The sequence below is a fragment of the Mytilus trossulus genome, chromosome 7 (assembly GCF_036588685.1).
Source record: "Mytilus trossulus isolate FHL-02 chromosome 7, PNRI_Mtr1.1.1.hap1, whole genome shotgun sequence".
In the NCBI taxonomy this organism is placed as follows: Eukaryota; Metazoa; Mollusca; class Bivalvia; order Mytilida; family Mytilidae; genus Mytilus; species Mytilus trossulus.
In genome coordinates, this window is record NC_086379.1 from 8665705 (window position 1) to 8737793 (window position 72089).

Here is a 72089-nt window from a genome sequence, read left to right on the forward strand (position 1 = left end):
ATAGATAGAATGTTACTCTAAACAGGCAAAACATATTCTGCAGATTTTGCAGCTGTCTCCGTTTACAGCATCAGCATAGTAATGTAGTATAATATGTCTCACTAAATACGATATTCCAGAGCTTGTATTGCCTATAATGTGGTCCATGATTCATGGATGCTGTTATACAAGGAAGTATTTGAACAAAGAGTTCAAAGTGGTGAAGTTTAAAATCGTCCCTTCGAAAATTTGGAGGCATCGACATTTATGATGGACTGCTAAAGACAAATATATTTTCCTCTTGTCATAATTATAACCATCACTGCATGCGTTGTTTAAATATTGATATAAAGAAATGAAAAGTTGCTTTATAGAAATTAAATGTTCACAATTGAGAAGCTAAAATCATATATTTTGTTGTAAAGTTCTGTTCGCAGCCGACTTCCTAGATGTAAGTCAAGATATGAGGCAAATCTAATGTTACCGTATTTGTTGTATATTTTTTTCGTTAAAGTTCGATGGGATATTTATGCGTTTAAACTTTGTATAGAATAACCTTTTTCCTGTTATATGTTCTCTTGTCGATGTCATCGAGATGGTGATTGTCTGGTCTGTTATATGTGTTTTTAAATAGATACATGTGTTGCTTCAATCGGGATGTTTTGTGTATTCGTTGATATATAAAAAAAATGTTTGTGTTTTCGTGTAAATTCATATATGTGTAAGGTACATGTACAAATGTACAATAACATAGCGGTTCTTTAAGATCGCCGGAACACTTTCCCTGCATTGAAAAGATGATTTTGTTTTCTAAATATCCAGGGTTTGTGAACTGTTGGATTTCTTCAACTTTTTCTCCTTTTGCCGTTCTACTAATTGTTGTACATTTGTAGGATCATGACTTTGACGCCCATACAAATTGAATTGTATCGTAAAATAAACTCATCTTGATACCAGGACTAAGTCTCTACTCTAGACCCATGTTTCGTCTAAAATGTCTCATCAGTGACTCTAGATTCAAAGAAGTTATTAGGTTGTTGTCTCTTTGACACATTCCCCATTTCCATTCTCAATTTTATAAAGGTTAAAAAAAGTACGAAATTGAAGAGCATGAGGGCCCAATATTTCAAAAGGTTTTACTGAATATAGCTGAGGTTATCTATGTGCTTTGTAATAGACCTGAGTGTACCATTAAATCTCATACCGTCTTTCATAAATGCCCGAAGTCTTACTACAAAAAGTATATTGTGATTTTTTTTGGGCTTTGTCATTTACGTCGACAGTGAATACTTTGTCTAGATAGTATAGAATCTACTGACATATTTTTTTTTTCGTTCATTTTTTATATAAATAAGGCCGTAAGTTTTCTCGTTTGAATTGTTTTACATCGTCTTATCGGGGTCTTTTATAGCTGACTATGCGGTATGGGCTTTACTCATTGTTGAAGGCCGTACGGTGACCTATAGTTGTTAATGTCTGTGCCATTTTGGTCTTTTGTGGACAGTTGTCTCACTGACAATCATACCACATCTTCTTTTTTATATTTGATCTTAAATTAGCAGACACAGTTGGTTTTCTTTTTATTAGAATACGTATTGTTCTAAGTTCGGTAATCTCTATAGCTAATTTTCATTGTTTGGGACACATTTGTAATATGTGAACTGTCAAGTTATAAACAAATCCATCAGTTGTGTATTATAATACACTGTACATGTACCGCCATATAGAGTAGTTCTGACTTTAAAGAATAATACAATTTTATAATAAATGATATCATAAAATATATAGTTTAAAAAAAAAAGCATCAACTGTTGTTACAACTCAAATATTGCTTATCAACCTGCATAGCAAGCTTTCAAATAAAAGTGTTATCAGTTACAGACAGAGTTATCGTCCTTTCCTCCTCAATCTGAGGAGGAAAGGACGACAACTCTGTCAATCTGAGGAGGAAAGGACGATAACTCTGTCTGTATGGGAGATTGGTCAGTTCCATGAGGATAACGTGCATTGGTTTTCACCTTTTATCTTTTTTCAAAGTTTTATAATATTGTCAGGCATTATTTATATAAATAGGTACAGTCAATAAATAATAGTTGAACAAGACCAAGCCATCTCGTCATTTACTGGACAGATAATAAATGAATAATTCTGCGAGACAACTCTTGCTTTTGACCTTTTTGTTTGATATTCGGAATCCTCTCACTCTATCCTTGTTCACAATATAATGACATATAATTATTTTATTGCTTATATAATATATTTGTATTTTGTTTTTTACATGTACACATGTCACTATAATAAAAATGTACTTACTTGCTTACTATATAGTTTAATTGCCATCTTTGAAATTTCATTAAATCCTGGGATTTTTTAATTTTTTTTTTATAGTTGTTGAAAGAAAAAAGGTGGCAATGTTAAATGTGCGAACATTTTCGAGAGAACCATTTCCCGTCAAAGCCTTTAATGTTCAATTGCTTGAACTCAAAATCAAAGAAACAGACCACGTCAGTCATTTTTCTTTTCTACTTTTTCCAATATCAATTTAATATGGCAGTCTTTTTATAAGCTTGTTATTTTGAAACGGTGAAGAGAAAATTCTTTATGGATATCTTATATATACATTCAAGGTTATAAAAATCTTATAATTGGCAACCATAGATAACAAAATCGTCTTTATTTTCATAATATTAATATTGAATAGTAAATATGTTGGTGTTTTTTTTTTTACTGTGCATGACTTTGTATAATTAATTAAATTGAAATATTTCTAGTACATTCAAGATTTTATAACATATCTTTACAACTTGATTGTCTTACAATACGTGTTTCAGTATTTCGCGATTTCTGATCACAGCAAATTTGTATTCCATGTGTTATTTCTTTTTCTAAAATTTCTTCTAATTGTAATAACTGTCTTTCATTCTCTTCCTGTTTTTCACGAGAATCTTCTCTAATTGTTCCATTTTGAAACGACCCAAAGTTTCGTCGGTTATGATCAAATAAAATTTGGCGCCGTGACCCGCCGAAACTTCCCATGCTTCGGCGTAACGTACTCTGTCGCCGAAAAATAAAACTGTCCTTAGTAGATGAGCTATTTGTACGCCGTATCATTGTCTTCAGACACGTGCAACATGGAAACCAGATGTAAAACAATGTAAATAAATCAGCCTGAAATAAGAAAACATGATTTATAACAAATCAAAGACTAAAAAATTGACGTATGGTAAATATTCAATGCATATATTTGATGATTCACATAATTGTCTTTCACTCTATGGGAGCTACCATTTTTTTAGAGGGGGCAGGGATGGGGCGAGTAGGAAATTTGAATAGTCAGGACCCCTTTTAATGGAAAATAAAAAGGTTGGACAGAAATTACAACTGAAATTAAATTTTTCATCCTACCCCCCTCCCCCCAAACTAAAAACCAAATGGAAGCTCCCTAAATGAATGTTTTCTGTTATTACCCAGAATACCGATTCATTACATAAACTGCAGAATGTTGTATGCCAGGCACGCATTTATAAACACGTATTATTTATGTGCTTTTTTAAAACCTAAAGTTAACGTTTTTAACACTGACATTCAGTTTATTTTTAAATTAATTCCCCAATCGAGTGATTAAAACGATAGCAACCAAACACCAGACTTTAAACATTAATAACAGATCAACACCTGGAGTAGTTGATAGAACAATGTTTTACATTAAAGTATCCAACGCCCGAATCAAGGAAACTGGCAAACTGCATGTACATATAAAAAGAAGGGAAATTAAACGTCTTGCTATCTCTTTTTTGTTCACTATTACGTGATATTTGCTAAAAACTAGTATAATCATGCATTTGTATTCTTGATTTGTTCGATTTTGATATGATCTGTTTATCTTTTGATGTATATTTTCGAACTTGCCTACTAGTCAAGAGAAGATACAATTTCCTTCTCAAGACTGACAAATATCGCTTGATATAAATCTTGTTTGTTTTCTGGCTGAGTCAAACCAACAATTTTATAAAATGTAGGTTTCGATACCTCTAAAAGTAAGTACAGGCCTCCAAAGACCCGACCAAAAATGTATAAGATCAAGCACATTAAACGTCCTGCTCAGCGTGGCGATCAATTCGGTAAGAAATAAGATGTACATGTTTATCCCCATATCTGTAGATCATTACATAAAAAAAGTGTTCGCATCCATTATAAGTTATACAACCATTCGTCATCATATATGGGTGTTTAGGTATGTCGTTGACAAAAATTTCGCATACATATTTCTGCTTAATCTATTGTAGCCCAACTAAAAGGCAATTCCTTGTTATTACAATATGTTATGTCATAATGTCTTGAACACGAGTTCTCCTATTGCAGAGTATCACGTATTCTCCTATTGTGTAGCACTTTTTACATTCTCACCAAGGGTTTAAAAAGGGAAAGCACATGCATATGGAGCTGTTACGTACAATAAAACGGTAATTTGATGACATGTTAATGAAAGTTGCGTCCAATGTGACAATGTTGTAATATTCGATGATGGAATTTTCAAGTCCAGTGTTATTACGGACAAGATTTAGAACAATTTAACAATAATTCATAAAATACTAGCTAGTAGATCTGAAATGAATAAACTTTAGGCGGAAAATTTATGATAGGGTTACAATTAGCTATCAACGATTAATTGGAAGACAATTGTATGCTTTGATAATCGTAAAGACAGCCGGGCACCGTCGTACTAACACATAGTATAGAAAAGTATTTTTGGGGATTTTTTGGTGAACACACTGATAGGTATATATTATATTTACCGGATTTGATATCACATAAGCCACACGACGGGTGCCACACGTGGAGCAGGATCTGCTTACCCTTCTGGAGCACCTGAGATCACCCCTAGTTTTTGGTGGGTTCGTGTTGTTTATTCTTTGGTTTTCTATGTTGTGTCATGTGTAATATTGTTTGTCTGTTTGTCTTTTTCATATTTAGCCATGGCATGGTCAGTTTGTTTTAGATTTATGAGTTTGACTGTTCCTTTGATATCTTTCGTCCCTCTTTTATATTGTTTAATAAATACAGTAAATTGTTCCTTCTTCTGTAGTCTTCAATCTATAGACCAATGGAAACGTAGATAATAATCTATTGACCAATGGAAACGTAGATAATTTTGAGGAATTAAATCAACATGTTTCCGAAGTCAATGCTAAAGGATATTTACAGAGAGCAATTAAGGCACTATGATGAAATGCTTGTATGTTTAACGTTTCAGTGACATTTAAACTGACAGTAAAAATCAATTGTGTAAGATATAATAACTTATGTAACTCGTCTGTCTAATGAAGAACTGATAGAAATGACTATTTAATGTCAAATTATACTATCTACAATATCTTGTGTAATCATTCTGTCGTTAAATGAAAATTTCTGAAGGATCTAGATATAATTAGTTACAAGCATGCTTGTGGTATTGAACTTGCTATACTTAAATTGGTTGTAACAAGAGCTGAATAGAATTGTGATGAAGTACCTACGGAACAATTTTTTTTCCGTGTGTCAAATATGACCGCGAAGACGATTGATGAATTTAAAAGAGCCCGGATACAACCGGTCCCCTCTGTCTGTTAAATGACGTCATTAAGGTAGTTTCATGGTATACCGTCATCTTGGGTTGTACAATCACAGTACAAAATAGCCCAAATCAGCAAATTTGGAAACAGATTTGCAATTCATATTAATGGTAACACTGGTTATTTAAAAAAAGAATTATTTTAAAATGTTTTAACAAAGATCAAACTTTTTGGTTTTTAAAATCATTTTTTTTCAAATGAACCATTTAAGGGGAGATAACTCTTTTAATACAAAATTTATACTGTGCTAATAGGAATTTTTTTATATTTTACTTTTGGCGAGAAAACAAGTTCGGTGACACCATGTTTTATTTTTTATTTTCTTAAAACATTTTATGAAAGTCAAACCTATCTTCTCACATAAAATTCAAAATTCTATAATCCTATCTGATAGATTTTTTTTTGTGCACTCTTGGTTTTTTTTTCAGGAACAACTGTCAAACTAACCAAATTTAAGCAATTTTCAACGACTCATAGCTTGAAAAATAGCACAGTGACCCATACTTTTTATTATATTTTTGAAAAAATCGTAATAAAATCTTTATTTTGGCAAATTATAAGAAAATTTTGTCTAAATTGACAATAATTTTACTTATAATCTTCATTTGTACGTGCAAAATGCACGAACTTTTTGGGTGAAACAACTAACTCAAAGTGGTCTACTCCGATAAGTTCTGACGCATGACGTGCCGTATTATTTCCATTTTTTTGTAAATAGTCAGTTGACACGCTTATTTTTGTCATTTGATGTGCACACAAACTAATTGGTAAAGTCATGTTTTTTTATCATTCGCTTACTATTCTATCTTAATATCAATCGTTGCAGTGCGTTAAATTGAGGCGTTCGGTTTCTGTCGCAGATCAGCGACTCAGGTCACACATTATCTTTAAAAGAAACACAAATAATCGCTATTTCAGTATAACTTACAACCATGTTTAGTCATATACGATTTTCAGTGAAATGAGCCTCTGGTGATCTAATCGAGAATTAGCATTCTTATTTAATTATCAAATTCAATGTGAATCGCTTCTACATTTGTTCTACATTGACAAGTTGCTAACTGATAATAAATATACTTACCCTAAAATTGTCATTGGTAAAACTATAAATTATTGGATTTGCAAAACTGTTAGACATCGCTAACCAATGTACCCCGAGGTAGATGCCTAACAAAAGTTTTTCGTCTGCCTCTGTGTCATAATCCAGAACTTCCGGTTGAAAATCTATAACTAATGTGAAGACGTGTAATGGAAGCCAACAAAGTCCAAATATGGTAACAACTATAACTAGCATCTTCACGACCTGAAAATACAGAAATAGAAAAATTGTAATCCTTAATTTTAAAAATAAAATTAGGAGACTTTTAGGAATACAAATTACTGTCGATGGAGATGATGAATAGCATCTGGTGTCTGCGACTTCCCGATATATGAGGGTGTGGATGGTGTTTACAGAATAGAGAATAATGGACAAAAAAATGCAAAACAAAGGGTTAAAACATTGTGAATTGAGAAAAAGAGCCCAATTATAAAGATCAGAAAATAATGGGGTGTTAATATATAAAGAATATACAATAACCTGCATAACTTATACATGTTTTAAAGAATGAGAAAGGTTTAAAAATGAAAGAAAAAAGAAATGAAGAAACACCCATCCTGACCCGTATATTACATGCCATTTTACAGTGTGTTCCCAATACAGAAATACGTTTGTTTTTAATGTGATGGTGTTTTTTTTCCACGTCAATTTCAATCAATCATTGTAACACAGACGAATCAAAAATATATCACCCTCGACTACTAACTACACAACTTACAGAACAATTATAAATTTGGCAAGTATTACAGTAAGGAAGCATGAGGATAGGACAAATGCACAAGTGCTGTAGGAATGGAGCAACTTTTTGTCCTTTTTTCCTAATTTTAAACATCAAATGTGTATGAAACAATTTAAACCAAAAAAACTAACTTAAAACAAATACAATCGACAAAAATATTAAACATGGCTATGACAGATAACAGCTGAATTTTAGCCCCATATGCGAAAGACATATTCAGAATATCGCGGTATTAGAAATATTTGTTGACGCTCAAGTTCAAATCTTCAATTGACAGAAAGGTGAACATGAATGAAAAACCTTGAGCCTGTTAGTCATTGGTTGTTGTTTGTTGGTGTGTTCTTTGATTCTCTTTATTGTACGTAGATTAGAGCGTTGGTTTTCCTGTTTGAATTGTTTTACACTAGTCAATGTAGGGCTATTTATAAAATTTTAATTATTCGGTGTTAGCCAAGGGTCGGTGTTGAAGGTCGTTCTTTGACTTTTGTTTATACATTGTGACTTGAATGAAGAGTTGACTCATTGGCACTCTTACCACATCTTCTTATCTATATTACATGAAATGAAAATAGATTAACGTCTTACTGATGTTGTCATTAATTGGTAATTTATCAAGTTATTATTAATTTGACCATGATCTCCATGTTATTAATATCCTCCATGTTCTATCATTGGAATATTAATAATTCATGATTTTTTAGGTATCTTTTTACGTTTTGCAAGAAACAATGAATTCCATTTCTTATAACTAACGCATATTGTTTGCTATTAATTAGTATCAAAGAGAAGAGGAGAAACATCTTTACAAATAGCACGACAAATAAAATAGATATGCTCTGCGCAGACGTTGTCAACTATCTTATATATGCACACGACAGCGGTGGATGCATTTTGCTAAGTTATGTAAAAAGTACGTCATGTAACAAGCGTTGTTGTTTTATGCACTTTCGTAGATCACGAATAACAGACTTATGTGCATTAAATAAATAAAAACAGATTCATATGCGGAAGACATATTCAGAATATCGCGGTATTAGAAATATTTGTTGACGCTCAAGTTCAAATCTTCAACTGACAGAAAGGTGAACATGAATGAAAAACCTTGAGCCTTTTAGTCATTGGTTGTTGTTTGTTGGTGTGTTCTTTGATTCTCTTTATTGTACGTAGATTAGAGCGTTGGTTTTCCTGTTTGAATTGTTTTACACTAGTCAATGTAGGGCTATTTATAAAATTTTAATTATTCGGTGTTAGCCAAGGGTCGGTGTTGAAGGTCGTTCTTTGACTTTTGTTTATACATTGTGACTTGAATGAAGAGTTGACTCATTGGCACTCTTACCACATCTTCTTATCTATATTACATGAAATGAAAATAGATTAACGTCTAACTGATGTTGTCATTAATTGGTAACTTATCAAGTTATTATTAATTTGACCATGATCTCCATGTTATTAATATCCTCCATGTTCTATCATTGGAATATTAATAATTCATGATTTTTTAGGTATCTTTTTACGTTTTGCAAGAAACAATGAATTCCATTTCTTATAACTAACGCATATTGTTTGCTATTAATTAGTATCAAAGAGAAGAGGAAAAACATCTTTACAAATAGCACGACAAATAAAATAGATATGCTCTGCGCAGACGTTGTCAACTATCTTATATATGCAGACGACAGCGGTGGATGCATTTTGCTAAGTTAAGGGTCTCGACAGTTTGTAAAACGTACGTCATGTAAAAAGCGTTGTTGTTTTATGCACTTTCGTAGATAACGAACAGACTTATGTGCATTAAATAAATAAAAACAGATTCATAGTAAACTGGCATACCATTAAAGGAGCAACATATGTTTTCTTGAAATCCTAATATTTTTAAAATCATAATATATAATTAGGGGGGAGTTAATAAACCGTAACCCCCTCCTCGAGCTCCCTGGAAGTTAACTGATCGTCCCCATAAAAGGTAAATATTATGAAATTGAAACATTTATAATGATATGTAAAGTTAAAGTGAACAGATTTTTTTAATTGGTGTAGGTTTCTGTATGAAGAATGGTATGCTAATAAAAATTATTATCTATTTTTTAGGTTCGAGAGACTCCAATTCCCCCTTTTATCTTTTCGATTGAGCAACGTAACTTTCACTTTGTTTATTATGCCTAATTGTACAATTCGTTCATTGTAGAAAGATAACAATAGGAATTAATTACACAAGTACTATTTGACTTCAAATTCAAGTATATCTTAAAATAGATTACTAAAATGTTAATGTATCAAGTATTGCATCTTGATATTCTTATTAACAGACACCTGCATCTAAAGTAAGCAATATGAGAATAACGAAAGCCAATACACAAACCAATTATCATGTCTAATAATCGGTCAATCAAAGGTTATAATGATGACGTTTACATTATAAGAGATTCTCATCCAGGAAGCTCTCATCTTATCCAAATGGACCTATATTTACATTTGTCTCAGTATTTCTTTGTTTCAACATCATTAAGATAAGATCTATATTTGATTAGGACCTGGTCAAGGAGACAACGAAATAAACATTAGCATGAAAATAGCTCAGGCAGCATCGTCATCAAACTTAGTAATCTAGATTCTGTCATTTTATTGATATGTAGTTGAACTCCTATTTTTCTTCATAAATAGCAAATGACAAGTGTTCAATATATATGATTGCATTATACTTTTGATAGATGTTTCTTGCATTTTTAATGTGTTATCCAACTAGTACTTTCATTTAAGGACGACATCAAAAGTGATATGTAGAATAAAAAATCATAACACTTCAAATAGAATAACCTCTTATATCAAAACTTTCGTTTTACCCTTTGACTACAGCTTTAAATTCTGCTGGTCTAGCAATTTACGAAACAATGTTTCAGAAATCCATTAGTCGCGTAACAATAACATACTATAAAGTGATTTATCATTACGTCTGTCTGTAGCAGATTACATATAATTCCTACCTTTTTGTATATTAACAACATTTCTATTGTGTTGGTACACGAGTTTAATTTGCTTTAATTGACAATCAACACCACAGAACACACATTAAAATAACAAAATTATATAACACGTATAGCAGATTCCGAACAGAACTGCAACTAATCAAATTAAAAATGTACTGGTAATATTAATCAAAATTATAGCGTGCATTTATTATTGCAATGTTTGAAAAGCGAGTTAAATATTCCATTTAAAAACAATCTGTTTTACAGAGATATGTATCAGTGTAGAGTTCAATATCGTTGCAGCTACATAGGGCTACGTAGATTTGTGACTTCTGAACGTGAAGCTAGCCTATCTTATATCTAGCTCTATTTAGCAGTTAGGCTAGCTAAACGTTCAGTAGTAAAAAAATGAGCAATGAACTATGAAAATGAGGTCAAGGTCTGATGGACTTTGCCAGGCAGACATGTACAGCTTGCAGTTCTTTCGTACAAAAATATAGTCGACCTGTTGCTTATAGTTAAGAAAATAAACAAAAAACACAAAAAAATAACACTGAGCAATGAACCGTGAAAATAAGGTCAAGGTCAAATAAAACATGCGAGACTGACATCTACATCATAAAATATTTTCTAATACCAAATATAGCTGCCCTATTGCATACAGAAAAAGACTAAATCTCAAAAACTCAACTTTGACCACTGAACCATGGAAATAAGGTCAAGGTCAGATGACAACTCCCAGTTGTTCATGTAAATCTCACAGTCCTTCCATACACCGAATTTACTAAACCTATTGCTTCTAGTATCTGAGATATGACTCAGTCGACCACCAAAACTTAAGCTTGTTTACTGATCCATGAAATGAGGTCGAGGTCAAGTTAAAAATGTTTAAGGTGCATGACGACCTTGCAAGGTACGCACATACTAAATGTAGTTATCTTATAAATCATAATGAGAGAGAAGCTAGCAGTACAAACATCTTTATTTTTTCCCTCACTACAAGAAGCCACTGAACCATGTAAATGAGATCGAGGACAATTGACATGTGACAGACGAAAACTCTGAAAATAAGGCATCAATATACAAAGTATGAAGCATCCAGGTCTTCCACTTTCTAAAATATAAAGATTTAAAAAAAAAAAAAAAATAGCTAACGACGCCACCTCCGGATCAATATCCATATGTCGATCATTCTGCAACAATAGTCGCATGCCCGATAAAAATGAAATAGATTGAAGTCACTTATACGAATTCCTCTCCCTTCTTTGAAACCCTTTTTCTGAAATCTTTATATATACAATGTATACTCCCTATCATTTAAAAACGGATTTTTTTCGGTATCTTCGATAATATAGTTTAAGTATACACAAGTGGTTAAGTGGTTCAGTACAACAGACTAATGTATAATTAAATGCCAAATTTTAGAGAAATGAAAACACAGATGTTCTCGAGGAGTCAATTATCAATAAGAAAGTGGTAATCTTCTTATTATAAATATTAATTACTATTGTTAAGTGTCAATCCCAATGTTTGATGACAATTTCTGTCATTTGTTTTCTTTATAAATCGGCTATGGCATATATCATTGTTGTATCTTTAAAGTTCGCCAGTCTTTCATTTGATGCCTTTAAATATATTCTGCATGATTGTATATTTACACCTAGTATGCAAAGGGATAATTTTGTTTTAAAAATGCATTACTTTTCAGTACTATTTTCCCCGGTCCCAATTTGGAGGTAATAAATCTTACTAAGTCTATTCAAATCATTCAGCAAAGAACTCCGCTCAATTTAATTCTATGGAATGTCTTACACTTGCTGTTAGCCGAGAGTTTTTTTTTTTATTTGGCTCCGTGTTAAAGGCCTCATGCTCACTTTGAGATGAGGAACTACAATAAAAGCGATGTTCCTTTGCTTTGTGCCTGTTTTTCCCTGTGTATGACCTGATTTTGTGTCATGGATGGCTGCATCATACCTTTTTTTTCTTAACCTAATATTCAAAATAAAATACAAATTTGAGAGACGTTATACCGGGCAATCTATGCGTGAGGATATATTACTGTTTTCTTTTAAAGTTTTGTTTCGAGAATCGAAGTATGATACATGTACAAATAGGAGGGCATTTGTTTCTGAAAGATATGTTAGAAACCATGTCAGGTTCATGAGGTCAAATACACAAAGCTTTTATAATTCTGAAAGAAAAAATATGAAACACAAACAAAAATCCGTTCAGGATAATTTAATGTAAACTCTAATTTGATATGGAATATATCAATGTATTAAAATGCCGTTTTATTAATGCATGTTTTATTATCGTATATGCTGGTAAACAAAATGTGAATATGGATAAAACTTCAAATAGCAATGTCAATTTTTTTTTTGCTGTACCGAATTTTTATTGTGATTTTTTTAATTTTTATTCCTAAATTTTATTTGAATGATTAAAAATAAAATATGAATATAATCAAATGGGGCACGATAGCCATTGAAAAGCAACTACTTCATTATTATAGTAATGCTGCCTTTGTCATTGTCCAAAATGACTAGGAATAATATAAATGAGGTTAAGTTTTTAACGGATGGAATATTTCATACAAACAGATTTCTTAGTGTTGTCTGTCACGTAGATACTAGGGAATGATGCACCAAAGCTCTGCAGGTTACTAACACGTGTAAACACGTGCTCATCCATGAATGTGATTTTAATTTTTACATGATATAAATTCAATTTTGTAAGGCTAAACATTCTCCCAAATTCACATGGTAGCTTTTAAATTGACTAACACATGACATTGTTTCATCTCTTATATTACATAGATTTATAAAATACTGAATGATTATAAATCAGACGAAAATACGCAAAATAATTATAACTTAATTTTATCTATTTGATGTAATTTATCTAACATCAATTTGTGGTTAAGATCTCTCATCTCTTAATAATGATTCATATTATAGTTTAAAATACAACAAACAAAATATGTATCAAATAGATCTGCTTTTAAGAGGGTGGTAAAGGGTTATTTTCGTGCAACGTGTTTTACCAATTTTATTTCACGTGCAGCCTTTAAAAAGGTTCGTTATTCATCATGTTACGTGAAATCGGCAAAAAGATCAACGTGCAAGAAATTTTTAATTGTTCATTCATCGCAATATTCAATTTTATTTCGCGTTCTTCCGTGCAGATATCCCCCTTTTATGCCCCTCTTATAAGACTGCAGTGACAGAACAATTAAAATAAGAAGCAAGAAATATAGAAACTGGAGATGTTCTATAAGTATTTTAAGAAATAATCTATCTTTCTTTCGAAATATTATTATTAATATACATTTTCAGAGACCCCCTTGGAAATAAGCTATACTATGTAATCTTTTGTTGGATATCCCAGGATTTTTCTAAGCACTGTTTTTAGATATATTAAGATACTTTTTTAAACGTATATATCTATATATATAATATACATTATTTGTCTTGTCTTGTTTGGTGAACTTTTGTTTATGAGCTTGAATCTGCCTGAATACTATACATATACAACACCAATGTGCTCATGTGGGATTCAAATTTACAAAGAAACCTTTTAATCAAAGAACATACCTTTATTTTAGAACGCCATTGTAGAAAGTCGCGAAAATGATCCCTGTTTCCGGGTGACGTTCGTTTCCATAGTAAAAAGGAAACAATTGAATAAGTGATCGACAAAATTATCAATGGAATGATATAGGTCAACACAAGAACAAAAATAGTATAGATTCTCCTTGAGTTAGTATTTGGCCAAATCTCATTGCAAACGAGAACACCGGATTCAAAATGCATCGCACGTGCTACAAATAACTGAACAGAAGCTAGAAGTATAGAGCACGTCCATATAGCAACAATCACATATTTGTATCTTTGTATTGTAAATCGATGTTTTAGAGGATATGCAACAACTAAAAATCGGTCCATTCCTATGGCAACATTTGTAAAAACACTAGCCGCCACAGATAACATTTGAACAAACAAAACAATCGGACAAAAAGGTTCTGAAAATATCCAGGTACGAAAAATTGCATCCGCAAATGTAAATGGCATACAAAACAATGCCATTAAAAGGTCAGCAATTGCAAGGTTGATAAGAAAAGGTCGCAAATCTGTCCTTGACCTTTTACCCTTCCTGAAAACGATCACAACTATTATGTTACCAACAATTGAAAGGAATGTTGTTAATGAATATAAGATAATTAATCCAATTAATGGCTGATTGTCTACCCTTGATGAAGAAATTATGACTTCATTCGTTGAATTTCGACTAAGGTTGACATCCACGGCCATACTTATAAATACTTTCGGAACTTTATAATTATCTGTTAAACCCTGCTAAAACTGTCGGAACTTTTAAATGCTTTCGGAACTTATAGACTTTATCACAGCTCTTTGTGTACTGTCGTTAATTCTCTAATATGACAGTCTGTTATCGACCAATGTTTAGCATTGTATCTTGTCATGAATGAATGACTGAACGAGCCAGAAATCTATGTTAAAGTCGCACGAACCGCTTCAAGATTCTATTCACTATTGATCATTCGTCATATAGTTTGGAAACAAAACGACATCTATTTCTGTAAGGCAAAAGAACAGTATCAACATTTTTGAAACATTGCCGACAAGTATAATTCCATGTTTCTAGACAATAATATTTTCTGTTTGAATCTGATGTTGTATAATATATTTCATAGTGAATCAGTGTGAGTCCATCTCAATTAAATATCACAGAATCTTTTTGAAAAAAAATTAATAACGCAGATATTTTGCACTGAATGCATTTGAACCGTATTTAAATTAGTGATAACATTTATCTCCAGTGGTTTGCTATGTACTACATGGTTCAATTTGTAGAATTGATTTATATACGAGTACTTTGATAAATTGCCCCCTCAACTTATCGAGTTCTTTATTTACACGATATGAAATAGAGCCAATTTTAAATATCAATTAGTTGATAATCCTCTCAATCTGGTCAACATTATTTTTCTCGTTGTATGTAAGTTGAGACAATCACACTATCATACATGTATAATTCATATATAAGTTTTAACTTTTCATCTTGCAACATCATTATCAATGCTTCAATCATTGAATATTCTGCTTAAGAGAACCAGCGATTCTCTAATCAAAACGAATGCAGAAATGACATAAAGCTCGCTTCTGCATACAATTAACAGAAATCACAATTTGTGAAAGCCATACAGCATAACGTAGGTAAATAAGAGAAATCAATGGAAACGCATGTATCTACAGACCGAAGAAAGAGACGCTATCGTTACTTTTGTGGCTCCTATGGAGCAAGGTATTTTACAGACATAAGAACGAGACGCTATCGCTATTATAATTATGGCTCCTATGGAGCAATGTATTAACAGACAGAAGAAAGAGACAATATCGTTACGATTGTGGTTCCTATATGGACCAAAGAGAACGCGATTACATCTACTGAGATGAACATGAAAGCATATTAACTCAAAGCATATTAACTCTAAAGCAGCATAAATAAATTGCTGAATTTGATTTTATACTTCTTTGTGTTAGCTTGCATTGGCACCATTTCAAATCGATCATGTACTTAAATGAACCTGTTAAAATCATGCAGTTGATTGTTACAATTTTCTTGAATGGACTTCCCCTTTTAAAACTTTTAATGCGGTTCCGTTCCGTATTTAAAAAAAAAAAAAAATTCTTAATCGTGTTTGACTTCGTTTTCGTATTGGAAATCCTTAAGATTTTTATTGCAATTGATTGTTGGTGTCTATATATCTTGCGGGAGATCATGTTTTTTATTGGTGAGTACAGCTTATACATGTAGCTATAGGTACTCATACCTATATTTAAGGTCACTTTTTGAATATTTTGTATAACACATGTATATGTACACGAAGTATGAATTTAAGGGGTTAGGAGGGGTTTTTAATTTCTACATTGAATGGTTTTTTTTACATTTTGATGATTCATTAAAACAATATTTGTTTTGCTATAGTCCGCAAACTCACCTGACCACCATACAGCGTATTAGTTTTTAATATCTTCCTCGCCCTGCTCGTCCTACTTTAAAGTATTTAATCTCTAAATTCAAAAGGCTATAAACAAGACAAACACAGATATAGGATTGGTTGCTCGCAGTAACATCTTATTTTCTCTAGCGATACAATATTTTATTTTACATTATTGTACATACAGTGGAGATAACTTCTAACCTCTCATTAAATCTGTCAGAATCTGTCAGGAGAACTGTTTTAGGACAGTACGTAGAACTGTCAGCCTGACACCTTTTAGTCAGTTCTAGGTTAGAACTGTTCTAGCTAGAACTGATTTGGTCAGTTCTACCTAGAACTGATTTGGACAGTTCTACCTAGAACTGATCCTGACAGTTCTACCCTAGAACTGATTTGGACAGTTCTACCTAGAACTGATCCTGACAGTTCTACTCTAGAACAGTTTTAGTCAGTTCTACTTCTAGAACAGTTCTGATAACAAATTCTACGGCTAGAATTGATTTATAAATTCTACGGCTAGAATTGATTTTTAAATCCTACGGCTAAAATTGATTTATAAATTCTACGTCTAGAATTGATTTATAAGTTTTAAGAACTCTTTGTCTAAATATAAAAGCTTCGGCAAAATAGCGATTAATATTATAAAGAGTTTTGCTATTTTGCCGGTTTTATTTCAAATTTTTCGTCGGCAAGAGAACATGTTTACCCCCGTCATATTCTGCATGTAAGTGACTGTTCCAAGTCTGGAGCCTGTTATTCAGTGATTTTCTTTTGTTGATGTGTTACATAAATTATTTGTTTTTCTTTCATTTTTGAACATAGATTAAGCCGTTAATATTGGGAAAAAGGGGGGGGGCATTTTTATTTCAATTGTTTTACATTTGTCATTTGGGGAGTCAGGATGGCTCATTTTACATAAAAAAATTATCTGACCTTAATCTTTGTGCAATATGTTATTCTGGCCCAAACCACCAGGGATGGATCCAGACGTTTTAAAAGGGGGGTCCAACTAAATGTCCTCATTCAAATGCATTGATCGTCAAAAAAAGGGGGTCCCCCACCGCTCTGGATCTGCCATTGAGCCACTATTAACTTAAACTGATCATATTTGATTTCATCATATAAATCTATATACATTTAGCTGCAAACTGCAGGAATCCAGTTTATCTTTAGGCAAGGATACCAATTATATTGGAAAACATTAATGATTTCAAAATTTTATTTGCACTCAATTTATAGAACTAGCATGTCCTCTTTTTATTTAAAATATTGAATTGTAAACAAATGTGATATCTTTTTACAAGTAGTTTTCATACCTCGGACGGACCTGTTATACAAAAATCTTTTGACCGCATCAATCTAAACTGACCTTATTTGCTCTTTCTTCCTGCAAATCTATATAGCTGCACAGTAATTCAGTTATAAATTTAGGTCAAGAGGGACTGATATATACAAGTTACAGCAATATTGGAAAACAATGACCTCAAAATGTTGTTCACATGAATTTAAAGTGCTAGCATGACCTCTTTTTATTCAAAGTATTGAATCGTAAACAAATATCAGTAGTTTTCATACTTCAGACTGAGTCGTGTAATAAAATATTTTGACCGCACCAATCTAAACTGACCTTATTTGCTCTTTCTTTCTACAAATCTGCTTAGTATATAGCTGCACAGTAATTCAGTTATAATTTTAGGTCATGAGGGACTATAATATACAAGTTACAGCAATATTGGAAAACAATGACTTCAAAATTTTGTTCAAAGTATTGAATCGTAAACAAATATCAATAGTTTTCATACTTAAGACTGAGTCGTGTAATTAAATCGTTTGACCGCATCAACCAAAAATGACCATAATTTCTTTTTTTTTATGCAAGTCTATATAGTTGGACAGTATATCAGTTATAATTTTAGGTCAAGAGGGACTGTAGTTTATAAATAACTGCAATATTGGAAATCAACAACCACAAACAAAAATCGCATTGATTGAGAGTGCCATCATTTCCTACTTTTATTCAAAATATCGCATCAGAAACAAACATCAGCTAGTTTTCATACCTCAGACTGACTCATGGAAAAAATATATGTGTCTGGGCAACAACAACCCAACCATAGAGCAGACAACAACCGATCACGATGGATTGTATAATTCAAATGACAGCGTGTCCTCTTTTTATTCAAAATATTGAATTGTTAACAAATTTCAGAAGTTTTGATATACATGTATCAGACTGAGTAATTTTAATAACAAAATTATTTGACCGCATCAACCAAAACTGAACATATGGGACCTTTTATAGCTTGTTGTTTTCGGTGTGAGCCAAGGCTCAGTGTTGAAGGGTGTACATTGGCCTATAATGGTTTACTTATTTTTAAATTGTTATTTGGATGGAGAGTTGTCTCATTGGCACTCACACCACATCTTCATGATCTTCCTATATCTATATATTCTTTATCATGTCAATATATATGGCTTCATTCTAAACCAATAATATTTCTAAGTCAGGACAGATATTGTATGATAAAGAGGACACCAAATTTTATCCACATCATTTTAGAGCGCCATTATTTCCTCTCTGTATCGATAATATTACTATTTAAGGAATGACTGTAATATATTTTCTGTCTGTGAAGAAATAACATAAAAAACTTGGTGCACACTGATAACTGCGCGTAGCGGGTTTTTTAACAGTGTGCACCACATTTTTTACGTTATTTCGAATAGACAGAAAAAATATTACAGTCATTTCTTATAATTTAATTCTAAATTCCATTTTAACAAAATGTTTAAACCTTGGCAAACCATTAAAAAAACGTTGATGATGTTACGTTCACATGACTAACTTATGTCTATGGGTGTTGATAACAAAATAACGTCAGAAGACCCGTTACATCCAAACTTAAATTATTAAATATTGAACCGTCACAAAAGTGACTTTAAGTCAGTATATTTAGTTCATGATGTTTTTTTTAAACAAAAATATTTAACGGCATAATCCAACACTCAAATGACTGATTCATATACTTTATTTTAAAATGAAAAGTACATGTACATGTATGAGAAGTTCTCTTCTTGGAATAGTATACTGACTATACTGTTAATATATAATTTGAAGAAGGACAATGATTGGTTTTGTTTGTAGCCTTACGTCCAGTGGCAAATATTTCATTTATGTTCAGATCGAGTATATTTTTCAGACTTTCAGGACTCCCAGATATTATTCATAATCGTTATCAATGGTTATGGATAAGTTTGGCAACGAGCTAATGCAAATGTACATAGTTTTTTTTTACGTTTTACAACACTGATTTCATTAATCCCATAATCCATCCACTGTACAATTTTCGTTTGAACATTTGTCAACACAGAATCCTAAATCATGAATGTAAATCCAAGGCAAACAAGGTAAATCAAGATTAAATTTCCATGAATTAAATGCAGTTATATTTATGAAGAGACTGTTAAAAACGGGGAACGAAGAGACGTCAACAATGATGTTTCATTTGCAATCTTATAAAAATATTTCTCCGATGAGTTGGATAACCTCCTATCCACTTCGATATTTGTACATGTAAATTTTGATCAGTAAAAATATAGAAAAATCCGCTATTATATAAAGTAAAGTAATTGGAACTGATTTTTTCTTCTAAATTCTAAAGTGCCCTTTCTGCAGTGACGTCATTTAGAACTGTTCTTCAGTCCTGACTGATTTGGTCAGTTCTGCTGACAGTTCTACAGTTAGAACTGATTTGGTCAGTTCTACCTAGAACAGTTTTAGACAGTTCTACCCTAGAACTGATCCTGACAGTTCTACCTAGAACTGATTTAGTCAGTTCTACCTAGAACTGATCCTGACAGTTCTACCTAGAACAGTTCTAGGGTAGAACTGTTCTAGCTAGAACTGTTCTAGGACAGGTTAGAACAGTTCTATGACAGATTATTCTGACAGTTCTAATGAGAGGTTAGAACTGATCTCCACTGTATTTCATTGATTGAAACAATATATAAATACATGACATATAACATTGTTCCTCTTTCGCATCGTTTCTTTTTCCTCGGCTAATACCTCCAACGCCTGCACGTACAGTAAACATAGCAGCCTCTGCATACATACCTATGTAACCAACTTCAATTCAACGTAACTGCGAGCACCTTCGATACTAATACATTTAAGGGGGCTTGCGGGTCTAAATCAACTTTTTTTTTCTAATATAGGATTTTCCTATGTTTTCTAAGATTAAACGTTATCTTATACCTAATGAAAATATAAAAAAAAAATATGGGGTCACCGTTCATTTAAGCACACAATTTGCCTCCGAAAGAAGCATACATTTTTGTTAATGTCCTTTTTTTTTGTTGCACTAATAGGAGAAATATTGGTAAAATCGAAATAAAAAAAGAACTGAATTGCAGAAATCGCTAAAATTTTACAATTATTTAGTTTATGAACAGCTTGTTTGAAAACAATAATAAAAAATATAGGTCACCGATAAGTTGAAAAAGATATTTCAATTTAAACGTCCAAAAATGACCAAATGGAGATAATTTGGAGCTTTTTCAATGATACGAACATTTTAAAAGTCATCTGGGGCAAAACCAAATCGATTTTTCTTGATGAATTTCGTGACATATTATAAAGTAATAGCTAATTGTGTAATAATTAAAATTGAGAATGGATATTGAGAATGGAAATTGAGAATGTGTCAAGGTTAAAAACCTGACCAAAGAGAAACAACAACATAAGTCCACTCGGCTACCGTGGTCCTCCCCAACACGTATTAAACTGAACAACACGAATCCCAATAAAAACCAGGGGTTATATCGGATGCTTAACGTACCAGTACATTACCAGAGACAGAAAACAATAGGCAAACTGTTTACTTATATTATACATGCTAACATACTAGCTAGTTCGGGTTGAATTTACCCTAAGGAAATGTTTTGATATTACTTTTCAGATAAAAGTGCATGTATAGATATATGATTCGAATGTGTAATGAACATTCGTATGAATTTTGATTATACAACGTGATGTGATACGTGTATATAGGTATTTTTATATATCATATAAATATGAGAACATCCGCAATGACAGTGTTTGCTTTCAATGTATATCCGATAAGAGGTAATTAACGTCAAAATGAAAAAGCAAGATCAGGTTTACCAATAGGTGTAGAGTATTTACGTAAAACGTACGCCTTGACTGCCAAATACGTCATCAATCGTGTGACACGGACGAATCGAGGGGGAATCGCTTTATTCCTATTTATCAGAGTACGGATTAAAAAAAATATTTCATTACAGAACTTTTTTCAATATACATCTGCTAGTATATTGCCATTTGGATAGCAAACACATTATTTAGTAATAGATAACCGATATGCCTTCCATACGAGGGCTCATTTTATCACATGCATCATATTCTTTTGTCGTAGAAATAGTTCCTGGAAAATCTGAAAGCAGTTTTGTTCAGCTTACTGGTAAACTTTATTCTAATGTGTTTTTAACTGCGATAGCAATAGTCATAAATATGTGGCGTCGTCTGATTGCTTCCATTCGAAAACATATTCATCAATATATCTTTTGGAGTAGTGCATTACGTTCATAAATTATCTTTTATCGCAAATACATTTCTGATTATTAAAACTGCAATTACTGTTTAATTGACAGCAACAACCGCAGACACTCATAAAGTTATGATAAACACTCTAATAACAAAATTAAGCAGTGCAATTAATCTATGATAAAAAGAAAATATGCTTTTAATTTTTTTTCTGTCTTAGATATTTTTCAATAAAAGAAATATTCGACTTACTTTGAATATATTTTGTTTTTCTTTCAAAGAACCTTTTGAAGGCTAAAGCAAAATAAAATTGTTTCAAATAAGCACAAATCACTTTGACAAACACATTTAAAAGTACTGTATGCATTCCTTACAATGCCAGTTTGGGATATATGTTTATTGTAAAAACAATTGATATTATAAAAACCGTGGCAATATACAACGTCTTTAGATTTGGAACTTTTAGAATACCTTATTTATTTTTTTCTGACATTAAGATATTTAAAACGAAGACATTTTGGGAGACCAATCTATCAACAAAAAAAAATTGGCGTGTAAACTGCAACTGAATCAAAAAATTTTCAGTAAAGGCCAAACATGAAATCAGAACAATAAGTTGCAAATGCTCCTTGTGAAGTGTCCTATAATGATTGGTCTGGCTTTTATCAAACTACGTAGTGCATTCAGATTTGCTATGGCATGATTATAAAGATTGATTTATATTATAGTAAATTTTCAATTTAAAATTATGTATTTGTACTGAAACTTAGTTTACATGATTTCTGTATCTTTTATCAACTTTGTAGGTGTACCCCAAGATAAGATAGTTTCTAATGTTAAATTACTTTTATATCAAATTTAAACGTTTTCATCCAAGTACTTAACAAATTTGAAAGAAGCTTAAATTAATGCTTGACACGTGTCTATGTACATTGATACATTTTGTACCAAATCACGTTTATGCATTAAGCCTCCATATTTTCATGATAACAAGTAAATAAATCGACTATAATTGACAATGAATTTCATGTTTAGAATGGTATAATGCATATAGGATAAGCACGTTCTATAATCGGCAATGAGTACTGGAGGTGTAACTGGTACGTACCATAGATCTCTGCTGTCCACGATTGTAAAATCCATTGTTGACAATGATAATCGGAAAGACTGGATACGATCGTCAAAACAAATAGTTCCGAATGGGGAAACAGATCTTTTTGTATCTGCCGTAATATTAGCCGTTAATGGAGTCTATACAGAGGAAGATTTTTCTCCGAAAACAATCCTATAAACATTAGCATTGGGAAAGGAAAACTAAACACAAACATTCATCCGAGAAATATAACATTAAATGTATTCTCCTCATGCAAATTTATTCATTACTCAGATTAGATTCCACACTTAAATGTATTTTTACGGGGTTTTATTCAATGCGTTGGGCTTACTTGTGACCTATTTCATCTTCTGTTGGTCTTGTAGATTACTTTTATATCTTCAGAGCTGGTACAGCAATTCTAAAAAGTAATGTTTCCGCTCTACAATTACATCTTTGACTATATCACAAACATATCTAAACTACAACACAGTTGTATTTCCCAAAAGAACAAGTCTTAACAATTGAGGATTGTGATTATGTTGAATAAACTGCAATGTCGTTATATCGTATATACTGATTACGTCAATCTTACTTTGTCAATTATGGTCCGTCAATATAAAGAAGCGATATACAACTGTTGTACAAGAGAGAGGTTTAGCTAGCTATGCTCCAGTTTTAACTCACTAATGCTGGAAAGAGGTTAACATGTAAGAACTATTTTTACCATCAAGTTGTATCAAATTCTATCAGATTGAATAATGAACAGACTCGTAATTCAATGAGGAAAAACGGCCATTATATAATTACCATTTATAGTGCCGACACACAGGGTCTGGCCTACTGGTAAAAGTTTATTTAATTCAGGGAAAAGACAAATGAAATATCGAGTTGTAAAGAATGATATGTCTTGTGTCTTTTTTCTTACAAAATTATCAAATAAATAGAACATTTCTAAAAGAAAAACTATCCCTGGTGTATACATTTTCCAGAAATAAACTTTTTTTGTCAATTTAAACCAGAGTCAAACTAACATGGCGATGATTAGACATGATCTATTGCCATTAATTTGTTCATAGTGAGTGACTGAAGCATTTGATGTCCTGTAATCTTATGCTGATATCTGCAAGTGCGCTGAATGTTTGATATAAATTGTTAATTCCCTCATGAGGGTCTCGACTGCGTCTACATGATTATTAGGCCAATGTGTAGAACTAAGGTCAAAAACAATACAAAAATAGAAAAATTAGCAAAATGTAATGAAGTATAGAGAATAATGCGGTGTTAAAAAGGGGGATCAAAGATGAATAAAAATTAGAGAAAAATGAAGAATAAAGAATTAAGCGACCCCTTAACCAGACCCTCATATAAATAGTCCATCTCTCATCTCTTTCATATCAATGTTATTGACTTTTAATATTTAAATTGGGTTCTGATATCAATTTTATTAGTGTTTTCAAGGATTTATATGGTGTTTTCAAATGTTACAGAGAATACACTATCGTATATATAAACAAATAAAGCAATTGACATATAAAATTGAGTCAAATAAGAAATCCGTTTGTCGCACACATGCGTCATAAAGATATATAAATAAGAAGATGTGGTATGACTGCCAATGAGACAACTCTCCATCTAAACCACAATGTATTAACAGTTAACAATTACGGTGCAATGTAAAAGTATACATTTATTATGAACACTTTCTTATTACCCTTTTGAACTTTGCAACACATGTTTGCTCATTGAAAAAATATATGAATAATTTAGTTGTTATAAGTTTACAGTTCGAACTTTTACAAAATAACATCAGATTAACCTTGGACGTATTGCTTTGATAAGAACAAAAATGAAAACATGTATCACTCCAATTTATTGACAGCGTGAAATGTATATACACAAAATAAATCACTATATTATGAGGTAAAAAAGTGTTATAAAAGATGGACGAAAGATACCAGATGGACATTTAAACTCATAATCGAAAATAAACTGGCAATATCAATAAAACAAACAAATAATACTAGACATTTGCGGAAACTGTCATACACCTACGATTAGGATTACAATTACACTTTCAGGTAGCATTTAAATCTTGAGGTTTCTCAAAGTGTAAAAATAAAACAATGTAACGATAGGGATGTTTTTCTGTAGGTCAACAAGGATTTTTTCAAATATATTTGCAGCAATGGGATTATTGTATCCGGTGTTATCCAATATTGAAAATGCTGCAATTGAAAGAAGAAAGATAAAAGTGAACTAACATTTTTTTAGAAATGAATTTAACACGAGACACACAAAATAACGCAATTGTCGTTGCAGTTGATAGATTGGGACAATTGCTGAAAAAAGTCAGTAATACTTAAAGTTTGTGTAAGCTAAGAAAGGTGCAACCAACCCTGGATCATGGTAGCATATTTATGCTAAGATAATTATACTTTCTCTCTGTTATTTTGTTTTAAAGAGAATGAGGAAATACAGCGGACGAGTGTTTTGAGCTCTTTATTCTTCGTGAAATTTCACTTGCCGTTTGGTATAATTTTGAAATCTTTAATTTTTCCTAAATAGGACAACCACTTTTGTCTACGTGTTTGGTTTCAATAGAAAAAAAATCACAAATATTCGAGACAAAGAAAAATTATTGACGAACTTTTCCGTGTCGGATATATATTTTAGACTGTTCACCGGACTCAGTTGAAATGTAAAATAGCTGTACTCAAATAGTTAAAAACTTTGCTATCTATGTTTTCAGCAGCAACAAACAGAAAATGACAAACGAGTTCCAAGATGTTTTTTTCCATACAATTATTATAAAAAGTTTTTGGGAATCACTAAGAATCACCAAGTATGGACCTTTTTTTCATGCACATAGGTATAACTGCTCGAAACATGAGCTAAATGTAACCCCTGTTCTGAGACTAGTACTATTTTCATAAAAATTGTAATATAGAGTGCACTGACGACGCATGTGTCGATCCAGCCATTTTCCAAACAGGATTCCAACCCAAGATAAGGAAGGGAAGGGGGTTCCGACCAAATGTCCTAAATCAAAAACATTGATCGGCAATAAAAGAGGTGTTCTAACCCCGGAACAGCCCGTGCTCTCTCACTGCGACGTTGTTCATTTCAACACAAAGTTTAAACGCAAATATATTCAGTTGTTTGTTAGGGGTAAAAAAAAAGTGTAGCAGGCGAGAAGAAACTGTTAAAACAATCACAATATTTTTAAGTCCGCTACGTAACAGATGCAAATAATACGTTGAACTCGTTCATTTGAACAATATTTTTGCTGGTTTTCGTATACTAACAATGCATAAAAAGTACCCTATCTCGCGGTGAAAGTCTTTTTCTTCTGCTGATAATATATCATATATATATATCATACATATCATACATCCATCTACATATTCGGTCCTGAAAAATCCATGTCTTCAAATATTCGACTTTGTGCGGTCCTCGTGGTTAATCCAGAAAAGCGCTTCGGACACATGGAAATTAACGTGTTGCTTACATCTTTTTTTCTTTTTTTAGAGAAGACATCACTTGCTATTTTGTATATGTTTCTAGTTGTTTTTTTTGTATTTTGAGATGACCCCTTGTTTTTGTCACCTGTAATCGCAAGTCTAAATTGTAATCCTAGACATAGACCCAGTTTCCGCAAATGTCTACTAGTAGTACACAAGCCACACAAAGAAAACTAAAGACTTTAGCATTAAACTGAGGGTGATCTCAGTAGCAGCGGAATTAAGGATAAGAAGATCTTGCTACATATGTGGCACCCGTCGTGTTGCTGATGTTAAATCAAACCGAGGAAATTGTCTAATTCGATATAAATTCTCATTCGTGAACAGGAAATGGGATTGTAGTTACGACATAAGGAACATTTCCGATTTCATCTGTGAAACCATGAACATAAATATAGATATATTGTTCTCAGGTGAAACTGATATTCCATAACGGTCGTCCGTAAAATTCATATATGTAGTATTTCCATGGTTTAAAAAATCTTCCAGATTCACGCATAGTTTGATTAATAGCAAGATGATGATATTGATTTTCCTAATATGCTTCATTTATCACAAAATGCCTCATGAAACAAAAGAGTAATAAAATCATAAATATATATAAAATCTCGTGAAAATTCATTTCCTTTGATCTTTTGTACGATAAACAATAGAATTGTCTCGCCATTTCACTTAGCCGACAGATATTATTAGTATTTTATTGCTAATTAGACATTTACTGCCTTTAGTTTTATCCATTTTCATTCTATAATGGGAAACAGTTAAAATATATTATTGAATAACGAAAATGACATTTGAAACAAATAGTATTATATTTTTCGGTTGATTTTCACTTTTATATAAAAATAATCAATAAATAATGAAATGAAAACTCAAAAGCGTCGTCAAGTGATAATGTATTTTACGGCAAAGTTAGTAATATAGGTGTACATGGAGCAATTAAGCATTATTAAAACTATATAAAACTCATCACATAATTTGTATTTAGAGTTAACATAGTTATGCAGAAAATAAACAACAATCGAACAATTAGTTTCACCAGGAACGAGAAAAAAAGTTTTAGAACTCCTTTAATATATAAACACGAAGAATAACACAGACAATTGAGAATGGAAATGGGGAAATAGTCAACAGCCTTCTCGATACATCTGTATAAATAATTGGTGATATAAACGATCATATATTACACAAATATGCTATCTAAATATATCCTTTTTATAATTTGTTTATTTAATGATACTATAACATTTATTGTAATGTTATGCGCCATTGCAAACACTCTCAGGTTTTTGTATGAAACACATAGCATGTCAAAATTACTAACAGTACATGACAGACGCCAGACAAGTATAACATAAACGTTTGCAATAAGTGTATCAAAAGCAACGGTAATAATAATCAAGTGTTTTCTTTAATAACACATTCAATGAGAATTGAGTGGAATTAAGTAATTCTGCTTCAACATATATTGTATTCACGTTTGGTTTTAAACTGTATTGGTTAGAAATTGCCAGATGTCAGATATTGCCTGTTGAATCGCGATTTCCTAAAATCACATTATTTTGTGGTTCTTTTGTTGGCAGTACTTAAACGTTTGGATAAAAATCTTATATTTAAAATGCTATAGTATACATTCTTTAAATAGTGATAATCATTTTGATAGACATACATTGTACAGGGACCAATATTAGTAAAATTACAACTATTTGAATTGATATAGTATCTGGTGGATAGTTGTCTCATTGGCAATCTTTTTTTATTTGTGTATGCTCGTTTCTGAACAATGCAATAGTCGTTTATAGAAAATCTTATTAATATGAATTTTGTTGATTTGTTATCTTTGATCAACTCTATAAACATTACGTACTGAAATCAACTCATGTTCTCTCATCTCTCAACAGTTATGTATCTATCTCTGAGGCTGGGAATCTTATATGATTGTATCATAAAGTAAGTCGGAAGATACATTCATCTGACTGACGCATGTCTCTCTTCCTCTCCTTGACTTAACACATTACATTGAATATAAAACGTTAATTACAAATGTTTGTCTTATTATAACTAGCAGTTTCTATCATCAAATAGTCTAAAGGTATTTATAGCATGTCTTATGTTTGGTAAACACCCTTTCCAGCGTGAGATATATCCTCTCAGGCTCTGGAAATGTGTATTGACGTCAGCCACGTAAAACATACAGGTTATTAAAAATAACAGCTAATCATCGTACCTTCTTACGTCCTGTTTAATTAAATTTTGTTTTGTTTAATGTAAAGTATAATTTATCTTTTATCATTTTAACAGCATTTTCAATTTTTAAATTTTATTGTTTGTTAATATTGTAAGATTAAAATAAGATACAAAACATATTACAAACTTCGAAGTATGTGGTAAAATAAAAAAAAATCAAGACACTTACTAACTTTTTATTAATCTAAGAGCTTTAGATTTTTCATCGGTCAGTTTTTTACTCTCGAGTATGATTTAATAAAATACAATTTAAATGCAAGATATTTTAACATTTTTTTTTATCAAATTAAGAGCTTTTATAAGATGTTTTCATGTTTCATCTGTTCAGAATCATTGGCTATACCGAGCGCCGAAACCCACTCGACCACATCAGCATAGCGTTGTATACTCTATATATGTTCAGTGAATAGGTGAAATTAGATATTACATGTAATAACTAAATTTTAGGAATTACAGGTAATTCCCGGTGCACTTAGTTAATACAAGTAATTCCTGAAACGGCCCAGTTATTACTAGTAATTACTAATTTTAAAATGAGCTTTTACACTTATTTACTGACTACTAAAACAATGCTGTATTGTGGTCAGATGATCAAAAGTTATGGTAATACTAACTAGAAGATCAGTTAGTACTCTTAAAATATTGAATGGTTTATTTGTATTCAAAATATCTTGAATACATATGGACTTTCAAATATTTGGTTAAATCAGAGTAACTTTAGTTTTAATCCAAAATGGTTAAAGTTGAGCATTATACAGATAATTTTTGACCAATTTCAGCATAGTATATCCCGCTTGAAGCAATGGAGTCTCCAACCGGTGCCGTAAATACGCATGTCAATGATACATGTACATCTATTAATTAAAAACCCCCACAAAAATTAATATATAAACTTGATAAAATGCTTTGTTAACGTGTTAAACAAAGAAATCTGATTATAAATATAAAATTAATAACATACAAATGTATGTGTCGAATATGTACGAAATAATCTCATTGCATACTATTCTGTCAAGCCGACTTTAACATAATTATTTCAGCAGTAGAATATTATATGCATTCATTTACCCAATTCCATTAATCGGTCTCCCATTGCTTCTTAGTCATGAAATTTACACGGAAATTGATTTCCACAGTAAATTCTTCATAATGACACGATCCTGGTCTGAACATTGTTTTCCTAGCGCTTCAATACTATTAAAACTTTTATCTAATCGTGTATAATTCTATGTTCAAGATCACATTTATGTTATTTTTATGTATCAATTATAACATAATGGTATCGCGATAGAGATTACGTAACTCACTACCAGACTTGTTCTATCAAAAAAGCAAAATCGTTCATTTCAGAACGTAGGCTTACGTGTTCATCCGATAGAAATACAATAGGAAGAATTAGGTTCCAAATTTACGCTTGATAATATTTGAATGTTAATTTAATTATTGTGTTTAGAATATTTGAAAGAAAAAGTCCTTTTTTTTTTTATAAAAGCCGTTCGTTTCCTCGTCAAACTTTGCAGCATGGTATTTTGTACAAATTGTTCACAAGTATTTTAAAATCTAGTTTCGAACCTAATAATCGTTGATGATTAGGATCGCCTTTCGTTACGCCCGATGCTGTTGAAACAGTTACGGATAAGTACGCCATTCTTTCCTCAAACCCTGACCCGACCTGGAATCATATTGCTTTAACTGTTAGTGTAAAACTTGATGAATTGAAGCATTCAGATATTTTATTTTTTATGTGGTGATATACAATGTAAAAGTCACCCTAACAAACATTTATGTCATGCTTTTCTGTAGAATCTTATTTTACCATTGTACATCAATAACATGTAGTTAAAAGAACGTTATCAAAATAATCAGTCAATTTTAACGGTAAATATATTGCACAACTATGATTTGTAATTTGCGCTCGTCTTGATATAAATGTAATATTTGCCACCCGAGATCAAACGCAAACTTATCAACAATTTAAATAACCTAGGCAATAGAGTTTAAGTGCATTTGTAACTTTTTTCTAATCACCAGTACTATTTCAACCCAAAATATTTTAAGTATGGCGATCGATATTTTAATTTAATGTTTATTCAATCACACATTAATCTAATGGGACAACGTATAGTAATCATCCCACCACTATATTGGCAATCAGTTGATATCACGATAATCATTGCATGAACAATTCGCTGTTGTTGATCTGTTGTTGATCTCTTACGATGTGTGGTTAGAAGATCAAGCGAGGGAAATTGCACTCTATAAAGTTCATTCTTTTTTCTTCGAACAAACGAAGTTTTCTTCTGGAATTTAGTACTGCATATTTTGGATTATTAGAAAAGCAGCTTAGATTTCTACATAGCAATGTTCTTTTATAATGTTCTCATTATATAACTGGATCAAAGAGTTTCCCTTTTATATTTCACATTAGTTGCCAAACAATTAATGTAAAAGTATTTAAAATTCTTCTATTAAAAACAATTCAACCTCCTGTAAACGCCAATGAAATTGTCATTTGATTTCAAGTGTTAACAAGGAACTCAATACACGCACGTATTGATTTACCAAATGATATCATATTCAGAGACTATAGTATTCATTCAGTAATATTAAAGAACAAAATACATGCAATTCATCTACGAAAGTTAAAAGGGAAAGGTGACCTCTAAAATATCACTTTGGTTAAGCTGTTTACTAATTTTTAAATACTTGTAGGTTCGATAGTTGGATTTTTGTAAAGTCAATCGTTGTTGTTCCTGCGTATGATCCACCACACTATCTTACCGAAATCAAGAACAAAAACACGAATTAGATCAACAATTTAATTACAATGCCTTGTGCTGTGCCATTTCCGTTGTTTTATATACCAAACATTTTGGATCTACAAAGTATGTTAACAGATACGGATATACGTGTACTATTAAGGTACTTTTTGTCTCCGTTCTTTATTTGCCATATGATTGTCAGTTCACGCTAGCTTATAAGACTTGACTTGTCCCTTGGTATCTTCTGTCTGTTTTGTTTCTTCTCAATATTAAAAACGCCAGAATAACATAGAGAATTAGACAATATTGGTTTTAATTGAACTTACTAAAATGTTCGTAACAGAACATATATAATAAATTGGACACTTTATTATCTAAACAGAATATATATCACTATACCATGAAACATATGTCAGTCTGCCTTTTAAAAGTTTTTCTTTGAACGGAAACTAAATGATATATTGTAGTATCCCTGTTCGGTTGTGATGTAACAGATTGTTGACTAAAAGTACCTATTTCTATATGTAGCTAGTAATGATTGACGGAAAAGTAATTACAACAACTTAAGCATAGCATAAATCGTATCGAACATTCAATTGTACTTTCGTTGTCAGAGTTCTTGTCTTAGATGCATTTGTAACAAATGGCATATTGAATGTGTGGACCTGTTGAATAGCTTAGAAACAGAATATTGATGTATCTTTTTAAGATAATGTAGCTTTAACAATTAACTGTTTTTTTTGAAAGCAATACAGCTTACGGAAATTAACTTTACAAATAAATGTATATTTAAGAAGACTAATACATTATTTGGCTTTATTGCTTGTTAATTAATAGCGTACAAAAAAACAGATGCAGTTGATGATAAACCGAATAAATGGAAAAACCTACTAAGTTGAAAAGTTGAAAGTAAAGTTATGTTATAAATAAAACACTTTTGATTCAATTAGTTATTATCTTTTGTAAAAGATCAAATTTCACTGAAGAGTGTTAATCACCATCGATTATGTTCGAACTATTAATCTTTCTTCAGAGTTATAAGATATTTTTCAGGATTTATTTGTAAAACATTTGAGTTTTCATACACATTACCACAATGCGATACCGTTATCAGAGTAAGAAAAGAACAAAGTTGCCAATGTATCAACAGTGCTTTAATAATCATATAGCGTTTAAAATACCAATGTCTCGACTTGTTTGGGATGCCATATATGGAAAAAACAATTACAAAAATACTGAACTTTGAGGAAAATCAAATCGAAAAGTTCTTAATCATGGCAAAATTATATAAAGTCCTTTGTATAGATTAATTAAGTAATATGTCAAACATATATAAATGTATCGTTTTATTAAACATTTTTGAATTGATATCCATCTGTTGCAATACAAAAACAAATATGTCAATATGCGATATCTGCTTGCATCATGACAAGGCAATATCAACTAACTAGTATCAAACTACTAATACCCAGTGTACTATAATCAACACCGCAGTGCATTGACTGTACATGTGAATGTTTCAAACATTCAACAATATTCATGAAGTCATAAAAACATATATGTCACCTTCCCCGCCCTTCCCCCATTCATGTTATGAGCATATGCAGACATTTGATTCAAAAAAGATGTTGTTAATATAGATATTATTTAGGTTAACTTACATTTAAATTTAATGTTAAGAATGTCTATTCAGTTGAAGCATCATATTTTAAGAAATTTCAGAGGTTTTCGATTCTAAACATTAACAACAACAAAAACAAGTAAATACTAGATTTGCCATTGCAAGCAATAGCGGATGGCACCCTTCCCCAATTGCCAGGTGAGCGGCAGCCATTTAAAAAATTCCAAAATGAAAGAGTGCATCTACAGATGCAAATCATCATTTTTGTAAAGTTTCATTAAGTTTGGAGCATTTTGAAATTTTGCACATTTTTGCTGTTTCCATGGTAACGGCGGCCATTTGAAAATTCCAACTTCAAAATGCAAGTATGCTTATGCCAGTTACTAATTCTGTGAAGTTTCATTCAGTTTGGAACACTTTGAATATTTTCGGATTTTTGCTGTTTCCATGGAAACGGCAGCCATTTTGGAAGTGCCAACCCTTAATTGCAAATCTTCACATGGTGGTTCACATTATGGTATAGTTCCATCAACTTGGGTTCTTCCAATTCTGAGATCCAGAGTGGACAAAAAAGTGTGGAAGAAAAATAAAAATAAACTAGATTTGCTATTGCTAGCAATAGCTGAGGATGGCACCCCGTACTGCACATTGTCACAGTAGCATCAACACTTATGAGTGTACAAAAGTCAAATGACATTTCTATTATACATGACAGAATCAGCATTTCTTAACACCCCCCCCCCTTTTTTTTCTCTTCCGTAGAATACGTTTCAGTTCTATGAATAGTTTGGGAATCCTTTTAAATCTTTAATTAGACACGCGCGCGAGTAGGAAGGTGGTGTCACGTGATACTCAAGTATATTATCGTGGACTTAGCATATTCATATTCTTTTTAGAGGGGTCGTTGGACAGACAACATGTGTATATATTGACGGAGCGGCGTATTAAACTGTTCAATTTATTCTTCAATAGCTCGCGTATCACACAATACATGTAACTTATCGTGTACAATTTAATTACATGTTTATCGATTGATTTCAGCTAATGTGTAGATTTTAACAGGTGTGTCATTCACGGATATGTACTTTAACGCAAGTGCAGAAATGTCAGTAATATGAACTCTGAGTGTTTCTTTTTCTGTCGGTGGCGATTTTCTCTGAAAAGCACGATTTTTGTATAGAAAAGAAATGAAGCAAGTAAAATAAAATACATATTTTTATTCTAGCATATTCTAGTACATGTTAGCACTACAGCATTACGTTCACATACTCCTGATTACGATATGCATGGAATTGTTGTTATATTTTTCAAGAAAATGCAGCTTAAATGTCTTTTCCCGTAGGGTCAATGTTAAACTTTTGTCCAGTTTCCATGGCAATGGCGGCCATTTTGGAATTTCTTAATATGGTCATAACATGTAGGCATACCAATATATCATTTAATGTCTCTAGAACAAATTTAACATTGATGTTCTGGAATGTTCTGTGAAAATTCAAAGTTTTGACCTTTTTGCATTGTTTCCATGGTAATAACAGATATTTTGGAAATTCCAACGCCAAATTCCACATCTTTCAATGTTGCTCATCGTTACTGTGAAGTTTCAATAAGTTTGGAACATTTTGAGATTTTTGAAATTTTTGGTGTTGTTTCCATGGCAACATAGTAGTTCCAATGAGTACCAAAATCATCCAACACCTGTATATAGTGGGCACCTACATTGTATTAAAATATAATGATTCTGAATTAAAGACTATTCAAATAGTCCACCAAAACAAAAAACGGGATTTTTTTCACATTTGTTTCGTTTCCATGGCAACGGTAGCCATCTTGATGGTGCCATACCCCACTGCACTATAGAATGTTGTGGTCTACATTATGGTATAGTTCCATTAACATTGTTCAAGCCAATTCCGAGAAATAGCATGGACAAAAAAGTGTGGAAGAATAAATATAACTAGATTTGCGATTGCAAGCAATAGCGGATGGCACCCTTCCCCTATTGCCAGGTGAGCGGTAGCCATGGTAACGGCAGCCATTTTGGAAATTCCAAACTCAAAAGTCAAGTCTACATTAGCTGAGCAACATTTGTTATAAGTTTCAATAAATTTGAAGCATTTCGAAGTTTTTTGTATTTTTGCTGTTTCCATGGTAACGGCGGCCATTTTGAATATTCCAAAGTCAAACCCCCTCTGCAATTTTTTCCCTCCACAATCATATACCATTAAATGTCTCTAGAATAAATTAAACATTGATGTTCTAGAATGTTCTGTGAAAATTCAAAGTTTTGACCTTTTTGCATTGTTTCCATGGTAACAAGAGCGATTTTGGAAATTCCAACGCCAAATTCCACATTTTCCAATGTTGCTCATCGTTACTGTGAAGTTTCATAAAGTTTGGAACATTTTGAGATTTTTGAATTTTTTGGAGTAGTTTCCATGGCAACACAGTAGTTCCAATGAGTGCCAAAATCATCCAACACCTGTATATAGTGGGCACCTACATTGTATTAAAATATAATGATTCTGAGTTAAACAGTATCCTTATAGTTCACCAAAACAAAATACTGGATTTTTTCACATTTGTTTCGTTTCCATGGTAACGGCAGCCATCTTGACGGTGCCATACCCCACTGCACTATAGAATGTTCTTGTCTACATTATGGTATAGTTCCATCAATATTGTTCAAGCCAATTCCGAGAAATAGAATGGACAAAAAAGTGTGGAAGAATAAATATAATAATAATAAGAAAAAAAGAAACGAACAATAACAATATGTCACCCCAACTCCGTTGAGGGTGCCATAATAAGAAAAAAAGAAACGAACAATAACAATATGTCACCCCAACTCCGTTGAGGGTGCCATAATAACTAGATTTGTAATTGCTAGCAATAACGGATGGCACCCTTCCCCTATTGCCAGGATAACAGCAGCCATTTTGAAAATTCCAAAGTCAAAGACCAGATTTACACATGCCTATTAACATTTCTGTAAAGTTTTAGAAAGATTGGAGCATTTTGAAAATTTTGAAATTTTTCGCATTTTACCAGTTTCCATGGTAACGGCAGCCATCTTGGTGATGCCAACCCTTATTTGCAAATCTGCACATGGTGGTTAACATTATTGTTAAGTTCCATTAGCATTGGTCCATACAGTTCCGAGAAATCGCCTGGACAAAAAAGTGGAAGAAAAATGATATTAAAAATAAGAAAAAAAGAAACGAAGAATAACAATATGTCACCCAAACTCCGTTTAGGGTGCCATAATAAGAAAAAAAGAAACGAACAATAACAATATGTCACCCCAACTCCGTTGAGGGTGCCATAAAAAAATAAAAAGAAACGTAGAATAACAATACGACACCCCAACTCCGTTGAGGGTGCCATAAATATGCTAGTATGTCCTGTACAATTTTATAAAAACAATATGGCCAGCAATACTTTAAAATGTGCACCCCATGTTTTAAGTTATTTCGAAAAGACAAACAAAAAACATTACAATCATCCTTTATAATTTAATTCTTCATTCCATTTTAAAACGGAGTTTATCATGAAAAGACGTTGATGACGTCACGATGACATGTAAACAAAATAAATTGAATGTCTATCAGCGGGGTTGCGTTAAAAATTATCGCAGGTAGGCTAGCTACACGTTAAGTATTTACAAGATCTACGTAGCCCTATGTAGATCTATGAAGATGTTACAATATTGAATGCAACATTGAACAAAATACTGTCAGCAATCAGAAGACGCGTTTTATCCAAACTTAAATTATATCAATTTCACCTCCAAAAGCTAGCACGTGATATTTACAAAAATACATTTACATGTTTCTCACGGTTATTCAAACGATGCTTCTTTGTCAGAACTATTGTGCTTCTTTCTGGTTTGTTTTTACTAATATTCATTGTTAATTTCAATAAAATGTTTTTGGTTAAGTTAATTTTAGCTTTACAAGCCCAATGTATTCATTATGTAACGTATAACAGACACCAATACATAAGTCTTATTATGAGGTTACTAATATAGAACCATCACCATAATCATTAGTATAACAGTGCAGTGTCGACTTTTAGTTCTATAACTGAAGAAAAGAAACAATAACGTAATTGGTATAAAAGAACGTTTTTCTCCTTCATGGACAGTTATAAAGTGCATTAGCAATTGGTTTTACGTAGTTAGAATGATTTCGCGTCGTATGTTGAAACACATATAAACATTATTCTTGTGTTATCCTTTGAATGAAGCGATGAAGCATTTTATTTCTCACGAAAGTAACAAGTATTTAATAACGTTACAGTGTAACAAGTCACTAAATGGAGCGTTATATTACTGTTTATTAATAATTAAAATTCAATTAGGAGTCATAGATATGGAAGTGGTCATAGAAGAACAAAAGTATAGTAGGCTTCAGAAGTAATGTCAGAACAGTAGAAATATTGTTTATCGCTATTTTGTACATTTTTCCTTTGAACTTTTTTTGTGATAATTTTCATATCATGCTTCTCGCTTGATATGGAAAAATTATTGCTAGAAACTAAGGAGCCACGTGGCGTTGCTAACGAAATTGACATTGAAATTGACAACGTTGTCACAGGTAAAATAGCGATAAACAGATTATCATTGGTCATCTCAACTCGATTGCTTTTCTCACTTTCGCTGTACCAGCTCAAGCGAGAAAATCAATCTGGTTGAGATAATCAACGATAATCTATAATTATCTCTTTTATACATCCTACCATTGAAATACGTACACAGACATAACTATCAAACCAATAGGACCGTGAACACATTTAAACAAGAATAAACCTGAATCAAGTCAGGAATATAACAGAATCTGTTGTTATCTATGCATTTGATGTGTTTGAGATTTTAATTTTTGACATTTGGTTATAAACCTTCCGTTATGTAATATATAGACTCATTTTTTTTTAAATCATAATTAGAATCGATACTAAAAAGGTATAATTGTTACTGTAAATTCATTATAATTCGTTGGATACCAATTTTCGTGGGTTTCGTGGGTATAAGTTAACCACTAATTTTCAATTTTAAAGAAGTACAAATTTATAAAAGGCTTCGCTTTCCGAGTTTGGCAAACCATGAAGTCAGATATCAACAAAAATGCAAGTTTTCCCCAATGCACGAAAATTGACACCAATGAAAATAAATAAATAAACTCATCATAGATACCAGGACTATATTTAGTATATACGCCGACGCGCGTTTCGTCTGCAAAAGACTCATCAGTGACGCTCGAATCCAAAAAAAGTTAAAAGGCCAAATAAAGTACGAAGTTGAAGAGCATTGAGGACCAAAAGGTCTGTCAAAGTTTTGCCAAATACAGCTAGGTAATATATGCCTGAGGTAGAAAAGCCTTTAAAAGTATGATAACAAATAAGTTCAGTGCGTAATGGTCGGGTCGATTCCATTGCCGTTTGTCGACTGTTGGAAACAGGGTTTTGTGTAATTGAAACAAAAACTATAACTATATTAATCAAACAAAAAGAAAGTTTTAAACGAACTGCATAAATCGATTTGAAATAAGAAAATGGTATTTTTAAATATCAAAAGCATTTTATTACAACATCAATAAGATTACAAGTTAAAAGTGAGTATATAGCGTACTCAATACAAATAAACTATTGTGATCATATCAATCAAAAGTTCGATGCAGTAAGATTTTCGATATTGAAATGCAATTAGTAAAAGTAACACTTTATTTGCAGTACACAATGTCACGATATCAAGGTTTTGTTATGTACTTTTGTGGGAAATAAAATCACAATTCAAATGTTAGAAAAGTGATTTCTAATGGTATCTTTCGTATTCAATTATCAGCTGTATTTATTATATAAAAGAAATCACACATGCAGACCATAACATGCCGCTTAGTAGAAGGTGCATTTCCTGTCACTTTCATCTACTGTATAAAGCCGATTCAAGTTCCAGGAAAGGATTTTCTAATGATTATCGTATCTTGGTTTTTGTTTAAAGAGCAAATGCCTGCACGAAACTAGTTTTCCTTTGTTAAAAAAATCTCTGTAGTCTATAAGTTGATTTTATCAAATAAAAAAAGATTTTATTTAACAAACGTAACTGTAGTGATTTAAACCTAAACCAGTTGTAGATAATACTAAGTTAAAAATATAATAACTTTTGAAGGATGACCAATATGGTTTATATCGATACCATTGTTTATCTTTTAGTCTGGTAAAGGTTTCATAATTATTATTTCAGTACATTCCAAGTGCAAATTCTGTGTAGAAGCTAGATAACGGTTTGTCTTGAGAGAAAAAAAAATATCGGTCTAAGAACGGCATTCAATACAGAGCTTTGACCACACAGAAAAACAACAAGCTATAAAGGGTAACAAAATGTCTAGTTTAAAACAATTCATATAGAACAACCAACGGTGTTATATATATGAGAAATGCAAAACACTTATGAACCACGTTAATAAACGACAACCACGGTACGACAGCTTCCTGACATGGGACAGGTGCAAACAAATGCAGGAGGTTTAAACGTTTTAACAGGCGTCAATATTCACCCTTACCGGAAGTAGGGATGTAACATGACAACATAGAAAGACACAAAACTCTATTAACATGAAATTTGATATAATCGTACTGCTTCAAATAAAAGTATCCAATACAAAAATATGACCTTGTTAAACATTTATTAAGTTAATCAATTTTCAAATGATTATAACTACAAAAAGTTAAACGTGATTTGAACAATTTATTTTAATTAATGATGAATTTATAATTTGAACCTTAACTATAAACATTCTTATTTTTTTTACTAGGATTTAAAAAAGTAGGCTAACGCAAAAGTTATAATAAGACACTCCCCAATGACACATGGTTTTTTTTGCAAGATCAACATTTTAGCAAAATGGTTTCTTATTATGTTTTAAAAGAAAACGATAAGTAATTATTTCATGACACAACGATTATTTTAGTCCAAATGTAAACTGTCAAAAGCTCATTTCGGACATGAAAAAAGATTTTTCAGAATAGTGAAAAACTATTTTTAAAAAGAAAAGTATTGCACGTCACACACCAAACTAGTTTTATAATTAGAATCCATTATTACCTAACTTTATATTTTGTTGCCATTACACTAAAAACTTGTAACCCTGCCTTTCGTGTCCTAAAACTGGGCCGAACGATATAACTACATATAAATACTTAACTCTGAGGAAAATTCATAACTTCAAAATCAAAATCTTAATCTCTCAATTGTTTAACATTCGCATTAAATTCCATGATATTGGCAACGATAAGTGAGACATAACAGGTAAATATGACAAACTGTTAAAGATTCATCAATGAAGTACAAAGTGAAACAGCACTGATGACCTCAAAGTTCAGAATTGTTTTGTGAAATACAGGTAATGTATTCATGTTTATTGTTTGTCGATAATGTGTTCCTCTTACTGTCTGTTTTGCCTTTTTGAAAACAACAACGAGTATCCGATTTGTTATTATCATATAAGAATTTACATTTTTAGGACACGAGAAAGGATTTCGGTGATGATGTTAAGCAGTATATGATTGGTTTATAATTCGATTAATTGATTCTGAAGAAGGTGATTGGTGGAAACGTAACAGGAAGAAGACATGTCATGGACTCTCCATGAAAACATGTGCTGTCAAGAAAAGTTACTAAATACTTTACTTTGTTACATAAGGGTTGATGGTTCCATCTGACGTTATAACAAGTTGTACAATGAACAATTATATTTTTTTTTATTATGCACGCAGATGCTGCTTCGTTTGTATTGGACCCTTTTTAATAAGGTAATGTCTTTTGTATGGTCTTTTAAGTAGAACACTCTCATTTTGGATCAACACTTTGGAAGTGCAATATACTGACAATTCTCTAGACTTATTTAATTAATCATTCATATGCCAAAGATTATACCCACTTTATTGCGGAAGTAAAATTAGCATTTACACACTTTCAACGCATTAATTTAACGGTGACATATGTAACTGTATGGTTTGTCAAGTTCGTATTGAAACTAATATTCATTTAATATCGAATCTAAAGTAATTGCTTTGAATACAAATACACTGATTGCCAGACAATAATAAAATGTATGTTTTGTACTGTTGACTTGTTATACCTGCTTTATTACATGGATCCCATCGTAAGTTAATTGCAATTATGTAAACAATTTTTTACTGAACTACTTTTAACTTAATTGTTTTTTTATTTGAAGTACCAGGTAAGAACTATCAAATGAGATCGAAGGACGAATGCCTTATTTATTCAATTTAAAAAAAGCATACGGCTTTTGTTTGCTTATACGTCACCAAGTGTTTTCATAGTCACAATGATGGTAGTTTAAAAAAAATGTCTCGTGAATTTATACAACATGATTGTTACACCACTGTCTAAATAGTAAACGTACTAGATTTAAATATCAAATTATAAATGTGCTCCCTTAGTTTACTTGGCTCTTCAGTTATGTAGGATATCATGCATTTGTTACTATTGAGTTCTTATTTTTAAATCAACAAATTCCCCAAAGTCCTAGGTATATGATAATAATGTACACATGTTGAGTACAATTATTCATTTTTTGACAAAATAAATGTAAATTTTATTGTTAGCACTTAAAATAATAACCGAACAAAGATCCAGGGGGCAATTTCTCACCATGTCTTTGCAGTGAAATATATAGATGAACATGACCATTTTGAGTAGAAATGAAACACAAATGAGTAATCTTCAATAGAAAAAAATCAAATAATACACTTTGTACAAATTGTATCAGAAGGGGGGACGAAAGATACCAAAGGGACAGTCAAACTCATTAATCCAAAACAAACTGACAACGCATGGCTAAAAATGAAAACAGACAAACAGACAAACAATTGTACACATGACAAAACATAGAAAACCAATGAATAAACAAGACGAACCCCACCAAAACTAGGGGTGATTTCAGGTGCTCTGGAAGGGTAAGCAGATCCTGCTGCACATGTGGCACCCGTCGTGTTGCTTATGTGATAACAAATTCGGTAAATAGTCTAATTCGGTAGGTCACATTCATGAAAGGGAAGGGGATTGTAGTTACGACGTAAGGAACATATCCGATATCATTTGTAAAACGGTTATTCCATAACGGTCGACCCACTTGTGATGGCGTCCGTAAATTTACGAAGGGATGATTTCAACTTCACCATTTGCACACAAATGGCATGAATTAAAAAAGTTAGATAACAACAAAAATATCAAACTCTAAGGAAAATTCAAATCAGAAAATCCCTCATCAAATGGCAAAACCAAAAGCTCAAACACTTCAAACGAATGGAAAACAATGCCATATCACATATTTGATACAGGCATTTTCTTATGTAGAAATGGTGAACTAAACATAGTTTAATAACTCTGACTTGTAACACAGTCGAAACAAATCCCATTGTACTGATAAAAATGAGTGAACAAAGCGAAAAAAAAACCAGTTTTAAATAATAGAGGTACAACAGTCAACAGGTAGTTATAATTTTATGTTAAATATGTCAACAAAGAAAATCAAAACGGTATAACGATTGACAAAATATTTTTTTTTTTTTTAACATAACACAATATTCTGCTCATATAACCTGACACACAATTCATGACTATGATGACATATTCGTTATTTCATAAAAAATCATGATAACCGCCCGTTTAAACGTATAACGAAGCCAACAATTCTCATGCAAAGTGCACATCCGTACACCAACAACAGTTATTCTTTTTAAAAATCATAAATTTCACACCCGACTAGAGCTCTAATAGACACTTATGATAATTTGTTGTTGTCTTAATTGATTTTTAGTTTCAAAATCAAATGTTTTGTAATAATGGGAAACGAATGGTCGATTACATGAGTTGAGTTGCAGAAAGTATTAATTTGTTTTTATAAGTCACCACGAATATGATTAGCGATGAATTGTCACTTGTAATTATCCATAGAGAATTAATGCATCAAATTTGGTACAACGCTGTCAAGAAGTAATCGTATTGTTTTTTTCTCACAAAAACGTCAAATCTTTAATTATTTCCTCAAATGATTTGACTAGATTTCTTAACTTTAACCAAACAAAACCATTCAAATTTGTTTAAACAATACAATTCTTATTTACCACTCATGAAAAACAACAACATAATCGTTGGTACTGGCCAAACTAATTTTTTTTGGGGAACTGATTTATGAGAGCGGGACATATCTAAACTACTCTAATCTTTGTTTGTTTTGTCCATTTAAACAAAGTGTTCTTTGTGAGGGAAGTATTTTTCAGTTTATAAAGGAACATATCTAAAAATTAATCAAAATATGTATTATGATTGCATTTGTCTCTGACACAAAGTGTTTATTTAAAACTGCAGTAATGTCACAGAAGTGATGGTTTTCTTAATTAAGAAAAACTCAGAGACACCACCTACCACACCGAGATATGTATGAATCTTGGTGGATATTATTAGTTACATAGTGTGTAAGTGACCTAATACGATATGTACGGGGTCAGTAAATTCCATATGGAGGGGCGACGCTCGACCTCCATACGGAATTAACTGACCCCGTATATATCGTATTAGGTCATTGTTGAATTTAGACTATAGTTGTCTTATTTACAAGCAGACCACATCCAGTGTTGTTTTAAAGTGTTCTAGTGTTCAATTTTAAGAACCTTCTTTCGTTCGTCTGAACAAATAAACTAATGTCAACAATAACATGAGGGATACTAAGGTAAAAGCAGTAAACTTAGTAAATTGTTACAGCAAATATGAAATAAAGATATTGTGACGTTGAAAAAAACAACCAAAAAAAACACCAAAACAATAACAATTAATATCAACAACCTTGATACAACAATATTGAACAGAACTTTCAATACGTTAAAGTAATCAAATAGAGCCAAAGTCGTAACTCAACTACAGCCTTCGGCGCTTGTCTGCTCTATGGTCGGGTTGTTGTCGCTTTCACACATTCCCCATTTCCATTCTGAATTTTATTAACCGAGCCTCCCTACTAACCTACTATGGAATATACAGGTCTCCACGCGAACGCGGACGCTTTTAACCAATCTTGAAATGTGTTGGAGGTAAGATAAAATTAGATATAAAGACGCTTACGAATTAATGCCAGTCTATTAGAGCCAAAGTCGTTTAAAACAAAAACGGTGATTGACACTTTAATACCGGTACATCTGTTCAGAATAGAAAATAAACCTGCCCATTTTATCAGAGAATTTTATTTTATAATCTAATTTTATAATTTAAAACAAAAACGGTGATTGACACTTTAATACCGGTATATCTGTTTAGAATTGAAAATAAATCTGCCCATTTTATCAGAGAATTTTATTTTATAATTGCTACTTGCGTTTGTAAGTGGAATGCACTGATATAAACCATGTTTTATCAATCTACTTAAATCTTAATAGATTTTTGTTTGAAATACCCGGTACTTACCACAAAATGTCATTTCCTCATTCCAAAGGAAGAACGCTTGAAAAGAATTAAATGTTGCAGAGGTCTACTGCTTGTTTACACTAGTCTCAAAATCGTTTCGTTTTGAGTTATGAGAATTTTCATGACATATGTGGTTAGTGATGAATTATAACTCGTTTAACATCCATGGAAAATTAATACATCAAACTTGCTATGCCGCTGTCAAAATGTAAACTTGGTGTTATTTTAATCAGAAAACTTCAAATCATTTCTAAATATGTTTGTCTTGCTTACAGGGCTATAATTTAAAGGAAAAATCAATTCAATACATTTTACAATCAAATCTCCATTTACCACTTTAGGGAAACAACCATAATCTTCGGTATCTGTGAAACAATTGATAGATAGTGGCAATTTGAGACGACAAATACAAATATTTTCATGTTTCTATAATCCTCTAGATTATACACATTCAAATGTATGACGTTGTTTAACAGAAATATAATTTTAAATATCAGATAACAGCCCCGATGGTACAGAGTACAAATAATTGTAATTCTGATCGATATTAACGTCAAATTGGTAGCTGGATACAATTCCTAGTCCATCTGTTGAAATAGTTTAGAAAATCGAATGAAGAAATAATGTAGGTGTAAAATGCTTTATTTTGAAAAGATTCAAATTATCATTATTGTAAAGATCCTGTTTGATCCAATAGAACATTTTCATATTACCGACTTTTGACTCCAGTATGTATATGTTTTCGACAGGTTACCTTCTCTGTGGTTGGACATCCTTGTACTCTGTCAAGCAAGAACATCGTAAATAAGAAAATTGAAGATTTTAACCGGTACAATTTTGAGGGAAAGGTTCTTTATACAAGACTAGATCACAAGAAAGCAGTAAACTTTTCCCAACTGTCAACAAAATATAGAAACCGGAGTCAAAAGTCGGTAATATGAAGACAAACTATTACAGTACAAAAATCAAAGAATAAAAGTCAGATGTTTAAGTCCTGTATTAAAAATAATTTAAATAACTTTATTCACGGTTCAATGATCCCGCGTTTATCAGTGGCTGTTTCTCCAGAAAAAGAAGCGTAACATTATTTTAATTTTGGACATTAAGATTCAGTTCATCGAGTTTTAAATGCATCAAAATTTTAATTATTCATATTTCCAAATCAGTACAATTCTATATAGGATTTTTCTTGATTCTCCAATAATCCGGACTATTTAGGGGAATACAGTTGTGTGGTCTATCATATCAAATTTTTTGTCGATCTCTTTTATGAAGTTGTGTTGCTGAATCGTTCCTTTCATTCGTGGTTATAGTTTATAAAAAATATGTTTTGGAAACATTGAAAGAAAGAGTTAAATGAAATAAAGAGCTATAATGTATGTTTGCAGTATGTGACTGTTCAACATTGCAAAACTGTGTAATTGTAGCTTTTTAGACCTGTGCTTTAGAGCATATTCTGATAACCATCGGATGCAACAACCTCTAAGATTCATAACTCTTTGGAAAAAAAGAGCCAAATATCATCTTTTCTTATCGGTACAATATTCTCAATTGTATTCAAAGTTATATACTTTTGATTGTTTGAACATGTTGCATTCATTACCATTGTATTAGTCATTTACATTGTCAAAACCAATTTAATTAATTGGAAAACTTCGTGCAAACTATAATTTGTTCTAAGCCTGTGTCTATAAGTAGGCTGGTTGGAATAATAAAGTCAAGGTTTGATGTTAGTTTAACACTGTACATGGACACGGAACATATATAGCAGACACTGGCGATTCATGTCTTGAATATTTTTCATGAGTATCACTAATTATACCAAATTATGTTAAAATAAAAAACGTAAAATAACTCTTATAGAAAGCTTCTTTTTTGTAGTAGTACGTATAAGAATAAGTGCAAAATCCTATTAAATAATTATAAGCTGAAGAATATTCCCCTGACCTGTGAGAACTCACATTGACATAGCATTAGGGCATTAAATTTAAATTCTTTACTTTTTTCAGTCAGCCGTTGTGTTTATAAACAAGGAAGTGATGGAAATGGTAGTTATCATCCACATCGCAGTTTTTCGTTGAAAGCAAACCATACATATCTCAATTAAAACGCTACACAGTTTTAATGCTTTTTTTAACTTACAATAACTAAGTTCGTTTGAGACTTTTGAAACGAAAATATTTGCTATCAAAGTATTTAAATTCGTTGATTTTATCAGGTAATGCAATTAATGCTTGGATGTGCCAATTACAAGGCTAGAAGTACTTGTTCACTGCGGGAGAGAATGGTCATATATAAGAAATGACAGATAAAATATAAACTAAAAACAAACTATTTTAAAAGTATCGTCATTGTTTGACGACGGAAGTCAACTAACACAAAATGTTTGTTGGGGAAAACATTGTCATTTAATGTAATATTTTATCACTTTTAACTAAATGCTAACAACTGTCCAGTAGCTATCCAGTTGTCATTAAAGATCGAATATTAAAACTTTACAACATAAGAGATAGTTTCAGCTCTCCAATTGTGAACTTTCTATTTTTATGTAGCAATATTCGAGAATCGCACCTTCATGCGGAGAATATATGTCTCAATTGATACGATATTCTCGGTCTTGTATTGCCTATCATAATTTTTTTTTTTATATTATGATTGCTTTACACGAGGAATTTATCCCTCAGTTTCGCCGTTCTTTTAGATTTTGCTCTCTTAAATCGACAAAAACAACATGAAAACAATAGTTATCAAAAGTACCAGGATTATAATTTTATACGCCAGACGCGCGTTTCGTCTACATAAGACTCATCAGTGACGCTCAGTTCGAAATAGTTAAAAAGCCAAATAAATACAAAGTTGAAGAGCATTGAGGATCCAAAATTCCAAAAAGTTGTGCCAAATACGGCTAAGGTAATCTACTCCTGGGGTAAGAAAATCCTTAGTATTTCGAAAAATTCAAAGTTTTGTTAAACAGAAAATTTATAAAAATGACCATATGATTGATATTCATGTCAACACCGAAATGCTGACTACTGGGCTGGTGATACCCTCGGGGACGAAACGTCCACCAGCAGTGGCATCGACCCAGTGGTGTAAATAGTTATCAAAAGTACCAGGATTATAATTTTATACGCCAGACGCGCGTTTCGTCTACATAAGACTCATCAGTGACGCTCAGTTCGAAATAGTTAAAAAGCCAAATAAATACAAAGTTGAAGAGCATTAAGGATCCAAAATTCCAAAAAGTTACAAAATTTTAGAAATGTTATGTGTCAAACGCGTCTTTTAAACTTACCTTAGAGAGGAACGTTTCAAGTCAAATATTTAAAAGTCAACACCTGAAAAGAATTGACCAAAATGGACCTGAGAAAAAAAACCTACCTATATGTATATTTGCTATAACTAACTAGTAATATGTTTCCTGTCGATATAGACGACAATTGTTGACTATATATTTATACATTTATCTGTGGCGATAATTATTTTCTACTGTAATATAATATAGCTATTAAAAGCTGTTGTTTACTAATAAAAAAACTGATATATTTAGCAAGTTAACCACTTCTTGTTATTAATAAATAACTATTTGATCTGATAGTTATACGACAAAAGACAAGATAATAAGTCAGTAAATTTAGTTTACTTAACCCGGCCCAATGGAACAATAAGTTACCTTTTACTTTCAGTTAAATATAAATGTTCTAATATCACGTGTCAATTGACAATTTAAATTTTGATACAGATAATTACGGAAGCCGATAAGGGCCATTCAAAAAAAATATTTTATTTCGTTATTACGACTTAGCATGATAATATAGATTAAGAGACAATAAATGATTAATGTGGACCGCGATCGTTATATTAAACCAATTTAAACTAAGTATAATTTCTCTTTTGTTGTAAGGAAAAACAAATCTAGGGGTTTTTAATTTTTTGTTAACGAACGTTAGAGTAGATCATCGCAAATATGTTTTTCATAACTATAGCTGTGATAAAGTTCTACGACATGTACTAGGCCTGTTTATAGGCCTATTCAATACATTTATACAGCATAAAAAGTGTCAGTTCTCTTAATAACAAAATGATCTAATATCTGAGATTCAGAAAATACCGTTAATAGCGAACCTTTTAAAATGAATTTGCTTTTGAAATAAATTTAAAAAGTGTTCCTTCTTGTGAATGCAAATAGATCTAAGTACGTTCAAGATAATTAATTTCAATCTTGACTGTGAATTCTACTTGATATGGTTATCGTATTACACAGCCTGTGTTGGTTCCAATGGTACACACAAATCCGTTTCATAGAGACAATTAAACAAGCAATTTAATTAAATATAACACAAATAAATCTGTACCAGCTTATAATGCGTCCACTGAGAATCCATTTCAGGAGGCAGTGAATTTCAAGATCTTATCTTCACCACAAAACATCTTTGTTAACCAGCTCCTACAAATTAATGACTACAGAGACAATATGTGAAGTATGTTATGTAATAAGAGATGCAATAAGAGTTTGATTGAAAAGCCATTATCAAAGGTGTCAATTCCTTTGAATTCCGAAAAACGATTTAATTTAAGTTTAAGCTTTCTATGGGAATTGAAAACTATATGAGGTATTTGAAAGGTCACCATTTGAAAAATTTGAAAAGTACACAATCTTCACATTTTATGCTTTATACATAACTATATAACAAAAATGTCAAGATATTTTTTAGTATAAGGTTTCTTTTGTAATTAAAAACTCAATGAGGTAATGTAAAAAGTCGCTTTTGGTAAATATCATGACATTTGAGTAGAATGCGATCACATGTGTATGTTTTTAATGTTGGTTGGAGTACAATTGTGTTACACGGTCAGTGATTGCTTTTATATATATTATATTGAAACTATTTCATAATATTTTACTTTTGCATCAAAAAACGAAAAGATTGCAGAACTGTGTGTATTTTAAAAACATTTATTTTCTTTTAATATCAATCATGCCAAAACCGATTTAAAAATGAAATTGAAAGAATTTTCCAATTTCTTTATTTTATACGTTTTATAAATATATATTTTAAAGGAGACAGAGTCTACTAAATTTTATCTGACAGCAGCAATTGTCAAATGTTCCTCTGGTATATTTCGTTCCCCCTTTACTTGCTACATAGGTCCAATATGAATAGATTACAGTCATTGTATACCAATGCACGTACAACTTATGCCATTTACTTAAGTGTATGCATAGACTGTTAAACACAATTTCTGCCTTACAATCACATTGAAAACATACACGATTATAAAATAAACTAACCAAAAGTAAAATCACAAAAATACTGAACTCAGAGGAAAATCAATTTGGAAAGTCCATAGTCACATGGCAAAATCAAAAAACAAAATGCATCAAAAACGAATGGACAAGAAATGTCATATTTCTGACTTGGTACAGGCATTTTCAAATGTAGAAAATGGTGGATTAAACCTGGTTCTATAGCGCTAACCCTCTCACTTTAATAACAGTCTCATCAAATTCCGCTACATTTACATGATGCGTTAAATAAACAGTCACAATTAATAAAATAGTCAAAATATAAGTACATCAGTCATCATCGTATAACAATTTTAAAAGGAACAATTTAACAGGACACAAAAACATCTACTATCTACGAACACATGGATTGATTTGAGTGTCTGACGTCAGAAAAATTATAAACGTCACATACATTTGTCGTTCAATGTGCATACAAACAAGTTTAAACTTTACATAGGCAATGTACGCATACAGGGTTAAAAAATCAAAAGTATGTAAGAATAATTTACATCAATAGACCGAGATTCAAACTAGTCCAAAAGTTATCCATAAAATTTATGAGAATCCAAAACTTTTAAAAGAAACAATTTAACAGGACACAAAAACATCTACTTTCTACGAACACATGGATTGATTTGAGTGTCTGACGTCAGAAAAAATATATACGTCACATAAATTTGTCGTTCAATGTGCATACAAACAATTTTAAAATTTACATAGGCAATGTACGCATACAGGGTTAAAAATCAAAAGTATGTAAGAATAAATTACAGAAATAGACCGAGATTCAAACAAGTCCAAAAGTTATACATAGAATTTATGAGAATCCAAAAATTGTTAATTCCACTACGCCATTGATTGATTTTGACGTTTGTGGTTCAACGTATATAGTAATTCATAATAGAAATATATCATAAAGACATATTATAGACAAATATCATACTGACGGGATCTTTTAAAGTACAGAGTCACGTTATAAGCACCAAAAGAAATACAAAGAGTTACATATACAAAACAAATCACCAAAAAATGAAAGCCAATACAAACACATTGACGAGATGTATAAGTACCGAGCCACTTCAAACGGATATCACATAAAACCATTCAACAGTAAAAGTAATCTTAATAATAGAACAAAAACAAATAGAAGAACAATAAAACATGTTGTTAAGATGATACACAACATCAGTACGCAGAACTCTATTCGATTTGTTTTAACTCGTATTTTATTTACTCGCTCACAAACACATTTTAACATATCTTAAGTATAAGTGTTTTCTCGGAAACGGGTCCTAAAAATGGATTTAAAATTAAATTCTTATATAAGCATTAAATGGTAATACGATTTAGTATCAACTTCGGAGGGAGTGGCGTAATAATTATTTATCTCAAACAATCTAACGTCATCAAATTCATAAGGTATTTATACAGTATGCCGTTTACAAATTAACGTAGATATTGTAAGAAAAGTATAGCTTTCAGTGGTTTAAAAAAAGCTAGTGATTAAGGCGTTTCTTAAGATAGAATTTGTAATTTTGATTGGCAATGACACATGTCAAAGATTAAAATTGAATTCTGACCAATAATATTTTAATGTGCGTTTCTTATGAGCGGTCAACTGTCGAATTCAATAGTACTCTTACTCAATACTCGATTTTGTTAATGCACCTAATATCTAAAAAAAAAACCAAAAGTTACCCATTCGAAGACCAAAAGTTAATTACCATTTCTGTTACAATCCATTGTATAATGTTATCAGTACTTGTCCTATCATCTAATCATTCGTCAAATATGCATCGATATCATCTTGATAATAAAAAAAATATTAGCAAACTGTTGGAATTTTACCACCCACAGTTTCTTTTTTTTTTCTCAATGAACATTAAATTTGGTTGTAATGAATAATTAAGACATAAATTCAAATTCATATTGGTTTATAGATTCTGATTTTTTAAAGATAACTGAAGCATGAAAAGATGACGTAGAAATATGAGACATTGTGTGTTTACAACAAATTACAAAATAGAACGTAGAATGGTGTTTAATCAATTTCATTTAATCACTATGTTTTTGAAAATAAGATAGAAAAGTCTCGATTTAAATTTAGGTGTGGTGTGGTTGTAAATGGGACAACTATCCACAAAAGTTCAAATGGAGTGAATGTCAGCAATGTTAGACATTTTTGTGACATTCAGTACTTAGAACAACCTAGGCCGTATAGTCGGTTTTAAAAAAACTAGAGTAATAACACACATTTAAATGGCAAAAACTAACAGCCTTATCTGTAACATAACAATTTGAGAAAAACAAATATGACAGACATGAAAAAAACTGAATTCATGCTCATGACTTGATATAGGCGCTAAGAATGTAACGGGGTTTCTCATGTTTACACTTCAATAACCTGGGACAATGGTGGTAAAGCACAACATAAGAACAAACTATAAAGAATCAGGTAATAAGAAATAACGCATCCAATGAATTCAGAGCAGAAACACATTTAACAAAAACACTCTGGACATGGCAGTGTATTAATACATCCCTAACAATAAAAATACCAAGTGCAGATCTAAGAGCACTCGCAGTTCCTGGTAGCTAGTCCAAAGCCGATAACAACTTATAATATCTTTTATCTCAAAAGTAACATATCAGCAAATACATCCATAAATTCTAATAATAATACAAAATATCGTATCAATTAGTCCATGCCCAATGGACTTACTGTAAATACATCATTAAAAGTCAGGGAAAGACATGATCTAGTACAATACAAGATTTAGGTATCAACAGATAGACACGAGAAACTGTATGTGTCTATAACAATAATATTTAGTATGGTTTTGATTTACTGATAACAAATACAATATGTATATCAATAAACAAAATATTCAAAGATCTAATTACAATGTGGAATTGGTGACGTTTCAGGATGTGCTATTCTTTTGAAGTTTTCTTCGGGTCCATTCTTACTTCAAACCATATCTTTAGAAGAATTTAGTAAAGGTTTAAGTTATTTGTGGTATTGGGACCTCTGACTTGATAAATTACTAATAAAACATAGATTAGATTACGCCCCATGTAATCCACAACAGTACTACATACGTCGGCATAGCGAACGAGTTTTGATATAGAAACACCGTATGTCGATGCCAAAGGAACATGATCGTCCAAAAAAGGACAATAAACAGTAGGGAACGAAAAATATTTTTTTTATCATAAATATTCGTGTAGACTTTTTGGTGAAAATCTAACGGAAATATAGTGAAATAAAAGGATAGGAAAGTTATTGCTGTTTATTTTGGAAATTAAAGAAAAATCAATTTGGTAAATATTGTATTTAGAAAACTTATTTAACGGAACCCTAACATCGGAATAACAGCAAGTGTTGTTGAATGTAACAATTAATTGAATTTAGGCGGAATTTTGTTATTTGAATATTACAAAACTGGTTAAACAGGTCGCAAGATGCTCGAAACATATACTAAACTTTAACAAACATTCAAAGGACTTAAAGTTTTACAATTCATTTAAATCTCATCTTCTTTAAATATCAACACACAAATAATTAGCGATCAACTTAAATGGACTATGTCATGAAACTTATAATATGATGGTAATGGCTGTTTTGAAATGAGATTATGACACTTTGATTGTCATACAGATGTTTTATGATATAATTATATAAATATCATAAGAATTATATAGTTTTGTTAGATATTTGATGAATATTTGATTGTACAGTACACTAAACTCACCACAGATACCAAGATTCATTTTTTGTTTGTTTTTGCGCCCGACACGAGTTCAGTCTACAAAAGACTCATCGTTGACACGCGATTCCAGACAAAGTTTAAAAGGCTAAATAAAGTACGTAGTTGAAGAGCATTGAGGACCACATATACCTAAAACTTTCGCAAAATACAGCTAAGGTTATCTATTCCGGAGGTAGAAACCGAATAACTGTCAATATAATGGAGTTTAATCCAACATTTTATACATAAGAAACACAATAAACTAAATCATACATATACCAGTTGCTACCATTCGTTTGCTGTGTTTAAGCTTTTGCTTTTGATCACGGACTTTCAATTTTGAATTTTACTCGGAGTTCGGTATTTTTGTTATCTTACTTTTTCAAAGTTGTAATGCAAAGTTACAACAAACCATGGTTTGGATATAAAATTACTGTATGACTATGAACTTAAGTGGGCCGTATTAACAAATAATATTTTTGTTCAATTAAAATATAAAAGATTGTTATATAATGTATATAGCTTTTAGGGATAATTATTGTTGCTTTGCAAAACTGCTCTTTCACATGGGCAATTTTGTGTTAATGTTTTCTGAAAGTCAATAAAATGTTGCTTACATATTTATGCCGCTACTTTCAATTTATCAATTATGCTTAACTGTCAGATTCAGTTGTAGAACACATGTCTTCCTGTTTGTTCTATCTTCATACCTTTTATATCACATAATTCTAAACGTAATAAGGGATTCCATAAAGACAATTGGGGCAATTAAATGTTTTGTTATATTTCAGCATAAATGACACATCTTTGAAAACACTATTGATTTCTTAAAAGTATTAATTGGATAATGGATTTCTGTCAACACCAGGAGCAAATTTGATGTTTTGGATGTACTTTGAGTTCTTAAATTCTTTTGATATAGGTAACTGTTATCGCAGGTGCTTGTCACATACTGTAAAATAACTTATTTTTGACTTTACTTATTTCGCGTTGTGTACTTTCTCTTACTTGTTAAATTAGCATAAATCGTTTTGTGTGCTTTTCCCATTTTCTTGATACATTTATATTGTTGGAAGATCCTTAATTAACATATTAGCGACAATTACAGTACGCATTGTACGTGAACCTGCGAGAGTGGCAAGCATTAGTTGGTTCACACTATGAACTTTCACGTAGTTTGAAAGCAAGTGAAGATTCGAGAAGTCAATCGTTTTACTTTATAGTAGAAATAAAATTATTAGTTGTGGGATGATTATACAATTAAGACAATGATACAGTGATCATGGTGATAGATCATTTTAATAATGAATAATCTAAGTAAATTACCAACAAACAAAAGAATGAACAATTGAGCCCTGGAATATCAGTACTAGAGAAATAATGTTTCGGATAAAATTTATAATCCCAAACATGATGAACTTTCCACCCAGACCCTTATAAGGTCCAAAAAGGGGAAAATTTATGACAATCTTACCTTTATTTTTGACTTCCATTGCAAGAAATCTCGATAATGATCCCTGTTTCCTGGTGTTGTTCTTTTCCACAGTAAAAATCCAACTACAGAATACGTAATTGTCAGAATGAATAAAGGAATAATGTAAGTAAACAAAAGAAGTATAACGGTATATACGCGCCTAGAATGTGTATTTGGCCAGACCTCTTGGCAAACAAGATAGCCCGGTTCATAAGTGATTGCTCGTGCTACGAAAAATTGTACCGACGCTAATGACGTAGAACATATCCAAATTGATATAATAACATATTTATATCGTTTTTGAGTAAACCGATGTTTTAATGGGAACATGACGACAAGAAATCTATCTATTCCTATCGCCATATTTGTGAAAACACTTGCCGCTACCGACAACATTTGGATAAAAAGAACTAATGGACAAAACACTTCAGAAAATATCCATGTACGAAAAATTGCGTCTGCGAAGGTGAAAGGCATGCAAAATGCAGCCATCAAAAGATCTGCAAGTGCAAGGTTAATAAGGAAAGGTCTCAAATCAGTCCTTGACCTTTTACCTTTTTTGAAAACAATCACAACAAATATGTTGCCAACCAGAGAAAGTAGAGTAGTTAAGGAATATAGAACTATTAATCCAACTAAAGGTCCTTGGTCTAGTTTAGGTGTTGTGATCTGTGTATAAATATTTGTTGAATTTTTTGTCAAATTTGTATCCATCTTTAAGAATGGAAAGTGCATTTATTTCTTTCGCTTGACTTAAAGTTCTGCACTACTTATTCAAAGCTTTCCAAAGGCTTCATAAGTTTCCAATATTTTCTTTCGACAAAGTCTGTCCTTATTTGCATACATGTATCAATTCTTTGTCGTCAGAGGGATCAGTATGATTATTAAATATTGATATATATTTATAAAATGTCATTGATTAAGTCATTGAAGACGTTAACTAGCTCACGTGCTTCCATGGAAATTGATCGGAGTAGAATCTTGTCTGATAACACTTAATTCTAACTTCACTCCTATTGGATAAATTCAACAATCTTTCAGCCATCAGAATAGTAATACTCTTATCTGATAAATCGTTGATTAATATAAAGTACCAGTTGATTGTCTGAAGTCCTGAATTAAATCACAATCCTAGAATCTAATATTAAACTCGTCTAACAATGTCATAGTAATTTGAAGTTAAGTCGACGAATGTTGTGAAGTTGAATTTCCTTGTTGAGTGTCGTATCCTATAATGTTTTACAAATTGAATCAACAGCCAGCTATTACGAATGCAAATGTATGTTGCAATGTTTAAACGGGAAGTATTGTTTGTTACTTTGAACATTTTCCATTATATTTTACAAACTATGTAGAAAACTGTAACCTTTACACCTAATATGCTACGTTTCTATTAATCGCGTTATTTCGCATTATTTCAAGAGCAGGTTATAATAACGGATAAAGCAATAAAGCTTCAATCTAAAACTACATTGTAATTAACACTAAAGATGATAAAATTATCTTGGTATAACAATTATGATAATGATTATCTCACTTATGACTTCAATGCATGAAGCATATGCTGTAGAATTGTCTCTCATCCAATCTTCTTGTTTGATCCGAATCTTAAAAGCGTTTTGTAGAACTTTGTGCCACTTTTGTATTGTTGCTCCTTATTCCTGTCACAAACGATGTAGCATCGTGTAAATAAATTGTTGAAGTAATATGTTTAGTGTCGTATGCAGTATTAAGAATAAAGTTAATGTAGTTTTCCAATTAATTACTCATTTTATTATACGTTTAACGTGCATTTGTGTTATAATTTAAGTCACTTTCTCCGTTGTTGAAAAGTCGATTTATTTCAATTTAAGAAACTCTTATTTCAAGAATATCAATCATTCTTGCTAAGCTTCAATTCAAATAGATTTGTGTTTGCAAATCGTTTTGATACACTTATTTTTTTACAACACGACTTAATGAATGAATGAATGAATGAATTATAAATAAGTAAGCAAAAAGTCATGTTTATTTAGAGAATAGGTGACCATTGAGCTATTGGTTACATTTCTAATACATTATCATTTAAATGATCAATAGAAATTTAACCTCATAAGTAAATTAACGTCCCTTGAGATGTTATGGTAGAGTAATTAAACATAAGTTAATTGTAAACAATGAAACTATACTTCGTTCATCGTTTTTTGTAATATATTTGAGTGCATGTACACCTTTATATTTTTATATTTTATATATTGTGTAACTCAGGAGTTTTATAAAAAAAAATCTTATTATTGATGCTTATGAAATTATTATCATTATGTATCCTATAAGCTGTATTGCTTTTGGAATAACGTATACTAAAGGATATGTATGGTAATAACAAGAGTTAGGAACTTTCCTACTGTAATTTTTGAGAATTTTATTATGTGGTTAGAGTCCTATTATTTAAATTATTATAAAAGCGTCATTTGATTATACAAAAACATGAAAAATAAATGTTAAATCAACTGTAGTAAGATTAAAAGTATTGTTTATAAATGTTTCATATAATCTAAACTGTAGATAAAGCATATGTTGTACACAACTACTAATGTTAAGTAAATTAAATAATAAACTTTTACGTATTATGTAAAATATATAGCAGTAATGAAGATAGTTGATATACGTATTCAACATTTTAAAGAACATTTTACTATTAACAATAACCACAATAAACCTTTTCCTCGTATCAAACATAAACTAAAAGAACTAGCCAAGGAATTTGTTTTTGTCCCGGCCGATCAAGCTGCTAATAATATTATAATTGTTTGACGTAAATTTAACATTGAGGTTCTGAAAAAGGAAATCACCAATTCACCAACATTCCAACTGACTCCATTTTCAGAAAACGAAATCTGTAACAAACATAAACTTTAAGCCACTGCTTTACAAGCAGAGCCAAATACAATGAAAGACCCAACTATGAATTGGCTTCCAAAGCTACACAAAACCACTTACAAATATAGATTTATTTCGTCTTCAAGCCATTGTTCAACTACTAAATTGTCTATTCTTCTTACCAGCATACTTGGTATAATTAAAAACCTGATAATAAATTGTTCAAATAAGGCCTTCGAAAATAGTGGAATAAATTACTTTTGGACTGTCAAGAACTCGTTGGAAGTACTTGATAAAATGCATGCTTATATTGGTGATTTTGAATCTGTTCAAAGTTTTGATTTTTCTACCCTGTATACCACATTGCCTCACATTCTCATTAAGAAAAAATCACACATCTAATTAAATGGGCATTCAAAAAATCAGAATGTGAATATTTATGTTCAAACTCTTTTAGGTCATTTTTAGTAGCAATAAACAAAACAACTATGTTAATTGGACATGCTTTGATACTATATATGCCCTTAAATTTTACTAGATAACATTTTTGTTCGCTTTGGGGATTCCGTATATCGTCAGATTATCGGAATTCCAATGGGGACTAACTGTGCACCACTTATTGCGGACCTGTTTTTGTATTGTTATGAATTACAATTTATGACAAAAATAAGCAAAGACCCATCGAAACAACATCTGATAAACACATTTAATAATACTTTTAGATATTTGGATGATATTTTGGCTCTCAATAATGACGACTTCAGTATGTGTATTAATGAAATTTATCCTGTTGAACTTACTTTAAATAAAGCTAATACTAACAATGACCACTGTCCTTTTCTCTATCTTGATATCTATATCACTAACGGAAAGCTGAATACTAAAATTTATGATAAAATTGATGATTTTTCAATTCCTATCGTTAATTATCCGTTTTTAGTTGGTGACGTTCCTTGTCACCATCTTACGGTGTTTTTATATCTCGACTTGTACGATTCGCTCGTGTATGTAACAATGTTTTAGATTTTAACGAGAGAAATTTATGTATTACTGAAAAATTATTACACCAGGGTTTTCGATATCACAAACTAGTCAAAACATTTACTAAATTTTATCATCGGTATAAAGATATCATTCGTAAATATAGCTCAACATGCAGACTTCTAATACGTTCAGATATTTCACATCCATTTTTTTAATGGAAATATTCTTTATAAAGCACAAAGGTGTCAGTATTCACCTCATAAACTTACAAAACCTTTGAATAGACTCATTAAGAAGGGATATCATTACGATACGGTTGTCAAGTCATTAAAGATTGCATATTTTGGCGTTAATATTGAGTCACTGATAAGGTCTTTGCATCGGAACACACTTATTCTAAAAACAGTTGTTGGTAAGACACGGGTTATGTTCTTCTCATATATGTTATGATGGTATGATACTAAACCCCTAACTGGAAGGATTGTGCCTGATGTTCATATGATGAAATCATAATCTTTCAGTCAGTTTAATTGAAGTCTGGAGCTGGCATGTCAGCTAACTGCTAGTAGTCTGTTGTTATTTATGTATTATTGTCATTTTGTTTATTTTCTTTGGTTACATCTTCTGACATCAGACTCGGACTTCTCTTGAAATGAATTTTAATGTGCATATTGTTATGCGTTTACTTTTCTACATTGGTAAGAGGTATATAGGGGGAGGGTTGAAATCTCACAAACATGTTTAACCCCGCCGCATTTTAGCGCCTGTCCGAAGTCAGGAGCCTCTGGCCTTTTTAGTCTTGTATTATTTTAATTTTAGTTTCTTGTGTACAATTTGGAAATTAGTATGACGTTCATTATCACTGGACTAGTATATATTTGTTTAGGGGCAAGCTGAAAGACGCCTCCGGGTGCGGGAATTTCTCGCTACATTGAAGACCTGTTGGTTACCTTCTGTTGTTGTTTTTTATTTGGTCGGGTTGTTGTCTCTTTGACACATTCCCCATTTCCATTCTCAATTTTATTTTTAATATTACTTAAAAATGTCAAGAATTTATTTGGTGTGCTATTGCATTTCACATTCGCCATTATTGTATATATTTGTATTGTTAATGACTGTTGGTCGAAGTCATGTATCTAAAATTGACTCAGATATTAACATCATATTGTCATTACATACGAGATGTTCATTTGTTTTCTTTCTAGATAATTTTATTGATTATCATTTTTGTTATAATATTACAATTTACTCTAACTTGCACAAACATGTTTTCATGTTTTTATGTATTTCGTGATTGTTTGAAGAAGGGTGATTGCTGAATATTCAGTTGCACATGTGTGACATGTGCTTTGGATATATTCTTGATTTTTGATATTTAAACTAATACAGGAAGTGATTTAGCAGTTTTAAAGACATATAACATTTTCTACATATTGAATGTTCTTATTTTTGCCCAGTGTAATACATCGAGATCAGTGTTATATAACATGTTTAATGTTGGAAACTAAAAAAAGAATATTTGAAATACAGAATAAGAAAATATGATATCATATCAATAAGACAACCAAAACTTGAGACAAAATGACGGTCAATGAAGCAACTATAGGTCACTTATGGCCTTTTAAGTAACAAGTAATAAGTAATAAGTAATACGTTAAAAGTAATAAGTAAAAACCATACCAATTAGGAGAAACAAACAATACAGATTTTTTTTATCGATTATTACTCTTTTGATCAGGAACTTAATTATTTATTTGTCTGTACCTAAGGCAAGTTCAGAGGTAATCTCAAAGTTCATGCTCTTGTTAACATTGATAAGTATTCTCAAGTGGTCTGCTGTTTTATCACAAAAATTGTTCATCATTGAGAAAAATAATTTTATTTGATGGATCTTCAAATGAATAACTGTTTAGTTTATTGGTGTTTATTGTTATATGATGAGAAAGTAATTAAATTTAACACAATGTTTGTCCTTGCAATAAACTTTGTTCCTTCATTGATAGTTATTTACCTACCACTAGCTATAGATGTTAGTTTAACGACCTTGACTACCCATGAAGGTCTCGCAAGGTAATTATAGTCACTACATTATTGCATCTCAAAACCGCACTGACAAGACATTTACTAAGGAAACTTGATGTTTTTGTGGGCTTATTTTGTGCATTTGGTATTGAAAAGCTGTAAACAGTTGTTGTTTTTTCGGGGAAAATGTTATTAACCAAGCACCAATAACAAAACCAAATGCAGATGTTTGCAATTGATTTTCTTGGACAGTGTTAAGATGTAGAACAATCCGATAAGAAGAAAAAGTAAATTTACCAATCAGGCCAACGAACAATTTAAAAAAGGCATCATTTCTGTTTTTAATATTATATCTTTCATTAGAAATTTGAGATGACATAACAGGACAACATTCACAGAAAAGACAGATATAACTATTTGACAATGTGGATGGTCAAAAATACATTATGAGTTCATAAAACTAATATAAGTAGGTGGTACACACTTTAAAACCAAAACGATATGAAGTGATTCCCAGAAACGAAGGAAGCTGCTTCTCGTGTTCACATTCGATGAGTTCGGTAATCTCTTAATTTTTCTAACACGTTACAATGACCCCGCAGCATACTTAATAAATGTTATTCCAACGATGCAAAGGAAGTTTAGAATATAGAAAGGCAAACTTAAAAATTTTCCTATAAAAAATATAAGAGCAGTAGTGTAGAAAACTATTCAAAAATGAAAGAATAAACTACTATTTTTTCTGTTGTTCTTTTTTAAGTGAATTTGATAGAATCACAACCCTTAAATGCTATGCATATCCATATAGTAGACATTTACAACATTCCTTTGATATCTCGATCGTTTGTCATTTTGATTAAGGAATGACTGTAATGTTTGTTTATGTCTATAACGAAATAACATAAAAAAAAAAGTTGCGAAGCGCGTTATTTCAAATTAAGCACCACATTATTTATTTATTCCGAATAGACAGAAAAATTATAACAGTCATTCCTTACAAGTAAATTCTAACTTTCATTTTAAGACGGGGTAATCATGACAAAAAAACATTAGTGACGTCACGGTCACATGATATATTTATGTCTATGAGGTGACAGACAAAAAACTGTTTGCTATTCAGAAGACGCGTCACATCTAATTATTCATGAACACTTTTTTTTAATCGAAATGCAAATGTTGCTGAACTCTTATACCACATAATTATTAATTAGTCATTTTCGCTGACGCTTTTGTAATACATGTTTTTTGATTTATTTTCCGGCCATCATACTGTGTCGGAAGACAGAAGAATTGGGAATACATTCGCATGCGGACATTTTTAATTTTACTGCTCTAAAACTTATTAAGCAATAATGTCAAAACCAATTTCAATTTCTTTGTGATATAACTAACCCCTTTCCCGACCTCCTTAAAAAAAATCTACAAAATAATCAAATATTTATCATCATCACGATAATTATATGCATATTGAGATAATATAAGTTAAGCTTTAACATAATCCTGATTGAGCTGGAAAGATAACTGATGTCCCATTTACATGTTCATGTACATGTACCTTTTGTCTTGTGTTATTCTTACATCTTTGGGGTAGTCTCTGTTGTGGACATCCAATACTTATATACATTGAAACCCAAAACTTTGAAACACAAAACCATAATACCAAAAACATTGATACTCAAAACATTTAAAAACCAGAAAACGTTGAAACCCAAAACATTGATATCCAAAAATATTGAAACCCAAACTCTTAAACCCAACACATCAATACCCAAAACATTGATACCCAAACTATTATCACACCAAAACATTGATACCCAAAATATTGCAACCTGAAAACTTAAATTTGTATTAAAGGGAGGGTTTTCTACGCGTGAAAACTAAAATCATGAAGTTTGTAATTCGTCGTAAAGTTTTGTAATTGTATTTCCTCTAGTGTCTGTTGATAGATGCATGTGAAGTTGTTATAGTTAAAGTTCATTTAGATTCAATTTGATGATATGAACGCACTATTGTGATAACGTAGGAATACTCTTTAAAGAAAAACGTATCGTTATATTGAAGGTGGATTACTAGACTAGCAATAGTCTTCGGTGAATAATTATTGCACTGACAATCATATACCACGTCATCATAGTTGCAATGTATTTATTTTGCATATTAGTATTTTATGCGAGCGAGAAATATTTGAACTATAAGTCATACACATGAAAGCTTTATAAATAATTCAACCGATATAAAGGTGTATACTCAATTCTACTTTTATTCAAATCTTAAAATTATTTTTTATATATATTCCCCCCATCAAGGAATATCTACATTTGTAATAAAACGATAAACTAATGATATGTCATTTAATGAAATGCTCCTCAGTCGGTTTCATTGGATAAAATAATTCATTCCTGAATTTTAAAATTCTTCAAAGGATCTGAACTGATGGTAGAATATGTATAGTAAATAGATATGTAACGAATTATATAGTGTGACAATCTTAGTGTAAACATAAACGACAATTAAGTTAAGGTTGCTTTATATTGTTCCATGCATGGATTACCCCTCTTTTGTCGACTTAAAATGCTGAATAAGATATAATTATTAAATTTCAATTTCCTTCCGACGTAATTATTAGATACCTTAAGTTTTTGTACTTGAAATGGCAACAATGTATTTCAGTAAATTGCTTTACAAAATCGGAAAAAATACTTAACACAGGATGTAACGATAAAAACAATAGTGTAAGTGATATGTATAAACTGTATGCATAATGCAAGTACATTAAATTAACTTCAAAACCTATATATATATATATTAGTATAAAATTTAATTCATTATCGGATTAGGATGAAATTTGAAAAACGGCAGGACAGGATTTTGAGTTGAAAAAAAAGGCAGGATGAGTAACTGGGCATAAAAAAAGGCAGGATGACAATTGTTGTAAAAAAGTCAGGATAAGCTAAGAAAAAAAAGGCAGGACCGAAAAGACTTAAAAATAAAAAGGCAGGACAGCGATTACAACTAAAAAAAAGGCAGAACATTTTTTTTCATCCTAGCCCCCCCCCCCCCATAAAAATCAAATGGTAGCTCCCTTATGAAACAAACTGTGTTGTCTTAATCGGTAAATACTGGTAAATATTGGCTTATACTCCACACTTTGAATTTGTATAGGCCATTACATTGTTGTTTTACAGTCTTCAAAAATGATTTTTATGATGTCTTCCACTGTTATAACAAACTTTATTATTTATTATTCATTTACACATGGTTATTAATTTGCTGTCAATTGCCAAATTGAATGTATGTCAATATGGACAACGACTTTAATACCTAATTATTCTAAGAACAGGGTGCGATTTATTTTCTTGACATCTGTTCTTTAGTAGTAATTATAATTAATAAGTAAAAAGTAAAATCACAAAAATACTGAACTCAAAGGAAAATATAATTGGAAAGTCCATAATAACATGGCAAAATCGAATGACAAAACACATACAAAACGAATGGACAAGAACTGTTATATTCCTGACTTGGTACAGGCATTTTCAAATGTCAAACATTGTGGATTAAACCTGGTTTTATAGCGCTAAACCTCTCACCTTGTTGATAGTCTCATCAAATTCCGTTATATTTACAATGATGCGTGAACTAAACAGACATAATAACTAAAATAGTTAAAATATGGGTTCAGCAGTCATCATTATCATGATTATCAAGATATTTAAGAAATGACTGTTATATCGTTTTTCTGTCGATGGAGATATAACATAAAATGTAGTGCCCACTGAATAACCCGCGCAGTGGGTGAACGTATGCATTATTAAGAGGGCAGACAGAAACACAATATTATTCATTCCTTATAATTTAATTCGAAGTTCCACTCCGTGTTGAACAATAGTGTCGCTCGTTTTGTCGTCCATAACTATAATATAAACATTTAGATTATAAGTTTGCTGAAGAACTGGAATGTGGCTACGACAAATGGAACACAGGCATCCATATTACACATATGCATGTATGCGATGATTGACAATTAAATCATGAATTCCTCATTCAAGACTAACCAAAAAATGACTTTTTGATTACTTTCTTTAAAGAACAAAAAATATTTCAACATGCTTCAAATGACAAAACATAGGAAAACAAGGTCATGTTATTCCTGCATTCTTCTAACATTGAAGATATTTTATGAGGATTGCGCATGTCTTCATATAAAGGATTCATTCTGAGTAAAATTACACGTTGGACCGAGTTTAATGATGAAGTACATTCCTGTGGACATAGTTTTTAAAACATAACTAGCTCTATGGTAGAACATGTACTAATATTAAATCGTATTGTTAAACGAAAACTATTCCATAAAGGATGAGTTACATTGTATAGGTGCCGATTCAGGGCACATTCAGAAACAATATGTTTGAATTTCGACAAACTTGTTTTTATCATTATAGCCATAACCGTCTTCCGCAGTTGTGAGTTGATGACATGACTTTAAAATTTATGTGTTCAACTCTTACAGGAAAATTTTACCATTACATCTGAAAATCTGCTTTGAATTTGCTTTAAATATACTTCTATGACATGAAACATTTGACCAAACTTATTACATGTATATGATTGATGGGTATGTTTATACCCCTAAGATAATATTTAAACGGAATTAATGGAAATTAAAAGGAACAACATTTTGTTTTCCTTATACAAACTGCCTAAATTATAAGATACATGACATACTTTATATAATGGTCTGACCGTCTTTTGTCTGTTTTGCATAGCGGGGTCAAAGTTGCCATGATGGTGATAATGGAGATAATCTGACAAATGTAATTTGTTTTACCTTAATCTTTGAACGCCACTGCAGATAATCCCTGTAACGATCTTTATTTCCCGGAGATGTTCTTTTCCATAGGAGAAATGCAACAATTGAGTAAGTCACAGCTAAAATCACCAGTGGTATAATATAGGTAAATAACAGAATGAAAATGGTATACACTTTTCTCGAATATGGCGAAGACCAGACCTCGTCACATTTCAGTAATCCGGAATTCATTCGAGTAGTCCTTGCAACAATAAGTTGAACAGACCCAAAAGTTACGGAACTAATCCAAATGGCAATCATAACATACTTGTATCGTTGAAGAGTAAAACGGTGATGAAGAGGGTACATAACAACCAAGAATCGGTCGATTCCGATCGCCATATTTGTAAAAACACTGGCCGCCACAGACATCATTTGAACAAAAAGAACGATCGGGCATAATTCCTTCAAAAATATCCATGTACCGAAAACAGCATCGGCAAATGTAAAGGGCATGCAAAACAGAGCCATCATAAGATCAGCTATAGCTAAGTTAATCAGAAAAGGCCGCAAATCCGTCCGGGACCGGTTTCCATTTTTAAAAACTATGATGACGAATATATTCCCTATTATGGACAACAGAGTTGTAAGCGAGTATAAAAGTATCAGCCCGGTCAAAGCTTCGATGTCAAGTTTTGGATTTGATATCCGACCAAAAAAACTGGTTGAATTTCTGGTTGAGTTTTCTTCCATTTTGGTTTGGATACCTAATAATAAACTTGTATATATAGTATTTATTAATTTACATTTTGCGTGTATCTGAAATATCAAAGTGATCTATTGCTGTAGTTAGCGAACTTTCAAACGCATTATTGGCTTCAAGCATTATTTACGTTGTTCTCCGAAGTGCTGACACTACACGTATTATTAAACAAAATACAAAGTTTTCCCATGACACATACAATTGCGAAATATATAAAGACTAAAATCCCACTCAGAACTTCAAAACATTTTAAGAAATCTGAATTTATAGGACTAGATTCTTCATTTTGTTACCAGAAACCATTTAATTTACATATATAAACGCAATTGTATTTCAGATACTTAACTGATTGATATGATAGCTTGTTTCATCGTGTTCATGTATATTTAAATAGACTATTATAGACAATGTCACCATGCATGATGACGAATACGTATGGGAATTTATTGGATAAAATCTCGGTACTTAATAACGGTATCCATTGAAAAAGTACGAAAACCAATTAAATAAACTCAGTATTATCATAAAACGTTCGACGCAGGATAATTAGTAGCAGCAGCAACCACAGAGTGGTCAATTAAACGATAAAATCTTCCTGACATCGGATGGGACCTGACATGGCTATAATAGTTACATTATAGCACTTTTCTTTTACCGGAATTGTCTCTTTTGTATGCCAATTGCATTTGTTTGTCGTGCAAAAGGATTTGTTCTTCTGTAGAGGTTTTTATTCTCAAAACACATAAAGTGAAAGTACTGTTTAGTTTGCTTTATTTCCAGTAGCAAATATTTCATTAATGTTTAGGGGAAAAATAGAACATTGAACAATAATATTGAAATAATAATTTAAAAAATATCTTGAAGTCGAAAGAAAAGCCAGTGACGCTCTATATCATGATCAGATACACATGTTATTGTGTTTTGTTTTTGTTTGTTTGTTTGATGGTTGTTAATTTTTTTTTATGGGCGATGGGGGTGTCAGATGTGGACGAAAAGAAAATCTTTCCGTCCGAGTTTATTTTTTTTTAATTGGATGAATAAAAAACATGTTAAATCAAGATATCATTCGTAGAACAAATATATAAATTATTAACCAGTTTCAGTCTAAAATCATTGATCATAGAAATATCTCAATTAAGATTTATAATTGGAAATATTTTATCACAGAATTAATCAAAATTGTATTTGGTTGGATTTGTAATCAAATGAAACACAACATGTTAATACCTATCGTATCTCATAGATGCATAGTAAGTAATGCCTTTTGTGTGGTTTATTAGAAACATCACACTGCATAACACATATTTGTATTACGCCCTAATGAATCAATGCATGCAAAAAAGTAGCTCGATGAGGTAAATTTTGTATGCTTAAAATAATTAAAGATTTTTAAAAAATGTCAATGCCATTTTAGGACATATTGATCTATTGGAAAATAAATTCGTATAAAGTAAAGGTTAAAGTTATGGAAATTAAGTGGTTCGTTTACATAATGATTTTTTGAGTTATCGTAATTACCCTGCAATTCAAACAAATAATTATTAAATACATGCACATGTAGGTTCTGCAAAAATAATAAAGACGCTGTATTATCATATTTAGGGTATACAAATCTGCCAGACGAGAAGAGTGAGATACATACAAAATGCATCGTCTTGGAATAAAACTGCACATGATTTTTGTTTACTCTGTGTGACATCCTTTATCCGTTTTAAAATTGTTTTGCTGCTTTCTTGTTAAATCTAGATAATCAAAATAATTGGTGTCAAAGTGTGAATCCCGATAGTTTGGATAGTTCTACGGCACGATACTAATTTTTAACAAGGACACACATATATCTCTAGGGAATATTAAATTAATTTGAAATGAATACGTAGGAAGTGAATGTGAGTACGTATCAAAATATTTTATGTAAACACTTGACTTGTGTACCTTGATATAACAAACATCATGACGTACGGCGTATAACCTACTGATATTAAGTATCAATGTCACCACTGTCATCCTTATTATTCTATTTTGAAAGTTTTTATAGGAGGGAATCCAGAGTGACCATCAAACTTCGGTAGTAAAACTGACAATCCTGCCCTTCAACCCAAAACGACACATCTTGTAGAACCTACATATATTCAATAAATATTTGCTTAAAACGCAGGGTAATTAAGATAATTGAAAGATGCATATTGTTAAAGAACCACTGACCTTCCAAACCAAATGTTTATGTTTATATCTTTTCTTTGAAACACAGATTTAATTTGTATACATCTGTACTATTAACCGAGAATACCTCATTTTGTGTGTCATTTTTCTTCCTTCCACAATAAATTATTTATCATGTCCCTGTGTCCTTTAAATACCATGCATTGTCGCATTTGTCATCATTGCTTATGCATGTTATGAGTATTCAGTTTTTGTTTATTTTTGGAGAAAAGCGAAAATAAAGACGTCCGAATATTGTTTCCGTCATCGGACGGACTTTTAAGTTATCGACTAGAGTTATGTTTAGGAGTGTTTTAAGTAACTGATATTTTTTTCATACGTCCTTAGGGGGGACAGGAAAATTATTTCACGTTTTTCTGTATACTATTATTTAACATGAGTATATAAAAAAGACGATGTGATATGTATATTTAACTATACTCTTATGATCATCCATACGTATCCTAAAAATGAAGAGGGTATGCTATTTACTATCAATTTGAAGTTTACTATACACGGCGGTCACTAATATATTATATATAGAGTCCCTTTCAAATGCACTTTATTTATAGCGGGTTGCTGCTCACAAACTATTAAACCAAGAGTTCCAAATGGTGAATCTGACATCATCACTTTGTAAATTTTACGGACGCATCACGAGTTGGTTGACCGTTAAATGTTGTCCTGTCCCTGAAATTCTCCAGTAATAAAATCTTTTACAAAAATTCATTTTTCAACAGTTTACATATTTTTAACTACGCTCTAAACGCCCGCATTTTCACGGATTTGTTCTAGTTTGCCTTAAATAGAGATTAATTTTCCGTAAATAATAAATACTATGTAATGCTTGAGACATTAAATAATCAAATAAACACAGACAGATATAATAAAAAAATCCTGTATATCGCATAAAATGTTTAATAATATAAAGCGATATGATGTTTCTGAGCTCTAGTATTTAAACAGTCTAGACAGAGTTGTCATTCCTTGTTTCGTGTTGAGAAACGTACAAAACGTTTATAAACTGCATCCATATTCATTGAGCCGAAACACAATCAACTTTACATCCAATATTACGTTTTCATGTCTAGCTGAGATTATATGACAAAAGATTTGTACATTATTTTGTATGTTTAAGTATTAACGTAATGACGTTTTAATGGGTTGACGTGTTGATTGTTTTCTGTTTTATTAATGCATCCATTCACACAGTCATGCTAATGGTTCTGGTCTGGCTGTTTTATTTTGTTTATCTTTATAGCAAAAGGTGATCATATCCATATCTATATATGAGTGTCAACGTTATTTCTATCTCTTAATTATACAAACAAAAACGTTTTTTTTTATTCAGCATGGGCCCTTCTATTGCAATAAAAAGCTTTATCTTAAACAAAATATCTGTGATTGAATTAACGTAGAAATATAAACAATTGATGAATATTGATTGGTTGATTGATTGATTGATTGGTTTTTAACGCAATATTCATTAGTATTGTGGTATTTAGTGGCTGGTCAGATTTTTATTTATGGAGGAATCCAGATTGCACAAACCATCGAACTACTGCGGTAGGGAACTTTTGTAGGAAAAATTACAATCCTAGTCACTTAAGATCGGTGTCAAGCAGACCATCCACGTGATGGATTTGAACAAGTTTTGACAGGCTAGTACTACAATTGGTACACTAGGTGAACTACTTAGACGAATCGGCAGACGAGACCTCCTATTTATTATAAATAACGAAAATTGTTGATTATCTTTTGACTTGGTTGTCTTCTTTTTATTTTGTGCTACTTAAATTGGCATGTTATCCAGCGTGTACCAGATGCGCAATTAAAAATAACATCTCTTGAGTTCTGTTCGAGACCTATGGATGATTGATTATCCAACTTTTATTCAAACTTTGATAACCTGACAAATCTGAAGAGAACCAAGTTCGAATTGAGGGGAGCAAATGGTAAAGCCAATTCGAATTGATAGGAAGTACATCATAAACTTACACGACTCAACTGAACATACCGCCAACTTTAAAAATACATTTTTATGATTAAGAAAATGTGTGTCCGTTGTACGACAGTAAGATATGTTTTTTTTAAAAACTTCCATTCTTTTCTACAAAAAGCTCTCCTATTGTTTGTATTTTAAAACCTTCCATAACTGAATGTTTGGTGTTTATATAATATGAATATGTGGTATAATTGTCAATGAGACAACTATCCACAAGAGATCAGAGTACTTCGTTACTGGCATAAAAATACGGAATTTTTGTGTTATTAAAATATGCTGGTACAAAATGTTAGAAATTATTATAAATTAAGGAATGCATCTCCCTCATGCAAAGCTCTTATTCCTTTCACGGATGTAGCGATACTTGTTTGACCTTTTGGGTTATAGCGCTTAATCTTTTATATTAACTTTGGATTTCAATTATTTTGGCCACGAGCATCATTGAAGAGACATGTATTGTCGAAATGCGCATCTGGTGCGGGACAATTGGTACCGTTAATGTTTTTACATATACATTAGTTACTATAGGTGTTCATTCGACTTTGGGAAAATCAAGTTGATTCATTTAAAAGATTTTGAAGGAAGTGCATTTAAGTACAAATCAAAATATTTCAATACATAAACACTTGACTTGTGTACTTAACTGTGAATTAAAACTAAAATAATGACGTACAGCGTGTATATTTCTCTTACAAGAGATAGAGGCTTCTTTTTTTACACAAATACAGTTTTCGCTTTTTGCTTTAAAAATCGAGTGATGTTTTTGAAAAAATTAAACACATGACTGTACATTTTAATACATGTAGGTGACTTGAATATGTTATATTTTAGACATTAAATGATTAGACAAAAAAGGTAGAAGCCTAGTGAATCCCAAATTTGACAGGAAATGTTTAATAATATAAAGCGATATGATGTTTCTGAGCTCTAGTATTTAAACCGTCTAGACAGAATTGTCATTCAATGTCTTGTATTGTGATCCAAGCGAAAATTATACAAAAGTCATATATCTACGTACATTGAGCCGAAATAGATTCAACTTTTCATATCAATATTCTGGTTTCACTATTATTACATTTTAGAAAAATATTTCTTTTTTCCCTCATTGTCATATAAAAGAATATAAGTATTATGACATATATGCTATTATTTTTCTGATAATACAGTGCACCTTTTCAGCCTTCTGCTTCACGGACAGTTGGTTTAATTGTTAACAGGAATCCACAGTTTGTATCCTGGGCAA

General features: G+C 31.4%; 2 protein-coding genes across 3 annotated transcripts; both read right to left on the reverse strand.

Moving 5' to 3' along the window:
* Nucleotides 1–2498: 2498 nt before the first annotated feature.
* LOC134724589 (QRFP-like peptide receptor) lies at nt 2499–57023 on the reverse strand. Of its 2 annotated transcripts, none has more exons than XM_063587698.1 (3): nt 55226–57023; nt 6673–6894; nt 2499–3147 (listed from the first exon to the last, which is right to left on the reverse strand). In XM_063587698.1, exons 1-3 carry the CDS (start codon nt 55958–55960, stop codon nt 2764–2766), a joined length of 1341 nt encoding a protein of 446 aa, XP_063443768.1. In that variant the 5' UTR covers nt 55961–57023; the 3' UTR covers nt 2499–2763. The 2 variants fall into 2 exon arrangements, with proteins under 2 accessions (XP_063443768.1, XP_063443770.1); XM_063587700.1 differs by lacking the exon at nt 55226–57023 and adding an exon at nt 13989–15245 and having other exon boundaries at nt 2501–3147.
* An 8838-nt stretch (nt 57024–65861) lies between these two features.
* LOC134726137 (RYamide receptor-like) lies at nt 65862–66632 on the reverse strand. The gene has a single exon (XM_063590535.1). The coding sequence runs from the start codon at nt 66630–66632 to the stop codon at nt 65862–65864; it is 771 nt and encodes a 256-aa protein (XP_063446605.1).
* Nucleotides 66633–72089: the final 5457 nt, after the last annotated feature.

Bases quoted from the DNA above. Each gene is read 5' to 3' on its own strand.
- LOC134724589 (XM_063587698.1), bottom strand. From the start codon at position 55,960: ATGCACTTTCCATTCTTAAAGATGGATACAAATTTGACAAAAAATTCA. The intron at 6,895-55,225 runs GTAAGATTGTCA...CTGTATTTTCAG, and splicing joins AATGGAAGTCAAAAATAAAG to GTCGTGAAGATGCTAGTTAT. The intron at 3,148-6,672 runs GTAAGTATATTT...TTCTTATTTCAG, and splicing joins TTACCAATGACAATTTTAGG to GCTGATTTATTTACATTGTT.
- LOC134726137 (XM_063590535.1), bottom strand. From the start codon at position 66,632: ATGGAAGAAAACTCAACCAGAAATTCAACCAGTTTTTTTGGTCGGATA.